The 70,641-nt window shown below is 47.4% G+C and overlaps 1 protein-coding gene, 1 long non-coding RNA gene and 4 other non-coding genes across 8 annotated transcripts in view; 3 read left to right on the top strand and 3 right to left on the bottom strand.

Annotated features, from left to right (window-relative positions):
- ARC (activity regulated cytoskeleton associated protein) overlaps positions 1–2,011 on the bottom strand; it is a 6,085-nt gene extending 4,074 nt beyond the window's left edge. Inside the window, exon 1 of the mRNA XM_064640808.1 lies at positions 1–2,011. This exon is cut by the window's left edge and continues 1,264 nt beyond it. Within this exon, the coding sequence (XP_064496878.1) occupies positions 289–1,506 (1,218 nt within the window). The 5' untranslated portion in view covers positions 1,507–2,011 and the 3' untranslated portion in view covers positions 1–288.
- A 9,046-nt stretch (positions 2,012–11,057) lies between these two features.
- On the top strand, positions 11,058–38,846 carry LOC135406228 (uncharacterized). Of its 3 annotated transcripts, none has more exons than XR_010426246.1 (3): positions 11,058–11,109; positions 35,547–35,773; positions 36,836–38,846. It is a non-coding gene; the product is annotated as an uncharacterized LOC135406228 (long non-coding RNA). The 3 variants fall into 3 exon arrangements; XR_010426245.1 differs by having other exon boundaries at positions 11,092–11,157; XR_010426244.1 differs by lacking the exon at positions 11,058–11,109 and adding an exon at positions 32,078–33,564.
- On the top strand, positions 20,139–20,211 carry TRNAF-GAA (transfer RNA phenylalanine (anticodon GAA)). The gene has a single exon. It is a non-coding gene; the product is annotated as a tRNA-Phe (tRNA).
- On the top strand, positions 20,836–20,908 carry TRNAF-GAA (transfer RNA phenylalanine (anticodon GAA)). Its single transcript has one exon. It is a non-coding gene; the product is annotated as a tRNA-Phe (tRNA).
- Positions 34,521–34,593, bottom strand: TRNAF-GAA (transfer RNA phenylalanine (anticodon GAA)). The gene has a single exon. It is a non-coding gene; the product is annotated as a tRNA-Phe (tRNA).
- A 1,346-nt stretch (positions 38,847–40,192) lies between the features above and the next one.
- Positions 40,193–40,265, bottom strand: TRNAF-GAA (transfer RNA phenylalanine (anticodon GAA)). The gene has a single exon. It is a non-coding gene; the product is annotated as a tRNA-Phe (tRNA).
- Between the last annotated feature and the right edge of the window lie 30,376 nt (positions 40,266–70,641).

The following is a 70,641-nucleotide window of genomic DNA, read 5'->3' as shown; positions in this document are numbered from 1 at the left end:
GTTTCTCGTCAGGGATCTCATAAAATGGTCTGTTCCCCCCAGTGGTGCCAGCGGGGTCTCCAACACCCCCGCCTTGCAGGGCTCAGCTGAGGTAGGCAACCCCACCCTAAGGTGCCTCTGCCCCACCACCTCCCTCCCCCCACGAGCAAAGTTAACAACCCCTCTGCCCTGGGCTCTTGGGCTGAGCACACCTCATGTCCTGTCTCAGCCAGAGCCTCTCTCCAAGGAGAAGCTTCCTAAATAAGCCCCCTTCTCCCTTGCACTTCACCCAGAGCGCTGCAGAGCAGCTCATATGACAGTGGCTGGGGGGCTGGGGGGCTGCTCAGGTTGGGTCCCGTTGCTCGGCACGGGACTGGCAGTGGTTGAGGGAGGCACGGTGTCCACGGAATCCCCTGGCTGGATCTCGGGGGTCCTCTGTGGGCTGGGCTCCTCAGAGTGCTCGATGCTGCCCTGGACCTCCTTCCCTCTTTGGATCAGCTGCTCTAAGGTCTTGGGCAAGGGGTAGCTCAGGAAGCGCTTCAGTTTGGGCTGGAGGGTTCCTACCACGTACTGGATAATCTCCTCCTCGTCGGCGTCCACATAGAGGGTCTGGTACAAGTCCCTCTTGCGCCAAAGGAACTGATCCAGGGGCTCCCCCTCTTTCTGGGGCAAATCCAGCTCCCTTTTGATGGCATCCCTAGTCAGGGTGCCCTCGCTGTACTGCAGGAACTCCTTCTTGAACTCCACCCAGTTCTTGACGGAGTCCTGCTTGTATTCCCACCACTTTTTAGCTGGGCCGTTCATGTGGTTTTGGATCTGAGACAGCCAGTACTCCTCAGTCCCACCCACCTGCTTTAAATATTCCTCCAAGTGGCTCAGGAACTCCCGGGGATCCTCAAACACCTGGGTCTCCACCGGGGAGGCCGGAGCATCCTCGGACACAGAGACCCACTGGTAGGAATCGTGGCCCTGGGGGATGCTGGGCACCTCCCCGGGGGGAGGGGTCAGGGCATACATTTGGCTCATGTCGAGGGCATAGTCATAAATCTCCCCCTCACTTGGCCTGATCTCAGGGCCTCCCACCCCCACAGACACCGTCTGCTTGCCCTGGTCCCCGGGGCAATATTTGCCCCCCATGGACTCCAGGCGGTCAGCCCACTTTTCCAAGCGGAAAAACACCTCCTTCCAAACATTCATCTCCCTCTTGACCCACCTCTCCAGGTGGGCAATGGTCTCCTGGCATCTGGCCAGGCAGGCCTTGATGGACTTTTTCCACCTCTGGTTTTCAGTTGGGACATGGTCCTCTAAGTTGTTCTCTAACTTCCCCACGGATTTCTGCAAACCCTTCAGCTCCCGCTCCACCTGCTTGGAGACCTCGGTCAGGAGGTGCCTGTGGGTCCTCCTGACGTGCTCCAACATTTCTGCCCTGCACTTCCCAATCTGCAGGATCACATTGGGCTTGTTGGCCACTCCACGATGCCCCTGGAAGGAGTGGATGCCCGCGTTGGTGACATTATCCAACTGCATGGCCGCGACCGTGCGAGTGTCAAACAGGGAAAGAACTGGGTTATGAGCCCTGGCACTGGAGCTAGCTCCCAAAAACCCCCACCACAACACTTCCTGAGAGACACACAGAGACTCCGAAACCCCCCTCCAAGGACTTTTCCACACAAACACAACCAAATCAGAAATCACCGCAGAGCGAGCCGGTCGGTCCCCGTGGATCCCAGACTGAGAGTTGGAGGGAAATTTCTTCCGGTGCCCAGCTGGAAACTCCTGTCTCAAGTGCTCAGCGTGTCCCAGAGAGAACCAGGATCCTCCAGGAAGAAGGAGAGGAGTTGGATAAGGTGTCCAATCCCGTTGCTCGTCCGGAGCTAAGGATCTTCAACAGCGCCAAGTCCCCGCTGGAGAAAAACACACGAAGGAGCTGCTGCAAAAATCCGGGTGATTCCTCCTCGGGTAAAAGTTGGCGAGCCAAAAAATGCTTTTCCACTAGAGATGCAAAGAGCTGCTTCTCTTCCCTGGCTGAACTGCCACTAGTCCAGGCTCCTCCATCTACTTATACTCCGCACGGCTCAACATGTGGGTGGTGCTCTGCCTCCTCCCGCACTCCCAGCGCAGCGTTCATTGGAGGAGAAGCGAGGCCGGTGTCTGTGGCAACCCAGATTTTGGCAGCCTCCCCTCGCTTCCCACCCCCTCGCTCACGCCCCCAGACTCGACGCGAGAAGCACTTGAAAGGTGCTGGAGACAGTTGGAGGGATGGATGAGTAATCGCACCTTCCGCCTTTCGGGCTGCGGGAAAAGCACTTATTCATTCCACAACTATTTACTCAGCAAGGTCACCGTTAACGTGCTTTCCCCTGGCAGGGCTCAGCTGAGGAGGAATTCAGGGTGTCACACACAGGCACACGCCCCCGGGCCCCCACACATACCCCCAAATGTTCACACACACACACGGGATGAGCTCACTCCTAATGCAAGTCCCTGGGAATGGTGGTAAATCGGCAGGAAAAAAAAAAAAAAAGAAGGAGAGAAAAGAAAAGAGGAGGGGGGGGAGCAGAGGGGGAAACACTCAAAGGAGCCAATTCAGCACAAAGTGGAACACTCTGGACTTTCTCAGGCGCTGGTAGGTGGGAGTCATCCCCACTGCCTAATTGCACCAGACCAACTGCTATCCCGGGAATATTCCATGAGGGAGGGGGGGGCGACATCCTGGGTTTTGCATGGAATTAAATCCGCCCATCAAAAGCCTGTTCCGTACTTAGCTTTGAATCAGATGCTTAATCAGGGAGCCAACCCACAAGCGCAGATGAAGCCACATTTGTTCTTCCTTCTTGACAAAGCAGGAAAAGCCAACCATAAAAGGAGCCTCCGGGTCTTACATAAGCCAGAGATAAAGGATTCCCTAATCCGAGAGAGTTTCCCTGCCGGAACACCCTCAGAGAGGTGCTGAGGGTATCTGGGGCTTCTCAGTGACAGAGGCCGGAGGCAGTGGGATGCTGATTCACTAAAATCACCTAAAAATGGGTTTTGAGCCTGTTGGCAGTGAGGGGGGGGGGGTGCCCTGGGGTGGTGGGCACTGTGCCAGGGAGGATTCGGATGGATCCTCGCTCCTACGTGTTTCCTGGTGGGAATGCAGCCACCCTGGAAGAGCAAAAAGAGGAGGAGGAGGAGAATCTCTCAGTAAAGTCCCGCTGGAAGGAGGTCTCAGCGGTCTTAGGTTAAAGCAGAGACCCTTTGGAGAGCAACCTGGTGGTGGTTGAGCTGGAGGACACGAGGGACAGGGGGCAGGATTCCGTTTCCCCCCATATCCGTGCAGGAAGGGATGTGTCTGTTCCTTACCAGGCGATGGCACATGGACAGACATCACTGTTCTATGGCTCTCAGGACACAGGGCACTTATTTAGGGCAGCAGCAAGATGACCTAGAAGGGTTGCATGGTTTGGTTGAAGGGGGAGTGACAGTGAGTGGGGAAAGGAACAAAATGCTGGATTTCTAATCCAGCAGATTCTCCCAGTGCCACTTCTTCCCCCACACATATCATGACAGTTATCTGACTGCCCTCCCTTTTCCTTACTCCTCCACTTTCACCCAGTTTTCCTAAGCACGAGATTTTAGGACACCTGTGTTTTTGTTTGGAAAAAGTCTAATGTCAGTCATCCGAGGGTTTGGGACAGATCTGAAGCCTTTTATGGTGTCACTGTACCCCAGAGAGCCTCCCTCAAACCTGCATTGCCAGCAAGAGATAATGTGAATTGGAGAGACTGTTCCATCTCTGTATCCTTGATTGGTGGAAAGATATTCTCTAGAAAGCTTTTCACCCAAGATCCCCAGAAATGGCCTGTAGGATGGGGACAAGTTGTAGGGTGGCATTAACTTTGCAAGATTACCTCCTTTCCAGCTCACCTTGTCCCGTCACATGCCAGGGGTGACATGGTTATAAAGGCACTCCACCAAACCAGACCCTTTCCAGACCCTGCTGCCTCTCTTTCCTTCTCCTTTTGTTTTCCCTCCCTCTGGGGGGGAAATCATCAGTCTGAATGGCCTCATCTGGCACTTAGCTCTGGTCTCAGGATTTTGGGATCACTAAGGGTGAAAGGGACCTCAGGAGGTCTCCAGCTCAACCTCCTGCTCTAAGTTGAGTCAACTTAGGTGAGATGGTTCAGGTTTCAGATGTTCAAAACCCAGGGAGGGGGGTTGCTCAAAGGGAAAACCTTTTTCCTCGTACCCAAACTGAGTGCCTTATTTGAATTTAGACCCAATGTCTGTGAAGATCCTGGTTTGACCTCCTTGGTAACCTTCCCACAGGTACAGGACACTGTTGTTAGGACCCCCAAATCCATTACTTCTCCGGGCTGGACAGGCTCTAGTCCCACACCAGGCAGGTTCTCTGACCATCTCTGGCCTGAACTCCTTCCATTTGACCACTGTCTTGTCCTAAGAGGGATAAATCTGGTTGCAGCAGTTTAATATGATCTAAAATGCCCTGATTAGAGGGCTATAATCCCATCCATTGATCTCCTGCTTGTCCTCATGTTCCACAGTCCAGGACAGTTTTTTTGCTGCCAGGACACACTGCAGGATCATCCTCAGCCTTCTGTCCCCCATCATTCCCAGATCCAGCTCTGCCAGGGACTCTTTCTTCCCAGGCACAGAATTAATCCTTGCTGAATATCATCCTGCTTCTCTTGGCCCTTCCCTCCAGCTTTTCCAGGTCTCTGGGTTAATCTCATTCACAGAGCTCTTCTAATCACTCTCCTGGTGCTGTGGAGGTGGTGGGGGAAGCAGGAGAAACGAGGAGGGAATGGGGGTTTTCCTTCTGGACCTGCTGGGGAATGAGCTGCTGATTAAGACATGTGTGATAAGCATTTTCATTGTGCTTCTAATTAAAGGAAGGTGAGTGGGAAGAGGAGGAGGAGAGAGGGGAGCCGGAAGCAAAGGGAGGAGGGAGATGCTGGGAGGTGATGGAGGGAGACAGTTTGAGGCAGACAGACAGATTCCAGGCACACAGAGACAGACAGGCATGGAAGGACAAGATCCATGGATTGAGGCAGGATGGGAGGAGGCTTGGAAGCCAGAGTATCTTCATCCCAGGGTTTCACAAAGGCGAAGCCGGGATTCTGTTGAAAATACCTGCTTGGTCTCAAGGGAGCTGTCAATGAGGTGGGACAGAGCAGACAACAGGGCTTGTTATCCTCTGGGTGGATACAGGAGGTCCAAGGCCAAGAAGAACAGAAAGGAATGTGGGAAGTGAGTATGAGGGGTGATCAGTGAGCAGTTCCCTCCAAAAAAGCTGAGCAGGAGGCAAGGGAAGGAGAGAAAATAGCAAAAAGTCACATCTCAGAGCTCAGCAGGGATGGTGTCAGCGTGGTTTGTCTCCCTAGAGCTTCCTGAGAACAGTTCTAAACCACAGCAGATTGGGATCAGACCCAAAAAAATGAGGAGAGAGAAAGAGAAGAGCCAACAGAGGCATCAGAGGCAGCCAAAGGAGCCCATGGCAGTGAGGCAGGAGAACCCCACTGAGGGGACGGGGACCAGAAGAAGGGACACCGAGGCACAGCCAGCACTGGCACCTTCCCAACCAGTGCTGTCACTTTGCACCCAGAGCCTCGTGTCCCTCACCCTTGGCATCAATTCAGGGTGTGAGTTTTTGCTGCCTCAGAGCAAATGCGCTGGGGCTTGGAGGGTTCTTTTTTTTTAGGTTGACAACCCTTTGCCACCTCATCTGGCCGAGTGTTTTGCTCAGATCCACCTTCTGGCAACACATTTCACTCCAACCTGGAGACGAGCCTGAGCCAGATGAACCTGGTGGGGGGAGTGAGAGAGAAGGGGGAGATCCCAGGGCTTGGGAAAGTTTCTGGTGCAGCTGATTTGTGCTGCCTTTTAGTGCCATATGCTCTGGAGAGCTCTGGTGGAGGCTGGAAATGCTGGATCACCCTCCTGTGGTGCCGGGATCCCTCTCTAATTATTCCTTGGGATGTGCATTGTGTTTCTTCTCTGAATTGCTGCCTGGAGGACCATTCCTTTCACCCAGGACTCCGTGAAGGGCTGAAAATTAGAAGCCTGAAGGCCTGTGGGCAGTTGAGCCCATATTCTTGCAGGAACTAATATTTCCTACTGGGATTTTCTGCATTATCCTATATTTGCTGTGCTAGAATTTTCCTTTTCCCTTCCAGAATTACTTCCTCCTACAAGAAAAAAGAAAAAAGAAGAAAATAAGGAATTAAAATTCCCCCCTTTCTGCCTCCACATCCTTTTAATCCCTATTGACCCTCCTATAGCTCACCAGACAAAGCTGCCCAGTCATTTGTTTGGTAGCAAACCCCTCAACAAGGCAATAAAACGAAGTGGAAACCAAGGTATTGGGCTTTGAAATTTGTAAAGAAAGAAACAGGGAGGAAAGAATAACCCATTTAATTTGCACCATACGTGCCTATTCATCCATGCCCAGCTCTGGAACACTTTATTGCACTCAAAACCCAGAGTTTTGCATTCAAAACCCAGATCACGTCAGTGGCTCTATTGTTCCCGGCCACCCATCATCCCCAGGACGTCACTGGGAAGGTGTGGAATCAACTGGGAATCTGAGGGCACCCCCCCTCCCATCAGTATTAACCACAATAATGGTGATTGTCATCAGTGCCACTCCTCCTGCTGCAGAGGAGCCTGCAAGTTCTCTCCTTATTCCTTTTCATCTGGAAAGCCCTACTTTGAGGGGAAGGGAGAGTGCTTTGTTTTCGGGCTAAAAATATCTTCTGTGTTTTATAATTCTCTCCTCTCTCCTTCTTTAATGAGATGTTTGTTATTTTCCTTTCCTCGCTGGGCAGAGGAAATGTTAATGAGTCTCTTCTCTTCTCGTGCTGCTTTCGCCTCCCCAGTCCTGCCTGAGGCTACAGCAGGAAAGCCAAAGGAGGCAGCAGGATTTTTCACACTCTGCTCTTGGCTGTTACGACCCTCATGAGGTCAACACAAATAGAAAGACACCTCCAAATGAGCCTCGTTTGCCTCACTGAGGAGCTGGTAGAGCACAATTCTTGCCAGGGCAAAGGGCCTGATTCACGCCTGGGCTGTGACATTTTATCTGCCACGTGTTTTCCAGCTGGATTTGGCCCACTTTTGGCCCCACACTTGACTCTTTTCCCACCTGCCCCCCTTTGGGGTGTCCCTCTAAGTGTTCTGGGAGAAGTTTCTGGTTTTAGTGCTTTTTTCTTTTTCCCCTCCTCCTCAGCAGCAAACCCTGAGAATCACAGGTCTGCTAAATCAGGGAGAGCAGTGGGGTGGCTGTGAAGCTCACAGACCCTGTTCCTTTGCTGGTGTGGCCTGGCTGATGGAGTGCCACCAGGCCTGGAGAGCTTTGCTCCTCATCCCCTGCCAGGAGGATGTGCCTACGCTGATCTAGGAACCCTCTGTGGTCCATGGAGTCCATTCCACCCTCCCCTGCAGCCCTGGATTTGCTTTTCTGTTTCTCTCTGGGTTTCTGAGCTCGCTGGTGGTGGTGGAGGAGCATTGGGAGGTCACAGCCACACAGGGAAAACGGGACATTGTCCTTGGTGGTGGCATCAAATCCTACCCTTGATGATGATTCCCTTAGTGAACCTGGAAGCTTTGGCAGCACCAGCTACTCAGATGATGAGGAGAGAAGGGCTCAGACTGTTTTGCCTGCCCCTACTCCTCACACACATCTTGCTGTTCCTGTGGGTGAATCCATGTTAAGCCTCTCTTTCACTTCTCTCAACACCTACATGGATTTTTCCTCCTGGGAAAGACTTTTAGAGGTGGTGGGAGCCCTGTCTTCCATCATGAGAAGATTTCCAAGCTGCAGATTCCCTGCTGTGGGCAGGAGGGAGCAATGGGATAATCCTGTGGCCATAAGAGAAAACGCTGCCTTGTTGTGGTTGATAACAGCCAGAGCAGTGGAGAACCCACCCACAGCCCCTTTTCCACACCAAATTCCATGGTCCTGCCTATCCTGTGAGTGGCAACAGCTCTGTTACCATGAGGGATATGCCAGAGGAAGTTAAGGAATGCTCAGGGAATGGAAACAGAAGCCTCTTTGCACATGGAATTGCAGGTTATCCTCTGAGATGTGCAACAGCAGCAAAAGCCAGGTTCGTTTGGACACCTCCATGCTAATCTCATTCCCAAATTCCCTGTTCACTTCCCTCTGCCTAATGCTCCTAACCTGGGTTAGATAACTCCAGATTCATAATAGGGACAAGCTAAGTAGGATTTTATCCTGTTTTTGGGATCAGATCCCTCCATCTGCAGATATCTATAGTTCTGTTCATCCAAACGTTTTCCTCTCTGTCTGAGCCGTGGATCAGTTATTAACTGGATGAATAGATGGGTAATTTTTCTTCCTAAACCGCTCCCTAAATGCTTTATTTTCCCTCATTCAGACTGAAATCCCAAAGCATTTTCAAACCTGTCAAGGATTTGGCCACAGAGATGTCTTTGGACAACACCCCAGGCAGGTTCAGAGCCTGATCTGGCAGTAGGATTTCTATCCAGGTCTCCTCAGTGCTGGGACATTTCTAAAGGAAAAGGAAAAACGAAATGCTTTATTATAACTCATTTTGTGGACATTGTTTGTACCTCTCTCTAAACGGGAATGTGTGTCTGGCTCTTTGCAGTAGGATCCATTAAAGCCTCACGAAGGGACACAGAGCACATCCATGATCCCAGAGGGACACAGGGATGCTGTTCCCAGCCAAATCCACATCTCCAGAGCTCTGTCACTTCTCAGCTCTTTGCTCTCACACCCTGAAGACACAAACTAGGCCACTGCTCACCTATTTTTAACAATTCTATCACTGAGTTGTGACTCGATTTACCTTTATTCCACGTTTCCCTTTTCACTTCTCCTGATTTATTTCTCTTCTTTCTGTCCCCGCCAAGCACCTCTGTTAACAAAGGTTTTCCTCCCAGCATCTTTGCTTTCTTCCTCTAATCTCTCCAAGCCACAGGAAGCCCCAGCTGGAGTCAGGGCAGGAATTGTGTCTCCTTGGCTCCAGGAAACAAGGGAGCCGCTGCCTCCCGTGGGGCTGAGGAGGCTGCAGCACTAATGACAGCAGGGGCAAGGCTCGGTCACTCCTGGAGGGAAGGGAGCCTCCTTCAGCTCCTCCTCATCCCAGCTTTTCCATTCCCATTACTGAAGTACCTGTAAATGAGAGATGGATAATTAGGAACAGCAGGGAAGCTCCAGGGGAACAGAAGAATGTGAAAAGCAAGCAGCAGACTGAATTTTCTTCTTTGTGGATCTATGAGGCCCAAACCATCACTAAAAGCCACATTAGACCAGGGCTGGCAGGAGCTGGGGGGGAGTTGGTGTGTAAAGCTCTCCAGGTGTTTTCCTTCCCAAAAAATCCCATCACAGCTCCTTGGTGTATCATTCCCACCCCACTGAACACAACTTGGTGGTCTCAGGCTGGAGATCACGGAATCCTGGAATGGCTTAGGTTGGAAGGGCCCTTGAAATCATCTCATTCCACCCCCCTGCCATGGGCAGGGACACCTTCTGCTATCCCAAGGGTTGCTCCAAGCCCTGTCCAACCTGGCCTTGGACACTTCCAGGGATGGGGCAGCCACAGGAGTGATCCTGACATGAGGCTTTTCCTTGCTTGTCTCCACATGGTTTTGGGAATTTACTCCATTTCCCTTCTCTTCATAGAGGTTGTCTCTCAGCAAGGGCTGGTCCCAGTTGCAAAATGTGATGACAAGGAAAAACTTTTGTCCTCACAGAGATTTTCAATTTTAGCAGGGTCAGAATTGAGGGGAGGGGGGAAAATAATAAAAGGAAACTGGGGGGGGGGGGGGGGGGAAGGAAAAAATAAGAGAAAATAACAAAGGAGAAAAAAATGGGGAAAAAAAAAAGAAAAAAGGGAGAAAGAAAAAAGGGGGGAAATGGGGGGGGGAAAAGGAAAAAATAAAAGAAAATAAAAAGGGAGAAAAATGGGGGGAAAAAAGAAAGAAAAAAGGAAAAAGGAAAATAAGGGAAGGAAAATAGAAAAAAGGAAAATAAGAAAAATAAAAGGGAAGGGAAAAGATGGGAAAAAAGACAGGAAAAAGGGAAGAAATTGGGGAAAAAGAAAATAGAAAAAAAAGGGAAAAAAGAGAAAATAAGAAAAGGGAGAAAAAGGATGGGGAAAAAAGAAAGAAAGAAAGGAAAAAGGGGAGAAACAGGAGAATAGGAGAAAAGGAAAAAATAAGAGAAAATAAAAGAAGGGGAAATAAAAAGATGGGACAAAAAGAAAGGAAAAAAAAGAAAAAAGAAAGAAGAGGAAAAAGGAAAAAAGGGGGAATAGGAGAAAAATAAAAGAAGAGGAGAAAAAAGATGGGACAAAATGAAAGGTAAAAAGGAAAAAGGAAAATAGAAAAGAAAGAGGAAAAATAAAAGAAAATAAAATAGAAAAAAAATAAGAGAAAATAAAAGAAAGGGAGAAAAAAAGAAATGGGGGGGAAAGAAAGGAAAAAGGGGAAAAAAGGAAAACGGGGGGGGGGGGGGAGAGAGGGGGGAAGGAAAAAAGAGAAATCAGGAGCTACAATTGTAGCCAGAGTTATTTATGCCTGATTTTAGTGGAAGAACCATCAGGATTGAAGATTTTTTTTTTTTTAATGTCACTCAGGCACGACTGGTCAGGGATTATCCCGCCCTGGGGTTATTGGAATGGCACGGCATGGCATGGCCTGGCCTGGCCTGGCATGGCATGGCATGGCATGGGCAGCTCTGCCCCGTTGCTGGGCTCCTGATTTGAGCCCGGCAGATGCCGGGGAGGCGGCGGCTGCTCATTCCCGGCACAGTAGGATGGAGCTCTCCATGGATCCCGGCAGGAATGTTGCAACAGCGAGAGGGAAGGACGCGGGGGGAGATGCAGGAGCCTCTGGCCAACCCAGAGAACCTTTCTCTGCCCATCACCGCCTGTTCTCCTCTCGGGACACAAACCGGGACCTCCCCACCGACCTTCCCAGAGAAACCCCATCCCAGGCTGCGGGGAAGGACGGGGTGTCCTGGATTTCCCAGCTCGCTCCCCCATTTTCTGTTTTCCAGAGGTCGGGTTTGGTCGCGGGGAGGGAAGGGAGGGAGAGGCAGCGGCGGCTCCGAGCCGAGGGGTTCCTCGAGGAGAAGCCGAGGTCGGTATCCATGTATCCATCACCTGGAGAGCCGTGAGCCATCCCCGAGTGAGCCACCGGGGTGGGCGGGATGCGGGGGAGAAGGGGAGAGTGGGAGCAGGGAGACAAAAGGGATGAGCGGGGGGTGAGTGTGCCGGGGGAGCTGCCGCACGCTCCTGCCTTTCTCCCACCTGCCTGGGAGCTTTCCAGGGGCCGGGGGAGCTTTGCAGGGGGGGAAAAATGAGCCACGGCAGCACCCCCAGGGCAGTGCTAAAATAGGGTCGCTGTGGGCACGGCGCCCCAAATGCTGACACTGCTCTGGAGGGGTTAGAGGGATTTTTCCTCCTCCTCAGGCCCTGAATCAGGAAAGGGGGGTAGTTCCTGCAGTGCTGCTTTGCTCAGAGCCAGGAAGGCTCCCTGAAGGGATCATGCAATCCTAGAATGATTTGGGTTGAAAGGGACCCTAAAGATCATCTGGTTCCAACCCCCTGTCATGGGCAGGGACACCTTCCACTGGACCAGGTTTCTTAAAATTGTGCTTTTGTAGGAGGGGAAACCCTAAGATTTAGAGCTTTGTGACCCCCACAATGAACACAGGCAGAGCCCTCCTTCCCCTCCCCTGCTTGCTCTCCAAAATCCTCCAACTCCCTTCCCAAATGTTGTGAGGGGAACGCAATCTCACCAGGGCACCCCCAGGTTTCTGTCAGGGGTCGTGCAGGAAGTTGACTGAACATGAAATCTCTACCCAAAGCTTCAGTTTCCTGGTGGGGTGGGGTGGGAAAAATGTCTTAAAATCATATTTTTCACTTGCATGGATTCGTGGAATTGTTCTGGTTGGAAGAGATCTCCCAAGATCACTGGCAGAGGTTGTCCAGAGAAACTGTGGCTTCTCCATCCTTGGAAGTGTCCAAGGTGGGGTTGGATGGAGCTCTGAGCTACCTGAGAGGTTGTGAAAGGGAGTGCAACGTGTCCCTGCCGGTGGCAGGGAGTTAGAACTGGATGATCCTCAAGGTCCCTTCCAACCTAAACCATTCTATGACTCTGTGATCTCAATTTAGGGAAGGGACATTAGTGCAAATCCTGGCAGGAAAAGATAATTGAGTCCAACTGTTACACCCCCACTGCCAAGGCCACCAGTGGGTGGAGATTATTGTGGCTTTTCAGCACCTAAATGGGGCTCCAAGGGAACTGGAGAGGTGCTTTGGGTAAGGGCCTGGAGTGACAGCACAAGGTGAGGCCCTGGCACAGGTTGCCCAGAGAAGCTGTGGTGCCCCATCCCTGGAAGTGTCCAAGGCCAGATTGAATGGGACCTGGAGCAACCTGGGCTAGTGGGAGGTGTCCCTGCCCACAGCAGGGGTTTGCAATGAGAAGATCTTTAAGGTCCCTTCCAACCCAAACCATTCTATGATTCCATGATCATCACGTCCAGGGTAAACCCACCCCCACCACTGTGTTCACCACTAAACCATGTCCTTCAATTATTAAAAAGGAGGCTGTCACTGTCCAAAATAATCGTGGGATGGGGTTCCCTTCCTGTGAGTTGCATAAAAGCACTTCCAGAACCTATCCCTTTTAACTGGGGTATGGATTGTGATTTCTCCACAGCTGAAGAGCTCTGACCCCACATCCCTCCCTGCTAACCTTCTACAAGAGCTTGATCATTTTGGATTACTAGTCAAACATCCATCAGGCCAGAACAAGATCTAGACCTGCCAGTCTTAATTCTTGGAATACACACCCCAGGCTCTGCATCCCATATGTCCCAGGAAAGCCAATACTATGGAATCATTTAGATTGGAAAAGGCCTCTAAGACCACTGAGTTCAACCATTCTCCCAGCTTTGCCAAGGCCAACACCAAACCACGTCCCTAAGTGCCACATCTACCTACACATCTGGTAAATCCCTCTGGGGTTGGTGACTCCACCACTGCCTTGGACAGCCTTTTCCAATATCAGTCTCCCTGCTCCCTGTCCATTTAATCCCACAGAACAGACAGAGATCCCATGAGGAGCAACCAAGTCTTGTCCTGCCCCAGAAGTACCCTATCAGATGTTCACTTAAGACACAGAGGTGAACTCACCTCATCCACTCTTGCCACCTCTGTTCACCCACCCTAAAATCATCTTATTTCTCTTCCCAGCCCCAAACTCAGAGGATTTCCCCATCAGGAGGAGTTTGGGGTCTGTATTGCAGTCTTTTAGGGTACAGAGACCTGTGAGGCTCAAAAACCAATCACCCAAAAGCTGCCAGGAAGGCTCCTACTTGGCCTCTGAAAGGACACCTCCTTGCCCTTAATTTGGGCACTGAGTGGCCAGCACAGAACTTTTTTTCCTCTTCTCCTTTCCCCAAACACTTGTGCAGATTGTCTGTGGCATTTAGAGCAGCTAAAATTATCTCAATTAAATATCTCCACTGCTTTCCTTTGTTCTTTTTTTCTTTTTTTTTCTTCTTTTTGCTCTTTCCTTCCAGACAGCTGGAACATGTTCTTTAGACACTCTGTAAAAACAAAGGGGGAAAAAAAAGAATAAAACACCCTGCCCCAAGCACCCAACAGCTTCAGCTTGGCTTTATTTAGAACCATGGTTGAAATAAATGATGTGAGGAGTATTATAAGATATATTGCTCCAGTATTCATCCATAGGAGACAGAAGAATAGTCTTACCTGGTTATCTAGCCCATCAAAGTCATGGATTGGGGATTACAGGTCTTTTGGAGGTGTGGGAGAAAAAGCTAAAGGGTTGTGGACTGATTTTTGGGGCAAGTTTGGTGCCATGAGATGGAAACAAACCTCTGTCATGCTCCGTGATGTTCCCCCTGCTCGTCCACACGTTTGTCACAACAATTCCTGACCCTTCAGAGTGACCCCTCAGCTTTACAAATTCCCTGCCAGTCTGTTCTGGGAGAGAAAATTCCCTCCCAGCATGAAATTTGGCAGCTGCCTCATCCCTGTGCCTGACAGAATGAATCACCAGAGTTAAGTAACAAACCCATTTATACATCAAGACACCAGCACTGTCCAAACCAAATCATTCCTGTGCTTTTTTATTGTAGATTCTGCTTCTGCTCATCTTGTTCCCTCTCTTTTGTTCCATTATTTTTTCTCCCAGGAACTTCTGGATGTTTTGCAAAACAGTGGAAAAAACTTCAGAAGGGGGTTGGGATGCTCAGCAGAGGCAGAGAATATTTGCCAGCCCTCAGCAGAGGCAGAGAATATTTCCCAGCCCTCAAGAAGGGTTGTTTACTACTAATTTTATGAGTTGCTGGGAAATCTCTCCGGGAACCTCACCAAAGCATGTTTGGCAAGAACAAAAGGCTCGTTAATGAGGTATTGCCACCTGGTTTGTGTATTAATGTCTTATAAATATCCTTACAAACCCCTACACACTTTAAAGCACCTGTTATTTTTACAAATATTTTCTTGGTGCTTTTCTTCTGTCTTCTTAGTGCCCAATTTATTCCTCTGCTCTACTGACAGTTATTAAAGAAGCGATTCCTGAGTGCTTTTGGTCTCTCCTTCAGTAAATGAAATTCGGATGGGTTGAAATAGCAGTGGGTGTTCCACATTGAAAGAGAAATCTGGGGAAAGCACAGGGAAAGCTCTGGGAGTTTGTGGGGGCAGAACAGGATCTGCAGATGCCATTAAGGGAAGGAAAAGCAGCAGGACTTTCACACTGAGCAGGGTTGCAATATTCAGTAATTGGTACAAAACAAGTTTAGGACAAGACTGTGTCTCTCAGCACTTAGATCCAAGAGAAAACACCCAATCTGGGAGTTCTCCTGGTGTCTGGTCAGCCTGGGTTCATGCAGGACACAGCCAAGGACATGGTCACTGCTCTCTTTTTGTAGCTGAGATGCCCTCAGAAAGTTCTGCCTCAATCCCTCAATCTTCCTCTATCTAATTGATGGCCACAGAGCTTTGCTTTTCCAATTTTTCCCATCACTCCGAGTGAAATACATTCAGGATGTTACCCAGAGAAGCTGCCCCATCCCTGGAAGAGTTCAAGGACAGGTTGGATGGAGCTTTGAGAAACCCAGTGGAAGGTGTCCCTGCCCATGGGACACTTTTAAAAGTGATTTTTTAATTCCCTTCCAACCCACACCTTTCTATGATTCTAAGACCTCTTAGATCTCCCTGAAAACAGTCACTAAAGCAAACACTAAAACATTAATTTTCTCAGAAATTGGTGATTTAAACTTGAGGAGAGCTGAAATCCCAGGTCTGGGGTTTGTTTTCACTGTCTCTCCCTCCCAGTGACTACGTGGGAGGTTCTGCCCAGGGCAGATTGCAAATGTCCCCCTGGATGCAAACAATTTCTCTTAGGCAGCAGCAGGACCACAGGCTGAATCCCTCCATGCAGGGTTCATTTTTCCAGGCCAGCAGAGCTCTTATTCACAGCCTGTGGGATTCCTAACAGCCAAACTTAAATAAAAATTCTAAACAACTCCTGGAGCCACCCCCTCGAAGGATGGACTGACAATCTCAGCAGCTTTCAGACATCAGGCTTGGGGAGGGAGAGGAGAGGGCTGTGTGACAGGCAGAGTTTGGCAGCTGGGCTTCATTAACTCTGCTTTTCAAAGATGCATTTCTGTCCCTGGAATAACAATGAAGTTATCCCAGGCCTCCCATTCCATCCCCTTTACTGCCTCCTCTCCCAGCTATTGCTGGAGGTGCAGAGCACCCACAGTCCCCCTTGTGCCATTATCTCCTTCCTTCCCCAACACATTAAACTGCCATCAAAGAGGAGCTTTGCAAACATAGTTTGTTGCCTACTGGAGCCTCACATTTCAGAGCTGCTGCTGCTGCTGCTGCTGTCGCATATTTTGGGGAATTTTATTTTCAAGCAAGTCCATTTTTCCTAATGGGCTCACTTGGGGGACTGCTCAACTGGAGGGGAAATGGAACCAAGCAACATTCCTGCTGGGAGACCTTTAGAAACCTCAGGAAACCTTTTTTTTTTTTTTTTTTCGGAGACAGAAGTTCCATGTTCTTAATGAGATCGTTTTTGGAGAAGTCTGGGGAAAGAGCAAAAAAAAAAAAAAAGAAAGAGAAAATAGCGACAGGAAAATAGAGATAATCACTAAAAATGCTTTTCAAGTAAAGCAGGAACTCACTTAGTGTAATGAGACAGAAAAATTTCCAGAAGCCTAAAGGAGGAACATGGACCTTATTTGAAGCATCAGAGCCAAGTGAGAATGTGAGGAGCAATAACATCCCAACCCTGCAGTGGATGGCACTCCCCTGGTGCAGATGGCTGGAGAAGGAGTGGGGAAATAGGACAAAATCCCACCTGTGGCACAGTTTGATGCCAGGATGTCTCTAAGGAAAACTAAGGTTGGAGACAGATTGGATGTGCTGAGTTGGGTGGAAAAGGTCACCTGTCTGCAGCTCCAGGTGCTGTGTTGACCCCATGAGAAAGGAGTGCACTCAGCAGGGCTGGTGAATCCACATGGCCCACGGAGGTCTGGATGTGGATCTGGACAGGTTCCTTGGCTGTTGGGAAGAGCATTTGGTGGGAGATTTCATGGAATCCCAGGATGGTTTGGGTTGGAAGGGAACTGAAAGATCATCTCATTCCAACCCCCTGCCATGGGGAGGGACACCTTCCACTAGCCCAGGGGTTGCTCCAAGCCCCATCCAACCTGGCCTTGGACACTTCCAGGGATGAGGCAGCCACAGCTTCTGTGGACAGCCTGTGCCAGGTCTTCACCACCCTCATAGCCAAGAATTCTTTCCCAATATCCCATCTAAAGTTACTCTCATTCCGTTTGAAGCCATTCCCCTTTGTCCTGTCACTCCAGGCCCTCCTAAAGTCTCTCCCCCTCTTTCTTGTAATCACCCTTCAGGTGCTGGAAGGCCACATTGAGGTCACCCCAAAGCCTTCTCTTCTCCAGGCTGAACAATCCCAGCTCTCCCAGCAGAGCTGCTCCATCCCTCTGATCATCCTGGTGCCACCTCTGGACTCTCTCCAGCAGCTCCATGTCCTTCCTGTGCTGTTCCCCAGGGCTGGAGCAGCTCTGCAGGGGGGGTCTCACCTGGAGGGGCAGAGGGGCAGAATCCCCCCCTCCCCTGCTGCCCCCGTTTCTCTTGATGCATCCCAGGATACAACTGGATTTCTGGTTTGTGTGGATGTAATTCCATAACCTTGGAAAGCTGCTTCCCTGACTCAGGGCAGATGGACATTTCACAAAGCACAGGCAGATCAGCCCGGAATGGCAGGAAAACGGGAAGAACGGGCGGAGGGAAAGCAAGGACAGAGGGATCTCCTGTCAGCTGCCTGTCATGGCAAAAGCCTCGAGCACCTGAGTGGGAGTGGTGATGAAAGAGCTGGGTGATGGTGGGAAATGTCACCTCCAGCTCAGCTCTGCCCAAATGCCAGCAGGGTTTAACAAGCTGACACTTCCCTGATGCCTCGGGAATCCAGAGCATGAGGATGAGGAGGAGCCAGAGATGTTCAGAACAACATCCAGCTCGAAACCCAGCCTGCAGCATTTTCCAGGAGTTAACACCTACAGAGGAAGAAATAATGTAGTGTTGTATCACCAGATACTCTCCCAGTCTCCAGAGGTTTGTGGCTCAGGCCACAAACCAGGTGGTTCCATCTTCACACACTTTTTAAGGAGTTTTTTCTTCCGTAAATCTTCCTGGTCACCATTTGAATGCTTGTGCTCTGTAATACCCTGGGGCTGGGAGTTACCCAGATAACCAGACACTGGGTGAAGTAATTCCTTATTTTTCTTTGTTCCAGGCTTGGCACTTGCTTGTTCCCACTGATAATCCTTAGTTCCAACATCAGAAGAATCAATAAGCAATCAACCCTTAACAACTACTCCCTAGATCCTATAATATCCTTCCTTTCTCTAGTTCCTATAATATCCTTACTTTCACTCTTTCCTTTTCCTGACTGGGTAAACGTGGTTTACACAGCAATTCCCTGTGCAGAAGTGGCTTTATTAATCTTTTCCACTGGTTAATTTGGGCTTTTTTTCACATCCTTTCTGGGATGAGGACACACAAAAAAAAACAAAAAACAGGCAGTAATGAAGGTGTGGATGAAATACAAGTTTTTTCAGGAGGAATGAGGGCAGATGAGAGAGGTCAAGACCACTACACACTCTACAGTTCCCTTGGGTGCAAAGGACACAAAAGTGACCCGAAGAAAACACCCAAAGAAAATCAAAGATGAAGCACAAGGCCACCTATTAAAAAGGTTTTGCCATAGGGTTAAAGTGGGGACAGAGATGGAAATAGGGAGGGAAATAAGTGTCATGGGGATGGGGCATTTTCCAGCAGGGAATCACGGTATCCCTCTGTCTCTGCCACGACAGTGGAGAGGTTGTCAGGGCAGTTTTCCCAAATCTCTGCTTTGCCCAGTGCAATACTGAGCTGAACATGGCTCAAAAAAAGCAACATCTGCTAAAAGATCTGAGTTTGACCCGCCCACAGAGCAGCCAGAGCAGACATCCCAAGGTCACTCCTGCTTCCACTTCGTTCTCCCCACAGCAGAGCTGCCCATGGACCTCCAGCCCTCAGGTCTGAACTGAGCCAGAAAAACAGGTTTCATTTCTTCCTCTTCCATAAGGAAAAGTCTCAGCTTCCAACTCCTTCCATGTGACACGTTCAACAGGCAACACAAGTCTGACTTCTCATGACTTTGCTCGCAGAGTTTCAGTTCTGAAATTCTGTTTCACCAGCTGAATAATCCAAGTTCCCAGCAAGTCAGCTTCTCCAATTCCTAATTTAACTGCAAGGTAGCACTTCCTTCAAGGCTTGTTCTTTATCCTTTCCACCAACACTGCAAGCATGTGCAAAGTGGTACAAATTCAGTGGGAATTTTGCACCCAGCTGAATATTTCCAGCTAGGCAGAGTGGGCTGGCAAATACCACAGTTTCCATGTTGGGAGCATTTCCTCCTGTCTGAGGAAAGCTGGTGAGAAGCAGAACAGCTTTGGTTTCTGCTTTCCTTGACAAGGAGAAAGCTGGCGAGGCAGAAATGGGACAGCTGGAAGGGCGGAGCTGTGTCCCAAGGGAGCCAGGATCCCACACAGGCCGACCTGGCAGGTGTCCCTTTCCCAGAGAGAACCTGCAGATGGGTCCTTGTCACCCACTCAGAGCCCACTGGACATGGATGATGGGAGCTCTGTGGAGTGACAGGCTAGTCCAAACTCTGAGAAAACTCTGAGCCACCAATATCAGAAGGAGGTGGAGCTGTTGGAGGGAGTCCAGAGGAGGCCACGGAGATGCTCCAAGGGCTGGAGCCCCTCTGCTCTGGAGCCAGGCTGGGAGAGCTGGGGGGGTTCACCTGGAGAAGGGAAGGCTCCAGGGAGACCTGAGAGCCCCTTCCAGGGCCTAAAGGGGTTCCAAGAGAGCTGGAGAGGGACTTGGGACAAGGAAAAGAGTGACAGGACAAGGGGGAATGGTTTCCCACTGCCAGAGGGATGGGAATATTGGAAGGGATGGATATATTGGATGGGATATTAGGAAGAAATTCTTCCCTGTGAGGGTGGGGAGGCCCTGGCACAGGTTGCCCAGAGAAGCTGTGGCTGCCCCATCCCTGGAAGTGTCCAAGACCAGCTTGGACAGGGCTTGTAGCAACCCTAGTGGGAGGGCTAGTGGGAGGTGTCCCTGCCCATGGCAGGGGGTTTGGAATGAGATGATCCTCAAGGTCCTTTCCAACCCAAACTATTCCATAGTTTAAGTATCCAGAGACAGATGTGAACAGACAGAACAGGACGTGTCCCTTCCAACTCCTTGAATATGGCACAAAGGGGATGAACTTCAGCCACACTCCCGTCATCTCCCATGGAACATCTCCCTGGGCCTTTTCCAGAGACAGGGAACTGCACTAGAAGGACCATCAGCCTGATCTAAATGGACACATTTGATTTCCCTGAGTGCCTGGTGCTGTTTGAGAAGGTGGTCCCCAGGGCCCCCTCAGTACTCCCCAGGGACAGAACAAGAGCCAAGTGTCCCCTGAGCCAGTTGGAGCCGCAAAAGGCTGAAAGCTCTTCCTGTTCCAACAGGGTTTGGGACAATGGCAGCCCCAGCAGGGCTGAAGTAGCTCAGCTGGGAGAGCGTTAGACTGAAGATCTAAAGGTCCCTGGTTCAATCCCGGGCTTCAGCAGGGTTTTCCTGCCCTTTTGGGTGCCCAGGGCTGGCATTCCAGTACAACAGAGACAGGGACAGGCAGGAGAGAGGCCAGCAAAGGGCCAGGAGGGGGATGAAGGGGCTGGAGCATCTCTTGTGTGAGAAGAGGATGAGAGAGCTGGGAAAGGTTGCCCTGAGAGGTGAAGTTCCCATTCTTTGCCATATTTCAAAGCCACCTGTATGTGATCCTGGACAACTGCCTGGAGGTGTTCCTGCCTGAGCAGGGGTTTGATGTCCATGAGATCCCTTCTGACCTCAACCAGTCTGAGTCTGTGAAACAGGGACATTGTTTTTAATTCAAAGGCATCAGCAAAAATAGTGATAGAAAGGGGTTTTTCTTTAATTCCTTCGACTGTTTTTTCCCAATCCTGTGTCCTGGACTGCTCTGAGAAGAGGTAGGAAGGTCAACTCACAGGTATTTGGCTGTACAGGAAATCAAACCTGTTATCTGGCACAAGAAATAACACTTTATCAAAAGAGTTCATTTTAGTCTGAATCACAACAGACCTTGAAACAAGCTCTCTCCCTAAAAAGTGCCTTTTTCCTGGCTGTCCTGGTGGGTCTGCCTGTTCCTTACAGGGAAAGGGATCCACATTTCAGGGCTGAAGTAGCTCAGCTGGGAGAGCGTTAGACTGAAGATCTAAAGGTCCCTGGTTCAATCCCGGGCTTCAGCAGCGTTTTGGGAGTTGGACTTGATGATTCATCCCTGGAGGTGTCCAAGGAATGACTGGATGTGGCACTCAGTGCTCTGGGCTGGTTGATGAGGTGGTGATGGGTCAAAGCTTGAACTCGATGACCTTGGAGGTCCTTTCCAACCTAAATGAGTCAATGATATCCTTGTGGGTCCCTTCCAGCTTGGGATATTCTCCAATTCCACGATCTTTGATGAATCTTAGTGCCCTTTCCTGAACCGTCCCGCTCTCACCTTTTTAAAATTAAAGTGTTCAACGTGCAAATACCCCAAAGAGTTCTAAACTGAGTAATTGTGCTTTGGCTTTGCTTCTCTGACCATTTCTGACTAATTCCTGATCCATGGAGACCTTCAGGCAAACAGCAGAGACAAAACAAAACACGAGTTACTAGTTTTCAAATAAAAAAAGTGAGAAGCAAAGCTTTGACTCCCAGTTTCTCAAAGTCACCATCCAATCTCTTCCCCATAGCAGGGCAGAGACTCTTCTTTCTGCCTTTCATTCTAGTGGTGCTCTGGACATCAAGTTTTCAGATTCTGCAGCACTTTCAGGAGATGAATTCCCTGCTCAGGATTTGAATAATGAGTCAACAACATCATCACCTTCTTGAGCCTTGAAGAGACACCATGTCCTGATGGGAAAATGCCTCTGTCAAGAGCCACCACTCAAACATAACCCCACAAATGGAACAGCTGCTCACCCAGGAGGGACCTTTGCAGACCTGATGCCCTCAGGCAGCATCTTGTGGCCCAAGGATGCACCAGCTAAAATTAGCTTTTTAATCCTGACTGCCTTTGCCTGCACCTAAATTAGGCCTCCCGGCCCCCAAATTGGATCAAAGTAGGTCAGAACTCCCTTCGTGGCCCATGTGCAGGATTCAATTATCTCCCATTTGCTCTGTCTTGGGCCTCTTTTTGCCCTGGAAACGGATCTCAGGCAGTTGTAAAACAACATCCTGGGTGTTGCCCTCAGGTTTCAGAGGAGTTTGCACACCCTGGCTGGGATAACTCCTGTTGGTGGGCTCCGACCTCATCAACTCATCCCAGCAATGAGGCTGGAGCCCGAGGGCAGGAGGAAATGCCAGAGCAGAGACACTGAGCCTGAGGCAGAGAGAAGCAGGGTGGCACAGGGAGCAGCAGGGTGGCAGAGGAAGCAGGAGAGTGGCACAGAGAGCAGCAGGGTGGCACAGGGAGCAGCAGGGTGGCAGAGGAAGCAGGAGAGTGGCACAGAGAGCAGCAGGGTGGCACAGGGAGCAGCAGGATGGGACAGGGAGCAGCAGGGTAGCACAGGGAACAGCAAGGTGGCAGAGGAAGCAGGAGAGTGGCACAGGGAGAAGCAGGATGGCACAGGGAGCAGCAGGGTGGCACAGAGAGCAGCAAGAGGGCACAGGGAGCAGGAGAATGGCACAGGAAGAAGTGAGGTGGCACAGAGAGCAGGAGAGTGGCACAGAGAGCAGCAGGGTGGCACAGGGAGCAGCAGGATGGGTCTGGGAGCAGCAGGATGGCACAGGCTCAGCATTCCAGCAGCTCAGCTGAACAATGTTCTGACCTGGTTCCACAGTCCTGGTTTAACAGGTGTGCTGGAAATGGGAATAAGGGCAGTGCCGGGGCTTGTTTGATGCTCAGTGCCCATCCACAGTGTTTAAATGTGCCAACCTGTGTCCTCCAGACAATGCCCAGGCACAGTTCAGGGGTTACCAGGGCCAGGAACTATTCCTGGGAGGTGATTTGGACATAAAAGATCTATTTATGAAGAAAGGCTGGGAGAGCTGGGACTGTTCAGCCTGGAGATGAGAAGGCTCCAGGGAGACCTTAAGCTCTCCCTTCCAGTGCCTAAAGGGGCTCCAGGAGAGCTGGAGAGGGACTTTGAACAAGGACATGGAGTGTCAGGACAAGAGGGAACGGTTTCCCACTGACAGAGGGCAAGATTAGATGGGATATTGGGAAGAAACTCTTCCCTGTGAGGGTAGTGAGGCCCTGGCACAGGTTGCCCAGAGAAGCTGTGGCTGCCCCATCCCTGGAAGTGTCCAAGACCAGGTTGGATGGGACTTGGAGCAACCTGGGCTAGTGGGAGGTGTCCCTGCCCATGGCAGAGGAGTTGGAACTGTGTGATTTTTAAGGTCCCTTCCAACCCAAACCATTCTATGGATTTACGATTCTGTGATTTCTGTTCAGCCAGAGAGGGGAAGAGGTTTCAGCACAGATCTGCCAGATGTTCTCGTGGAGGTGCCAGTGACATCTGGGCTTGCTCACCTCTAAAAGTCCAGCACAAGGAGGCAACCACAATGAAATTCCTTTGGAGCCCAATCCAGCCGTGGGAAAACAAAGGAAAGGGTCCCACTGGTGTCACTCAGGCCCCATGTTCACACTGTAGGACATAAAGAAACCCCCCAAGAGCATCACAGAGAGGGTGGGAGCAGCTTATTTCCCCCCTCCTCCTCCCAACGACTTGGTGCCCTCCTGGCTGGAACAGCTTTGACTCAACCCTCTGTGCCAAAAGCTGCCGGGTTTCCCTGAATTTGGCTCAGAGAAGAGTTAAACCTGTCCCGAAGAAGGGTTAAACCTGCCCCGAAGAAGGGTTAAACCTGCCCCGAAGAAGGGTTAAGCCTGCCCCGAAGAAGGGTTAAACCTGCCCCGAAGAAGGGTTAAGCCTGCCCTAAGGAAGGGTTAAAGCTGCCCCGTGCTCCCGGGGAGCTGCGAGGGCAGGAGCGGGATGAATAACTGCGCCGGGTGGGCGGCAGGAGCGGGGGCGGCCGCCCTGGCAGCGCCTCGCCAGCCCCCAGCACACACTCAGCTCCCTCCTCTCACCCTCTTCATGTCCCCACATCCATCAATCAGCTCCTGGCAGATCCCAAGAACCACCTTTTCCCGAGTCCCCCACAAACACGGCGCTGCCAGTGCCCTTCAATTCGGATTTTATTCCTTTTATTCCAGTGGTTTCTGCCTTTTTTCTCTGAATTTTTTCAGTCCTGACTTGCTGCTGCCGCCCTTCTCCCCCATCCCTGTGAGCGCCTCTCCCCACCTTTCCCACCAGGAGCGCCGGCAGGGATTGATCCACACGCAGGGATCGATCCACACACAGGGATCGACCCACACACAGGGATCGATCCACGCACATCCCCCCTGACCGCACAGCACCGGAGCTGTGTCTCACTGCCCAGGAGACACAGGAGAAAGATCAGACAGATAAAAGGATGGGAATCTCTCAGCAGGAGCTTAAAATTCTTTCCTGCGGAAAAAAACCAAAACAAACAAAAACAAAACAACAACAACAACAAAACAAACAAACAAAAAACAAAACCCAGAAAAACACAAGCAAAACTCACAAAACAAACAAAAATTCCCAAACCAAAAACAAAACAACAAAAAACCACAAGCAAAACCCACAAAACAAACAAACAGACCCCCCCCAAAAAACCCAAAATAAAACACTAAAAAAGCTCCAACCCAACCCAATCAAAGAAACCCCGAAAACAATCCTCCCCCAAAACTCGACCAAAAAAAAAAAAGAACAACAACAAAAAAAGAAACACCAAAAAAAATAAAAACAAAACAAAAAAAAAAACCACAGCCAACCAACCAATTAACCAAAAAACTCCCCAAACCCCTAAAAAAACCCAACCGCCCCCTAAAAAATAAACCCCAAACCAAAATACACATCCCCAAGCAACCAAACACACACACACAGAGAAAACACCCTAAAGCCCAGGAAATTTAGATTTTACTGGTTTTTTTCTGTCACAGTTTTCATTCCCATGGAGTGCTTTTGCTGTTGCTTTGTTTTTCATAGGGTCATAGAATGGTTTGGGTTGGAAGGGACTTGAAATATCCCCTAATTCCAGCCCCTCTGCCATGGGCAGGGACACCTTCCACTAGGCCAGACTGCGCAAACTTATCTTAATACATGGACTAGTCTGCTTTGTCCCTCGCTCTGCCAATGTCTGGCACGAGGAGAAGGCAATTTTTATCCTCATGTCTCAGTTTCAACCCTCAGAAAATCGGGAAAAGTCCTCTGGAACCCTTTGGAAAGCACTCTGGGATCTGACAGCCAGAGCTCTTCGTGGCAGAGGCAGAGAACAAAAGACTTTGCCAGCCCTGAAGATTAATTTCCTAAATTACATGGCAGCTACGAGATGAGGGAAAGAAAGGATTATTATTTGCATGCCCTGGGAGCAATAATCCTGCCTCAACTACTCCAGGCTTAAAGGCATTAAGCCGAGTTTGTGCTGCAGTGCAGAGCTCTTGGACGTGCAGCAGCACCGTGCCAGGAACACAGAGCTCCTGTGGGGCTGTAAAGGTGACAAACACTTCAGTGCAGAGCCCAGAGTGGCATGAAAACCACCCATACCAGCATTAAGGTTTTATAGAATCATAGAATCATTGAATTAGACGGGTTGGAAGGGACCTCTGAGATCATCAAGTCCAACCCTTGATCCAAGCCCGCCGTGGTTCCCAGCCCATGGCACTGATGCCACATCCAGTCTCACCTTAAACACCTCCAGGGATGGAGAATCCACCCCTTCCTGGGCAGCCCATTCGGAGAACTGATCCCTCTCTCTGGAAAGAACTTCTTCGCAATATCCAACCTAAACCCCCCCTGGCACAGGTCAGGGCTGTGCCCTCTTGTCCTACTGCTGGTTCCTGGGAGCAGAGACCGACCCCTCCCAGCTCCCCCCTCCTGTCAGGGAGTTGCAGAGAGTGAGGAGGTCTCCCCTGAGCCTCCTCCTCTCCAGGCTCAGCCCCCCCAGCTCCCTCAGCCTCTCCTCATGGGAATTGTGCTCCAGACCCTTCCCCAGCCTCGTTGCTCTTCTCTGCACCTGCTCCAGCCCCTCCATGTCCTTCCTGAGCTGAGGGCCCAGAGCTGGACACAGCACTCCAGGGGAAGCCTCACAGAGGCAGAATCCCTTCCCTGCTCCTGCTGCCACACTCTTCCTGATCCAGGCCAGGATCCATTGGCCTTCTTGGCCACCTGGGCACACTCTGGCTCCTCTTCAGCTTCCTGTCCATCCCAACTCCCAGGTCCCTTCCTGCCTGGCTGCTCTCCAGCCACTCTGTCCCAGCCCGTGGAGCTGCCGGGGGTTGTTGTGGCCAAAGTGCAGGACCCAGCCCTTGGCCTTGTTGAACCTCATCCTGTTGGAATCAGCCCACGGATCCAGCTTGTCCAGGTCCCTCTGCAGAGCCCTCCTGCCTTCCAGCAGATCAACACTCCCCCCCCAGCTTAGTGTCCTCTGCAAATGTATCCCACAGTCTTTCCATCAGTGGGACACAGGAGCTGCCACCCAGAGCCTCTGACAGCAGGATTAGGCTCAGCTTTTCTCATCCCAGCTGAGCAGGTGAGGTCGAGGTTGACCTCGTGGCACCTGAAGTCTGAGTGGCACCAACTATCCCTGTGGACTTCAGAGGGATCCTGGGATAACTAAAGGCTTTACTGCTAAGAAGTTCTGCCCCAAGGATCCTCGGGAAGCCGCCCATGACCTGGGAGCTGACCCTCCACAGAGAAGTCCAGCTGTTCCTAAGAGCTCAGCTGAGCACTCGGCTTTGCCAAAAGCTGAGCTTAGAGTTGCAGATCCACCCCTGCCTGCCCTAAAGGTCAGAGTTGTCAGGATATTTTAAAGAGCACGAGGTCCTTGTTCAACTGATGAACATCATGTGACTTATCCAGTGTAAATGTGACCTGGGGTTGGAGCCCCTCTGCTCTGGAGCCAGGCTAGGAGAGCTGGGATTGTTCAGCTTGGAGAAGAGAAGGCTCCAGGGAGACCTGAGAGCCCCTTCCAGCCCCAAGAGAGCTGGAGAGGGACTTTGGAGAAGGGGTGGAGTGACAGGACAAGGGGGAATGGCTTCCCACTGCCAGAGGACAGGGTTAGATGGGATATGGGGAAGGAATTGTTCCCTGGGAGGGTGGGGAGGCCCTGGATCATGTTTTCCAGAGAAGCTGTGGCTGCCCCATCCCTGGAAGTGTCCCAGGCCAGGTTGGATGGTGTTTGGAGCACTGGGATAGTGGAAGGTGTCTCTACCTGTGGCAGGGGTTGGAATTCCATGATCTTTCAGGTCCTTTCCAACCCAGGCCATTCCATGATTCTATGACTCATTCTATATGAGAATAAAGGTAGTTCTTCCTTTGAGGTCATCCAAAAAAACCCCTGGAAAATTTTGACTTAGGATTTATCTCACTGTCTAAACTGTGCCTTAAAATGGAGTATGGACATGTGTCACGAAAAAAAAAATCATAAAAAAAAAATAAATAAAAAGGAAAAAGACAAAAATTCCTCTTTCAGATGAATCAACTGTCCGAGATTTGCTCTGAACACCAAATGCTAAAACTGGAGAATAACAAAAGAATTTGTGGGTTCAGCTCAGTTCCTCAGAGGAACTAAAGTAAAAAACAGCCAAAACACCTCAGAAGGGTCATGGTTTTAGGGTGTGTGGCTGATTAATTAAATGCAATTTAGGTTATTATTTGGGCTGTTAACTTTTAGGGCAACGGGCTCTCCTTTCCCTTGGGTTTGAACAGCAAAGTCTGATTTTGTTTGTGACTTCAGGGGGCTGGTGGGGGAAAAAGGAGAGAACATGAAGTTCTGCTCCTTCCATGTGGAAGGAGGCTATTTAAATATGCAAATTGTGCTCAGAAATGCAGACAGAAGTAGGATTTTGGAGCTTCCTGCTGTCGTTTATGAGATGTGGAGGGTTTTATTCCCCTGCCCAGGGTGGGATTTAGGATGGAGAAAGAGTTAATACATCTCTGTCAGGTTTTGGGAGCACCCAGGAGGGAACAGAGTCTGGAATTCCATGCAGAAGGGTGGGTGGATTTCAGTTTGGTTCCCAACAGCCCAGAAAACACCCTTGGCAAAACTCTGCAAATTCAGGAAAACAGTTCATAAAAAAGGATAAGAATCCAGCAGAGGAGTGAATTTAATTCCTATATAATATGTGAGGTTTTAAACTACACTTAGATCATTATTTTAAGCCACTTGACTTGTGTCACATGGGTTGAAAACTTCTCTTTTGCTTTGGAATTTTAACTTTGTCTTATAATCCCTCATTCCAAGCAAGTGGGAATGTCTAGAGGAGAGTTTGCCCTGTTGAGTTTTGTTTCATTGGAAAAAACAAAACAAAACAAAACAAAAAAACCCAAAACAGATCTGGGAATATTTCAACTCCCAGGCAAGGAGCAAAGGATCAAATTAAGAATTAAAAGACACTAGAAACAAATGGGAAAATGTCTTTATAACGAGCAATATCCCTGTCCATGGTCAGAAGATGCTGGACAGGTGTTTCCTCCCAGAGGGATTTTGGTGGAGTCGGTTCCACATTCCCATTTCTTTCCCCCTGACACGGGGAAACTCCTCGAGTCGTTTGGAATCGGTGCCTCTGCCTCCGGTATTTTCGTGCCAGGCGGGATCCGTGGGTGATTCTCTGCTCCAGTTTTCAAGCAGAAAGTTCTCACAAATTGACGGAGGAGGTTTTGGCACCTCCGCCGGAGGAGCAGCGAGAGCGAAGGAGATGGAGGAGGAGGAGGAGGAGGAGGAAGAGAAGCGAAATGGGCTTTTAAACCCCATAAAATTAGCATTTCAAACGGCGGCAGCTTTTCCTTCCCTGCACTGAGAGCAATCGAACAATCACCTGCTGCTTTTAGTGTCACCCCATTCAGGATCCTCATGGGTGGCTAAACACGTTCAGGGTGTCCTGGGGCTCCAGGGAAGCTGCTTTTGCAGCTGAAACCTTGCAAAAGTCGAGTTCAGATTTTCCCTTGCCGTGAAATCTCCCCAATTCTTGAGCCAATAATTAAAATTAAAAAAAAAAAGTCAGGAGTAGAACACTTTTAAAACCACTGAGGGTGCATTTTTTTTTTCAGCCCAAGGATTTTTAGGCCTCGAGGTCTCAGATCATCACCTGGAGTTTTAAATATTTAGCTGAAGTTTTTAAGTTAAGAGCTGTTTTTCTTGTGTGTTTTTTTTTTTTGTTATTGTTGTTTTGTTTGTTTGTTTGTTTGTTTTGGTTGGTTTGTTGTTGGTTGTTTTTTTTCCCAGACTCTCAATATAGTCAGGAGAGGTAAAACTCAGTTCCTGTGCAATTGTAGTGCTTCCCTGGGGTAAGACCTGTTAGCTCAGGGTTTGGAGCTGATCTAAAAAACGTAAGCATAATGTAACAATAAAGTATATTATATAAAGCATAACAATAAAATATAATATTAAACAGACAATATAATAATAAAATAGAAATATAGAAAATATAGAAATATAGAAAACTAATATAGAAATATAGAAATATAGAAAACTATAGAAATGTAGAAAACTAAATTTAGAAAATATAGAAACATAGAAAATATAGAAATATAGAAATCTAAATATAGAAATATTTAGAAATATAGAAAACTAAAATTATTAAATATATAACAATAAAAATATAAATATATAATATAATTATAAAATATAATATAAAAATATTAGAAATGTCATTCCTGCCAGCCCTGTAAAGGTTCCTGTTTTGGTGGGTGATGGGAAACACAGTGACACAAGATGCTGGAGCCTGGAACTGCACCCCAGGACCTTCCCAAAGGTGTCTTTCCAGTGGAGCAGGACCCGACAGCAAGGGAAAATATGTGCCTAGAAATGTGATTTCCCAGTTGCTGATGCCTGGATTGGTGTCTGAGTAACCTGCTCTAGTGGAAGGTGTCCCTGCCCATCGCACGGGGGTTGGAACTGGGTGATCTTTAAGATCCCTTCCAACCCAAACTCTGATTCCATGATTCCAGGAATCAGGTGTCAGCGGGACCTGTGAGAGCCTCAGCTGTGAGTGGTGCTGTGGGAAGGGAGCTGTGGCCTCCCCAGGTGTCATTGTGGAGGAGATAAGACATAAACAAGATTTAAAAAAAATTCAAATAAGATGGAAGATGTGAGGAGAAGGAGACAAACTCCCCCCAAACACCTCAACACTTGCAAATGTGCTTGTAACCATCAGCAACACAAATCCCTCTCCATCAATCCTCCAGCAGTGCCGAGGAATTTGTCCCATTCCAGGGCTGGCAGCTGTCAAGAGAAACAGTTAAAAGTTGGTCTCACACACTGCAGCAAATTCCAGCAGCATGTGGAAATGTGAGAGAGAGATTTCCCGAGGAATATGCAATGGATTCATTAATCCAAAGGAGCTAAACTTTCTGGGTGATCTGTTCCCCGCTGGATAACATTGGTGAGGATGCAAACACACCTCTTTGAGCCCTTCTTGTCCCCTCAGCGAACTCCCAGGTCAGGGTCAGGCCAGAAAGTTGCTCTCAAAACACAGCTGAACGTCACAGGATCCCCAGTCCTGCTCTCACCTCCTCCAGGAACAGCTTTCCTTCCCTTCCAGGTGAACTTTTCCCTCCCTGCTGTTCCTGGCTGGCTCCCTCTGGAAGGTGGGAGTGCTCTGCTGGGTTGAGGGGATGGGAAGTACAGACAATGAGCAAGGCAGGGCTCTGGGAATGTGGTACCAGTTATCCCTATTCCCTGCTGGAGGGTTCTGCTGGCACTCCCAGGAGACAAAACATCCCTCTGTGTGTCCAGCCACCTTTGCCAGATGATTTTATTGTTGAGGGGGACAGGAAAACAACAGGGAAGGGCTGGAAAATTCAACTAGTTACATTTTCCCCTCTCTGCCACAGCTTTTCATGGAAGTTTAGAGTTTAAATCATAGAGTTGTTTAGGTTGGAGAAGACCTTTAAGATCAGCAAATACAACCATTAATGTAAAAATACCCCAGTCCACCACTAAACCGTGTCCCCAAGTGCCACATCCACACGGCTTTTAAATCCCTCCAGAGATGGGGACTCCCCCACTGCCCTGGGCAGCTGGGCCAGGGCTGGGAAACCCTTTCAGTGAAGAAATTGTTCTTAATATCCAACCTGAGCCTCCCCTGGTGTGACTTGAGGCCGTTTCCTCTCATCCTATTCTGTGGTACTTGGGAGCAGAGCCCTAGTCTGACCTGGTTCCACCCTCCTGTTGGGGAGTTGCAGAGAGTGAGAAGGTCCCCTTTGAGCCTCCTTTTCTCCAGGATGAGCCTCCCCAGCTCCCTCAGCTGCTCCTGGTGCTCCAGACCCTTCCCAGCTCCGTTCCCTTCCCTGGACATACTCCAGCCCCTCAATGTCTTTCTTATCATGAAAGGCCTAAAACAGCCCCCAGAATTTGCATTTGAGTTGGGTTTCAGCTGGATTTCAGTTGGATTTCAGTTGCTGATCACAGCCCTGGTCCTGCCGGTCACACAATTCCTGGTCTAAGATATAATGATTTAATAGTGGTTTAAACTTCCTGATAAGGAAACTTTCCACAAGCACACACAGAGCCTCCTGGAGCACCCAAATAAGCGGGATTTGAGGGAATGTGGGTCTCTGTGTGGATACAGGAAAAGAGCAAATAGGACCTTAAATCAATTCAACTTGTGGGAGGTGGATTTGGAGGCACCTCTGTCTTGTCCCTGCTTTGAGCAGTGGTGGTCACTGCTCTTGCCAAAAAGAGCAAGTTTCCACAACCAGAAACAGATCCCCTGAATCCCAAAGTTTTCCTTGGCCATTTAAATGTTCTGTACCAGCTGTGACCCAGATTCTGGGTCTCTTACCTCATCTCCAGTCCATCATCCTCTTTCTTACACTGTTTCCTAATTATTTACCTCATCTCCTGGTGTTCTGGGATGATCTGTCCCCTTCTTTCTTACCACTCCCACCTCCCATTTCCGATCCAGTCTGTGGTGAATTCACCTGCAAGTCACAGGAGTTTCTTAGGAACAGCTGAGTGACGCTGATTCCAGCTTTGTGAGGGCTGTGTTTTCCTGGAGAGCATGACTGTTCCCAACTCCTGCAAATAAAAGGAATTAAACAGAGGATTCGAGAGGTGTGTGAGTAATGCAGCACCATCCCTGGGGACACGTGCTGGGGGAATACACACAAACAAGCTGAGAACACAGAGAACAACGAGTGCTTCCATGGGAAGGGAAGGGAAGGGAAAGGGAATTGCTACAGCAAAGGGAAACTGAGGCCCAGGGTTACAGTTTGCACAGCTCATTCAGCTGGTTTGGTGCAGAGCCTAAACTAAGGCTCTTCCTGATTTGTTGTGGGTTTCACTGCCTGAATCAGGCAATAAAGCTGAATTTATTTGCACAACAGGAAGATAAGGCTGTGAACTTCATCCTGCTAAAGAGACCAGGGAAAGGCAAAGGAGCTGGGGAAGAGTCGGGAGAACAAATCCTATGAGGAGAGGCTGAGGGAGTTGGGGGGGCTCAGTCTGGAGAAGAGGAGGCTCAGGGGGGACCTTCTCACTTTCCACAACTTCCTGACAGGAGGGGGAAGCCAAAAGGGGTTCAACAAGTAACAGGATGAGAGGACACAGCCTCAAGCTGCGCCAGGGGAGGTTTAGATTGGACATTAGGAGGAATTTCTTCTCAGAAAGGGGGCTTAGACATTGGAATGGGCTGCTCAGGGAGGTGTGGAGTCATCATCCTTGGAGATGTTGAAGCAGAGCCTGGACGTGGCATTCAGTGCCATGGGCTGGGTGCCAAGGTGGGGTTGGGGCACGGGTTGGACTCGATGATCTCAGGGGTCTTTTCCAACCTAGTTGATTGTGATTCTGTGTCCCAAACAATGGTGTGTCCCAGTGACTTGGACCTTTCTCTTCATGACATCCCCAGCTTGGTTCTTCCTCCCCTCATTACTCTTGTCCTAATTAACAAACCACAGTGAAGCTTCTCTTTCTCACAGCCAGACACAGGCCTGGTGTTGGCTCTGCCTCATCTGTGCATTGCCCTTGTTGCCTAAAATCAGAGAAATAATTCTCTGGACAGTTTTGAGTATAGAAAAGTAGAAAGCAGCACTTTAACTGTGGTGCCTTTGGTGCACAAACTATACTGCACACGCCCACAGTACAGGCCTTTACAATTTTTATAATACCATCTAATTACAATATCTAGGCATTACCTCATTAGTTACACCCAGCCCCAAAACTGTCTGTCCCATTGTCCCACCCTCAGACACACCTCCCAAATTTCAGTCAGTGGTGGCAAAACAACCACCCCTTCATCCCTGTCCTCCTCCTCCTCATCATCTCTGTCCTGCTTGCAACAGCTTCAAGGCTCCTGAGCAGTTTTGACTTGGTTATATCAAATGGTGTGATCCTGTTATGTCTTATTCCGAGTACATTTTCTCCAGATAAGCTGTTTTTCACCTTGCTCAAATCTCGGTCCGTTGGAATCCTCGGCAAGGAACGTTAAACATTTTCGGAAATCTCGTACAGAGGTGCTAAAAGTGCCACACTAAAAGAGCTAAACTAAAATTGGATGTGACACAGAGTTGAAGGCATCACCCTCGAGCCTGTTCCAGGGCCTCCTGACCGTGGTTGAGCACCGAAAGCCTCCTGATAACCCGAGGACTCTGTCACAGCGAGCTCCGTTCGCACCGAGCTGGCACCGCTCCCACCCACCGCCTTCCCCACCTCCGAAGGAGTCTGGAGCTCAGCAAGGGGAAGGAACATTCCATAGAAGGGAAGAGATCTCTGCCAGGCTCTGCAGAAATGGGACACAGATGGTGCCTTAAAGGAGAGCGGAAGTTTATTTGGGGGCCCTGTTCGTGACGTCGCGCTGCAGATCCCGCAGCAGATGACAGACACCAGCATCTCAGAGAGGGTGAGGAGTTAATTTTGGGGCTCTTAGTTTGACTAAAAATAAGAAAAAATAAATCAAGGAAAAAGAGGAAAAACTTCACCTTGATAAATGTTTCAAGGATAGGAGTGTTTAAACCTGCTTATTTATGTGTAGGTCTGGTTTTTCCCACACCCTGATCTTTATCACAGCTCTGTTGGCTGGTTGCTCAGCCAGGGTGGTTGGGCTGGTTGACCAGGTGGACACCGCTGATGGGAAAATATGAAGATTTCATTAGTTTGGCTTTTCCCTTATCTAGATGTAAACTTTTATCCTTGCCCTCTCCACACAGAATAGTTGGAAGGGATTTCTGGACATTTTCTAGTGCAACCCCCTGCTCTAGCAGGACCACTGAGGGCCAGTTCCCCAGGATATATCCAGGTGGCTTCTTAAGATGTCTCAGAATGGAGATTCCACAACCTCTCAGGAGAGCCAGCCCCAGGTCTCTCTCATAAAAGAGATGCTCCAGTCCCTTCATCCCCTTGAGCTGGGCCACTTCAGCTTTGAGAAGAGACACTGAGAGGGAACCTCATCCCTGTCTGTCCGTGTGTGCAGGGAGGAGGCACAGAATGGACCAGGTTCTGCTCGGGGGGGCCCAGCAATGGCACAAGAGGAACAGGCAGGAACTGATGCCCAGGAAGTTCCACCTGGACATGAGGAAGAACTTCTTTGCTGGGCAGTGACTCAGCACTGGAACAGATTTCCCAGAGAGGGTGTGGAGCCTCCCTCACTGGGAATATTCCAGACTCATCTGGACACCATCCTGTGCCCTGTGCTCTGAGATGACCCTGAGTTTGGACTGGATGACTCGCTGTGGTCCCTTCCAACCTTTCCCATTCTGTGATCACCTTCCTGGCCCTTTGCTGGCCTCTCTCCTGCCTGTCCATGTCTCTGTTGTACTGGAATCCCCGCCCTGGGCACCCAAAAGGGCAGGAAAACCCTGCTGAAGCCCGGGATTGAACCAGGGACCTTTAGATCTTCAGTCTAACGCTCTCCCAGCTGAGCTACTTCAGCCCTGCTGAGGCTACAATTGTTGCAAAACCTGTTGAAATATGATGATCTTTCAGCCTTTTTGGGCAGCCTTTAGTTGATTTTGGCTTGAGAGAAAAGGAAGTTGTTTCAGGGAATAAGATACAGGCAGAATGAGATCAAAAGCACTGGTTCAAGGTGCCTGCCCAGACTCCCTGTCAGTGTCTGTGACTTCCATGCATGACTTTAATCATGTGAATCTGGAGGATGGAGCCGGGAAACACTTACTTTGATATTAGAGAAGCTCACAAATCATTGCAAGGAAAACAAGGAGACGGAGTAAAGTCTCTGTAGCTACAAAGCTGCAGAAGGGGAAGCTGAATGTGGAGTGACAAAGGTGGTGGAGGATGAAGTGAAAGACATTCACTGTAGGGAAGGCTCAAGAGATAACTGGGAAGAAAGTAAAAGGGACAATCAAACACAGACTCCTCTCTCTGGGCTGGTGCTGAGGACATTGTCTTGTCTCATCCCTCAGACCATGTCTTGTTTTTGTGCTGTTCAGGGTTTCAGGTTGGTCTGACATCCAAAAATACACATTGGACAGGTCTAAAATACCCAAACCACTTCCTTGTAGCATGTCCTGATAAGAAATAATAAATATAAGAAATAATAAATTGGGGCTCACTGCTGTTCCTGAAGGCCAAGGTCCATAACATTGGGAAGAAATTCTTTACTCAGAGAGCAGGAACAGGCTTTCCAGAGAATCTGTGGCTTCCCCATCCCTGGAAGTGTTCAAGGCCAGGTTGGACAGGGCTTGGAGCAACCTGGTCCAGTGGCAGGTGAGTGGGATGAGATGATCTTTAAGGTCCTTTCCAGCTCAAATCATTCTGGGCTTTTATGATAAAACACAGCTAAAATCTGGATTTAAACAGAAGCCTTGAGCTGAGAGCCATCATGAGCATTAGCATTGAACAGACTTTCCTAACATCTTTTCACAGAGCCCACGGAAGGATCTGGAGTTATCCATGGAGCCTGGCTAATCTGTGCACACCAATCTGTCTCTCTCCACCCAGGGAATGGGAGCCTGGCAGATTCGTGTGGTGAGATGGGACAGGTTTGCCCAACCCACCAACTTATCCTGCAAATAATTCGCTCCCAGGGCGATCTCCCATCTTTCCCCAGCTCCAAATTCACGTCTTCCCAAAATACTTCTGTGAAATGCACGGTGAGTTTTCCATGTCTGTCAAAAATCTGGTAGAGAAAGGTGTCAAAAATATATTTAATCTGGGCTTGAATGTTCAGCTCGACAGCAGCAGATATTTCCTCCCAGGGATTTATTAGATAACAGTTCCTTGATATTTAGAGCTCCCAAACTAGGCTATGGAATATCCAGACAACAGAATCATACCCTAAGTGGGTTTTCTTCCTGCAAAAACACTTCCATTCCTGGATCCCAGTTGTGATCCCACCCCTGGTCACTGAGGAACTGGTCACATGTGTGGCTGAGGGTCACAGCATCTTTGTGCTTCTCAGATGGGGACATTTTTGGCCAGCTGAGCAATGATACTCCCATTTAAGCTTATAAATTGTCTCCTACATATAACAGATCCAGCTCCTGAAAGCTCAGTGTTGCCAAGAGAAAGGTTCTCCAAGGTGTCCTTGGAGCCTTCTCTTCTCTGGGCTGAACAAATCCATCTCTCTCAGCCTTTCCTCACAGGAGAGGAGTTCAACCTCTCTAATAATCTTTGTGGCCTCCCCTGGACTTGCTCCACAGTAGACAACTCCCCACACCAGTGACTCAAGATGTTGAGAAGCTGTGGCTGCCCCATCCCTGGAAGTGTCCAAGGCCAGGTTGGACGGGGCTTGGAGCAGCCTGGGCTAATGGAAGGTGTTCCTGCCCATGGCAGAGGGATGGGAAAGAGATGATCTTTAATGTCCAGGGCATCACTAAAGACCTTGGCCAAGAGACAACACAACCCAAACCCAGATTCCTCTATTCTGAGTCTGGTGGAGATGCTGAAATGAGAGGAATCTCCAATATTGCTGACAGGGTTGGAGCCTGAAGACTGACTAGGTCTCAGCTCTGAAGTGGGAATGAGCAATCCTTGTTCTCTATCCTATTGAATGTCTCTCTCATCTCCACCTGGATCTCAAGATCCATAAGGAGAAGGTATTGGAAATTGGCCCCAGTAAATATTTTCAAGAAATCCTGCAATCTGCCCCCTGCAAAATCATTCCCAAAACGAGGCTCGATGCTCAGAGCAGCTCTGGTTATATTTATTTACAGAAGGAGCAATTCAGTGACTACAGATCCTACAAGTCCAGCTTGGCTCAGCCTGCAGGGACTGAAAACTCTTCCTGGTTTATTTTCCCACATTTGGATGCTGAAGGAAGTAAGAGAAAGGGTTGCAGAGCCAGATGATTTATCAGCTGATGATTATTGTGTGGCCCATCACAAGTGTTCCCTTGTACGTAAAGCTTTGCTTTGAAGGGTTATTAAAGCCTGGAGTTCAGCTTTGCTCCAGGCTTAGCTTTCCTTCAAAGACTCTTGTCTTTGAAGGCAAATCAAAATAATCCAGTGTCTATTTTGAAACATCAATGCCTCTGATTCTGTGAAATGGTGTTGTTCTGTTCTTCTCTTAAGAGCTGGGAGCTATTTAGTTCAGCAGCATTGGAGATCAACAAATTCCTGGAAGGCCAGATGGGGACAGCAGCGTGACAGGTAGCAAAGAACACAGGAGAAGACCCAGCAGGACATTTTTTACTGCAAACCCAGGAGTTTGGGAAATGTTCCTGGGGTGGGATTCGTCTCACTTGATTTCTTGGAGGGCAAAATGCAAATCACTAAACCTGACCTAAACATAGAATGGTTTGGGTTGGTAGGGACCTTCAGGATTACTTAATTCCAACCCTCTGCCATAGACAGGAGCACCTTCCACTAGTCCAGGTTGCTCAGTCACCAGATAGAGCCCACAGAAATCAAATGCTGATTTCCAAAACTGAATCTGCCTTCAAAATCCAAACAAAAAATTTCAGAAGTCGACTCTGGAGGTCTCTGTGTGACACCTGGGGCGTTGTCAGCATGTTCTCCTGGCAACCTGGGCATCCCCTTTCCAGCAGCAAACCATAAATGCATCAAGATCAGCTTTGTTGGGAGTTACAGTTCCCTCCCTGCAGCCAGGAATGAAATAACCCCATAAGTGCCAATAAGAAAAGTTATTTCCACTCCTGAGTTCAACTCAAACTCTGGTGAAGTTCCTGCCCACAGGAGCCAGGTTATGTCTTCCCGTGGGGTTTTCCAGAATCCAGTGCAAAGATGGGCTGAGTCCTATCAAAAATTCTTCTCCAAATCAAATCACAACCAATAGCCCAGATCACTTTGAGGTCTGCACGAATCTCATCCAACTCTTCCTGAGCTTTTTGGGGCAGGGGTCTCGGAATTGGGGTTTAGGTCAACGTGGCTCGAAGGAGACAAAGCACATCAAAGGCTTCTCAAGGCCAGTGGTGCCACCTAATGGGAAAATTCCCAGGGAATGAGTTCCTCGGAAGTGAAAGCCCTTATCTGGAGTGTTGCTAGGTGACGTCGAGATGGAAATCAGGAGCCCTGACGTAAGTACCTCATTTCTGCTGCTTTACGACCATTCCTCCGTCAATCCAGTCCCTTTTTCCCCAGCATCCGAGCCACACGCGCGGGATCGCCCTGGGAATTTCGGGCTATTTCCTGCTTTTAAATCCATTCTCAGCAATGCCCTGAAGCTGCCAAAGGGATTTTGTCCTTCTTGACGCTCGGCGTGGAGAGGAAATTATCCCAGATTTTTGGAATATGAAGAGCCAGGCAGAAAACAAGAGGGAATGCAGGAGTGCCATGGGAGAGGCCAGGAATCTGTGGGTTTTATCCTTAGTTACAGGTTTTGAAAATGAGAGGTGATGCAGGCTCTGCACTGCAACCTCCCCACTCTGCTGCAGCTCAGATCCCTCTGGAATCACACTGTGGCTCTGCAAAAAAAAAAAGGATAATATCTCAAAAGTTCCCAAATGGTAACTCCCTGCAGCCCCTCCAAATCATAAATAATCGTGAGAGTGGGCAGAAATGAAGTGGGAAGCCTGTCCTGGTCTCAAGGGATTAATATGTTCCCTGACTGTGTTGTCTTCCCAACACCTCCACCTGTTTTTCCCTGACAGTCACTCACCACCATATCTCTGTTCCCTTTATTTTTCAGGAGTGTGTTACAGGGTTAGAGCAGGGTCTGGATCATTCTCAGGTCTCATCTCTACCATCAATAAATCGAAATTTTTAAGCTGTCTCAGTCAGGCTTTCTATATTTCCATTTCTCTGAAGAGGTATTTCCAAGATTCTGTCAATTTTTCCTGGGATAAAGGTGTTTGTAAGGGCTCACAATAAGAAAATTATGTAATGTGGTGTCAAAGCTTTGTTTCTGCTATTCTTGAGGACAGGGCACAAGTGAAGTAGGGGAGGATTTAATCCTTCTTTCAATCAAAACACCACCATTAGAGGCAAGAAGGAACCCACAAAACTCCTGTGGGTCAAAGAAGGGATCAACATTTAGGGCAAAGGGGAGACACCTTCAATTAAGCAGGATGGAATCATTAATTCCAGCAAGGACCCGAGCTCTGCTGCTGCTGAGGACTCTGCAGCTGTAGCTGGTGTTGTTCCAAGCCCTCAGCGTTGCCTGGCAGAGATGGTGGGGCATCAGTGATTGTCCTCAGAGCTCAGAGGGTCATTAACCATGGAATGGTTTGTGTTGGGAGGGACATTAAACATCATCTCATTCCAACCCCCTGCCCTGGGCAGGGACACCTTCCACTAGCCCAGGTTGCTCCAAGCCCAGTCCAATCTGGCCTTGGACACTTCCAGGGATGGGCCAGCCACAGCTTCTCTGGGCAACCTGTGCCAGGGCCTTGCCACACTCCCAGGGAAGAATTCCTTCCCAATATCCCATCTAACATCCCTCTGTCGACTTAAAACCATTCCCCTTCATCCTGTCACTCCATGCCCTTGTCCCTCTCCAGCTCTCCTGGAGCCCATTTAGGCACTGGAAGGGGCTCTAAGGTCTCCTTGGAGCCTTTTTTTTTCTGGGCTGAACAAATCCCTCTCTCAGCCTTTCCTCATATGAGAGGAGTTCCAACTCTCTAATAATTTTTCTGGCCTCTCCTGGACTTGCTGCAGAGTAGACAGCTTCCCACACCAGAGACTCAACATCACCACCAATTTAGAGGGCAGTCCAGGACACAGGATTGGGAAAAAACAGTTGAAGGAACTAAGGAAAAACCCCTTTCTAACAATATTTTTTATGATACCTTTGAATTAAAAACATGTCCCTGTTTCACAGACTCAGACTGGTTGAGGTCAGAAGGGATCTCATGGACATCAAACCCCTGCTGAGGCAGGAACACCTCCAGCCAGTTGTCCAGGATCACATCCAGGTGGCTTTGAAATATGGCAAAGAATGGGAACTTCACCTCTCAGGGCAACCTTTCCCAGCTCTCTCATCCTCTTCTCCCAGGAGAGATGCTCCAGCCCCTTCATCCCCCTCCTGGCCCTTTGCTGGCCTCTCTCCCGCCTGTCCATGTCTCTGTTGTACTGGAATGCCAGCCCTGGGCACCCAAAAGGGCAGGAAAACCCTGCTGAAGCCCGGGATTGAACCAGGGACCTTTAGATCTTCAGTCTAACGCTCTCCCAGCTGAGCTACTTCAGCCCTGCTGGGACTGCCATTGTCCCAAACCCTGTTGGAACAGGAAGAGCTTTCAGACTTTTGCGGCCCCAACTGGCTCAGGGGACACTTGGCTCTTGTTCTGTCCCTGGGGAGTACTGAGGGGTCCCTGGGGACCACCTTCTCAAACAGCACCAGGTACTCAGGGAAATCAAATGTGTCCATTTAGATCAGGCTGATGGTCCTTCTAGTGCAGTTCCCTGTCTCTGGAAAAGGCCCAGGGAGATGTTCCATGGGAGATGACGGGAGTGTGGCTGAAGTTCATCCCCTTTGTGCCATATTCAAGGAGTTGGAAGGGATATGTCCTGTTCTGTCTGTTCACATCTGTCTCTGCATGCTTAAACCACAGAATGATTTGGGTTGGAAAGGACCTTAAGGATCATCTCATTCCAAACCCCCTGCCATGGGCAGAGACATCTTCCACAAAACCTTTAGATCTCCAATCTAACACTCTCCTGGCTGAGCTACTTCAGCCCTGCTGGGGCTGAACTTTGCACAAAACCTTTCAGACTTTTGCTGTTCCATGTGGCTTCCCCTCCAGGCAGATCTTCATAGAATCACAGAATGGTTTGGGTTGGAAAGGACCTGAAAGGTCATCTTGTTCCATGGGCAGGGACACCTTACACTAGACCATGTTGCTCAAAGTGACTTTTCATATCCCTCATCCCAAGAGTTCCAGCAACCAAGAAATTTCATCTGTAGGACTCAGCCTGAGGGCTGATGGTGTTTCTCAGATCTGAGCACATTCCAGCCTCAAATCCTTGACATCTCTTACGTGCTACAAAAGAGTCCTTTTATTGATGAGGGAACTGAGACACAGGGGAACCACTGGATTTTTGGGGCTTTTTTACTAATTTTACTGAGCTCTGCTCAGCTCCTGTGGGAAAAATACAGCAAATACCAAATTGGCTTGTGAAAACATATTTGCTTAATTTTACCATTTAGAACATGACAGATTTCTGTTTTAAAGGCAGGAGATCCCCTTCCAAAACAGTTGTCACACCAAACCTTTCCCTTTGAAACAACCCCTTCTCCACATGAAGACCCAGCTAAGGAAAAGCAGAGTGGGATTTTTTGGAAAAACAGGGTTAAATAGCCAAATTTTGTTGCAGATGCAAGAGACCATATCATGGAATCATTTAAAAGTTTGAGTTAGAAGGAATCTTCAAGATAATCTCTTTCCAGCCCATGGGCTGGAACTATCCCAGGTTGCTCCACTCCCTGTTCGACCCGGCCTTGGACACTTCCAGGGATGGGGAATCCACAACTTCTCTGGCCAAACTGTTCCAGGAACAGCCTCTCCCCAGAAATAACAGACCTCCACAGGTTTCTCTGGTGGAGCATCAGCTGGGAAGCTGGAATGGAAAACAGACTGGAAAACTTCTCAGTTCTCTTGGTCTATTATGTCATATATTGTACCACGATGTGCAATAGCTTAACTACACTTAAATCACTCTAAACTACATAAATTACCTCCAATAATCCATCTCCTTTCCAAATGCTGGCACTTTGTTGTCTCAGAAGACAGCAATCTTGCCAGCTTCCATATAATTGTACATGGAATTCATCTCTGCCTCTTAAATAAATAAGAGTTATGTTCCCCAGTATTCACCCAGTCACACATAATTTTCTCTGTCTTCCAGTGTTTTAAAAAGAAAGGCAGCTGAGAATGCTTGGGGGGTGAATCTGTGTTTAAATGTAAAGGGTTTGGGAACACAAAAAATAAAAAAGGAACAATTCCCAAATCTAAATGTTGTTGTTTAACAATTTGACTTTTAACCCCGGTCCCCCAAACTGGAAAGAACAAGGTGTGTGTTGTTTGGTTCATAACAGCCCCTGTGCAGGGGATTTCAGAGGACACGTGGAAAAGTTTCCTCATCCAAAGCACTCTAAAATTCCATGCTGGATGCAGAGTGAGGAGGGATCTGGGAATGTAGGAAATGGGCATCACCAAGGCGTGACACCCTGTGGCTGTACTTGGCTTCCCTCAGCTCAGAAGGAAAGCAGAGCCACCACAAGGTTTCCCTAAGTTTATTCCAGGGTCCTACAAAGCTCCAGAGGAAACACTGAGATGGCGAAAAGGGCTGGAGTATCTTGAGTTCCCTCCACAGCAACCTCCTGCAGTTGGAGGCCATCAGTTCCCTCAGCTGCTTCTTTCCTACTCAATAATAACAGAATGGTTTGGGTTGGAAGAGACCTTGAAAATCACCTTCTTCCAACCCCCTGCCATGGGCAGGGACACCTTCCACTAGCCCAGGTTGCTCCAAGCTCCATCCAGCCTGGCCTTGGACACTTCCAGGGATGGGGCAGCCACAGCTTCTCTGGGCAACCTGTGCCAGGGCCTCCCAACCCTCCTAGGGAGCAATTTCTTCCCAATATCCAACCTAACCCTGCTCTCTGTGAGTTTGAAGCCATTTCCCCTTGTCCTGGCATTCCAGGTTCTTGTCAATAGTCCTTCTCCAACTTTCTTGTCAACTCCCTTCAGGTACTGGAAGGCCACAATTAGGTCACCCCAGAGTCTTCCCTTCTCCAGGCTGAACAATCCCAATTCTCCCAGCTTTTCCTCATAGAAAAGTCGTTCCATCCCTTTAATTATCTTGGTGCCTCCTCTGGACTCGCTCCAACAGCTCCATGTCCTTCCTGTGCTGGGAACTCCAGAGCTGGATGCAGCTCTCAAGAATCCCTCCTCCATCAGCATCTGGTTGTTTCAACAATGGGATCCAAAGATTTACTCAGTCCTATGTCTGGGTGCAGGATTCAGCTTCATTCCTCATCCATAAAAAACAGGTAATCTCTGACAAGGAAAAAAACGTGGATGTGCAAGATGGAAAGGGATTATGACAACGAAAAGTGTGGAGGATGGGAGGTTCTGCATCTTCCTGGATATCACAACTCTGACCCAATCCTGAAGGCTCCACACGAGTGCTCTCTCAGCACTGGGAAGTGCTTTTATAACCTTGGGAGACTCCTCCCTTTTCAAGTATGAGATGTCTACAACTTCTTTCCATGGTTTCTCCACCAAAATCCCACTCCTGTACATGGCTGAGCCTCAGCTGCCAATTTGGCAGCTCTTGCAAGTTCACAATAAGGTTTCTTGGATAGACAGACATTTCCTGCCGAGATCTGAGGCTGCAAGTGCCAGCTGGAGGTATTCCATAGGATACGTTGGGAAGGGGAGGAAACATGAGCTTCTAATCTGCTTGGAAGTCAGGTAGTTAACAGCAGGCTGTTGGGAGTTTTCTCTTGGGATCCAGGCCTGGAAATCTCTCCTGGAGGAAGAGGGCTAAGCCAACCTTCTCTCACGGAAGTTTGAGACACATGTGGCATAAACTGGCTCTTGCCCTTGGCATTAGGTAGGTGGAGTGAGCTGATCCTGGTCAGATGCCAGGTATGGAATCATAGAATCATAGAATCATCGAATCACAGAATCACAGAATCATAGAATCTTTGCATCATAGAATCATAGAATCTTTGAATCGTAGAATCTTTGCATCATAGAATCATAGAATCTTTGAATCATGGAATCAACCGGGTTGGAAAGGACCGCTGAGATCATCAAGTCCAACCCTTGATCCAAGCCCACCGTGGTTCCCAGCCCATGGCACTGATGCCACATCCAGTCTCACCTTAAACACCTCCAGGGGTGGAGAATCCACCCCCTCCCTGGGCAGCCCATTCCAAGGTCTGATCACTCTCTCTGGAAAAAATTCCTTCCTAATATCCAACGTAAACTTCCCCTGGCACAGCTGAACACTCAGTCCTCTTGTCCTACTGCTCGTTCCTGGGAGAAGAGACCGACTTCCACCCGGCTGCCCCCTCCTGTCAGGGAGTTGCAGAGAGTGAGGAGGTCTCCCCTGAGCCTCCTCCTCTCCAGGCTCAGCCCCCCCAGCTCCCTCAGCCTCTCCTCATGGCAATTGTGCTCCAGACCCTTCCCCAGCCTCATTGCTCTTCTCTGCACCTGCTCCAGCCCCTCCATGTCCTTCCTGAACTGAGGGCCCAGAGCTGGACACAGCACTCCAGGTGGATATTATTTAAATTTATTACTAACAGGATCAGAGCAAATGAGTGAGAAATAAAATAATCTTAAAAACACCTTCTCCCCACTCCTCCTTCCTTCCGTGTGGTCTCCCTCTTCCCTCTTTCCCTTCCTGGTCTATGGAAGGTGTTCCTTTCCATGGCAAGGAGGTGGAACTGGATGACCCTTAAGGTCCCTTCCAATCCAAAAAACTCTATGAATTCTATGCCATTCCCAGAAAACATAGATAGGATCAAGCCCTGCAAACAACATAAGCTCGGCAGAGTGAAGATCCTTCATGGATCCATCTCCCTATGGTCACTCCCCTTTGACCAGGGTGTTACAAGGACATCTAGAGATGTCCCCAAGCAGTAAACAAGATAATGGCACTAATTACCCAGCCTCAAGCCATGGAATTGATTCTCCATGGCTGATGCATCCAGAGGGAAATGGAGCTGAGTGACACCGAGTTTGATGGGAAGATTGACAGGTTTGAGGGACTCATGGTGGATTATCTGAGTCCTGTGTGGCAGGAATGACACTGGGGCCTGGGATCAAACACCCAGCCAGGACCTGGGCTCAAACAAGTCTTGTTCTTTCCCTTTCCACCCTATTTCTCAAGTTGACATGTTCCAATACACACTTTGGACAGGCTGGAGCCCTGAGTGTAAAATAAATGTCCTGGGTGTAAAATAAGAGAGTCCTGGATGTAAAATAAATTCCAGTTGTTCTGGCCTGTTTCTAGTCAGGTAATTTAAATCCACTTCCCCAAATTTTTCGAAATGTGATGAGATTTCTGCTTTTCCTACTGCCATTAATTTCACAGGAGCTGGCAGGTAGGAGCCCAGTGGCTACCACACCACTCCTGGAATTCATGTGGGATAATCTCCAGGTCTGTCTGCAGTTACAATAAACCAAAAACACACACGGAAAAGTAGCATTTCCCACCTTTGTGCACAAAAACCTGCTGCTGCTGCTGCAATTTGTATTTTATGCACATCCCATGCCTGCCCAAAAGAAGCTTTTCCTTCCCCCTCTCCCCTTCTCCACTTCCCAGTTCTTCCTGCAGACACCAAACTCTCAGCGTGCACGAGGAAAGGAATAAACTCCGATGCTGTGAGCCACAAAATCCCTGCTCTCTGACTTTCAGAACCGTCCCCAGGTGGGAAAAGGCAGCGAGCAAAGGCTGTAAACAGAAAATTGCAGAGCAACTCCCACTCCCTGAAGCTGCTGCTTCTCCCTCCCAAGGCAGCTCAAGGATGAGTCAGAGCTAAAAGCATCTCCCTCCCCGTGGGGCCGGGGCTCTGCCTGGCCCACCTGCCCTCCCCCACAGCGAGGTGGGTGATGCAGCCCCCCGGGCACTGCCTGTGAGTCAGGACACCCCAAAATATCCCCCCGGAGGGAGGGGAGGCCACCTGCCAACTCCTGCTCAGCTGACATTTCAAGGGGGGTTTATCCCAGCAGGGCACGGGAGTCTGAGAGGGGAGGAACATGGGGCAGAAACCTCCATCCATCTGGAACTCTGGGAATGCTGGGATTCCAAATGCTAACATGGGGGAGAAGCCTCCCTCAGTCTGGAGCTCTGGGAATGCTGTGGAAGCCTCCCTCAGTCTGGAGGTCTGGGAATGCTGGGATTCCAAATCCTACCATGGGGGAGAAGCCTCCATCAGTCTGGAACTCTGGGAATGCTGGGATTCCAAATCCTACTGTGAGGGAGAAGCCTCCCTCAGTCTGGAACTCTGGGAATGCTGAGATGCAAAATCCTAAGGTGGGGGAGAAGCCTCCATCAGTCTGGAACTCTGGGAATGCTGGGATGCCAAATCCTTTTGGGGATGCTGGAAATCTGAGCCCTCTGAGGTTTGTAGGAGGGTGGTCAGAGCTTTTCCCTGTACAGAAATTATTTCAGGATCAGTGGTCAGCCCAAGAGCAGCGTGAGGGGGAGATTCCAGGGATTTAGTTACAGTCCAGTGTCACAGACACTGATCATGCAAACAGGCACAACAAAATCTGGGAATGATCTCTGGCTTTCACCATTTCTCCCTGGATTATTTGGTGTCTAATTTAATCCCTGTCACTCTGACAGAGAACTGTTCCCCCTGAAATGTCCCAGAACTGGTGGTGAAGGGGGGTTTTGTAGGTGGTTTTTAAGGATTTCAAAGCCTCACCCCTTCTGTAAGAAATGGAAAATCCTTGAACTGAGGGTTCCCACTTAAAGAAGACAAGTCTAAATATAATGTTATGCAGCAAAGGGCTTCTTTTAATTTGAATATATGAAATTGAGGGGACAAAAAGAAGTTTGGCCTTCGTCTGAATTTATAAAGTATTCCAGCACCAAGCCCTACATTTCTGTTGGTAAAGTATTTTCATTTAATCATAGAATCCCAGAATGATTTGGGTTGGAAGGGACATTAAAGACCATGGAATTCCAACCCCTGCCATGGGCAGGGACATCTTCCACTAGCCCAGGTTGTTCCAAGCCCAGTCCAACCTGGTCTTGAACACTTCCAGGGATGGAGCAGCCACAGCTTCTCTGGGAATTCCATTCCAGTCCCTCACCTCCCTCCCAGGGAAGAATTTATTCCAAAATATCCCATCTAAATCTACCTTCCTTTTTTTTTTTTTCCCCTGCCCATATTAAAGGGTGAACTTCAGTTATAAACCAAATAAAGGTCCTCCTGAGGGAAGATAAACCACCTCTAAAACTCACAGTGGCTGCAAAACTGTATTTATTAGCTTTTAAATTTCTTCCAAGCATGGAACTACTGCTCATCATCCAGCAACAGCCAGAGGGAAAAGAGGGGGAAAAAAAGGAAAAAATATGCTGTTGAAAAGTTTTGAAAACAAGCAAAGTGTGTGTTTGCTGAGTCTTCTCCATCTGCTGTGTTTCACTCTGTTCTCACACTTTTCAGTAACAGGTCCCAGCTAATTGCACAATTTTGCCTGCAAATCCACAGCCTGCTTGTTTTTAGCCAGGGTTTTGGTTTTTGTTTTTTTTCTCTAACATCTCTCCAGGATGTGAAAAGCCCATATTTATTCCTCCATCCTAATGTAAGAGAAAGTGAGTGGTGGTGGGGAGTTGTGTCCATTAGACACTAAGAGTTGGAAGATTTATCCATAAATCATGTGGAGAACAGCAGTTGGCATCTCCTTTGGGTGGTGGAGCCTAAGAGTGAAACCCCAGACAATTCCTTTTGGGATTCCAGGCCACAGCTTCATGAGGGGGGTGTTTCTGGAGCTCCAGATATGACCCACCAAACCTAAGGAGGATGCTGTGGACCCTGTGGAATGTTCCTCATTCCCTCTGGGTGGTGTGGGCAGTGCAAGTCCACTCTCCCCCTTCACTTGTCTTCCAGCAACACAGAAATAACAACCACAGGCTCATGAAATGCTTTGGATTGGAAAGGACCTTAAAAATCATCTCATTCCAGCCCCCCTGCCATGGGCAGGGACATCTCCCACTAGCCCAGGTCACTCCAAATCCCATCCAACCTGGCCTTGAACACTTCCAGGGATGTGGAGTCTGATCAACCTTTGAGAAAGGGCCTGGGGTTTCATCCCAGAGCTTTTCCCTCCAAAAGATGGAATGGCAGGCTGGGATGACACACAGGGAATAAAAAACCCACCCTTCTACTATTAGAAGACTGAGTTTGAGAAATGCCAGCCAAGTATTGTATGCAGAGGGGGCTGTAGATAAACAGCCTCAGAGGCAGAGACATATTTCGAAAACAAAAATGATTCTTTCCACAGAGCAGCGCAAATATCTGTAAATCTGAGGCCAGACATGCCAATAGCTGATATTTTTCCTGGGAGCAGTGGGAGTCTCTTTTGCTGGCAGAGCTCTGCCACGCAGGACACGCCAGCCTGTGTCTGATACCACCCAGGCAACAATGTGCAAACTAATTGGGATAAACCCACCCCCCCACGCAGCCACCGGGCTTCCCCCGGGAGAAGACACGGCCCACCCGTGGTGGAGGTGGGTGTGTGAGATGCAGGTCACAGCAAAAAAGCTTTGCTTTGCTGGAGTAACCTGGTGGGTGAGCGACAAGTGTTTCCTTCTGCAGGCCCAGCACGCCTGGCAGATGCTGTTGGCTCTGGGGTTGTCTAATTCTACTCAACGTTTGAGGGCAAGAAATATCATAGAATCACAGATTCATCGAATCAGCCGTGGCACTGATGCCACATCCAGTCTCACCTTAAACACCTCCAGGGGTGGAGAATCCACCCCCTCCCTGGGCAGCCCATTCCAATGCCTGGAAATTCTCTGGAAAGAATTTCTTCCAAATATCCAACCTAAGCCTCCCCTGGCACAGCTGAGACTGAGCCCTCTTGTCCTACTGCTGGTTCCTGGGAGAAGAGACCGATACCCACCCGGCTGCCCCCTCCTGTCAGGGAGTTGCAGAGAGTGAGGAGGTCTCCCCTGAGCCTCCTCCTCTCCAGGCTGAGCCCCCCCAGCTCCCTCAGCCTCTCCTCATGGCAATTGTGCTCCAGACCCTTCCCCAGCCTTGTTGTTCTTCTCTGCACCTGCTCCAGCCCCTCCATGTCCTTCCTGAACTGAGGGCCCAGAGCTGGACACAGCACTCCAGGGGAGGCCTCACCAGCGCTGAGTCCAGGGGAAGAATCCCTGCCCTGCTCCTGCTGCCACTGCTCACTGCCCTGCTCCTGTTCCTGATCCAGGCCAGGATCTATTGGCCTTCTTGCCCACCTGAGCACGCTCTGCCTCCTCTTCAGCTTCTTGTTCATCCCAACTCTCAGCTCCCTTCCTGCCTGGCTGCTCACCAGCCACTCTGTCCCAGCCTGGAGCTGCCAGGGGTTGTTGTGGCCAAAGTGCAGGACCCGGCACTTGGCCTTGTGGAACCTCATCCCGTTGGAATCAGCCCATGGATCCAGTCTGTCCAGGTCTCTCTGCAGAGCCCTCCTGCCTTCCAGCAGATCAACACTCCCCCCAGCTTGGTGTCATCTGCAAATTTGCTGATGAGATGAGACGGTGAAACTCAGAGCTGGAGGAGAAGTTGGAGCAAGGTGGGAAGTTCTCACCTAAACAGCTTCTCAGCTCTTTCTGGGGCAAGAACATTGCAGGGTCAGAGCATGGGGGAGTCACCAGCCCTGCAGGTGTCCAAGGAATGACTGGATGTGGCACTGAGTGCTCTGGGCTGGGTGACAAGGTGGTGATCAGTCACAGGCTGGACTCGATGATCTGGGAGGTCTTCTCCACCTAAATGATTCTGTGATTCCCAACATGCCAACAGCCTGACAGGAGACATCTTTTCTGTGGGTAAATGCTTTCGCTGGTGCATGCAAGAAGGTTCTAATTCCTCAAGAAGCCCAAGGGTGAATTTTGTTTACAGTCCGAAGGTGAAATAGAGCCCTTGGTGGTGGAAATCCTCAGGCACAAGGAAATGTGGCAATTCTTAGTCCATCCAAGATGGACGAATTCTGGTCAGTGGTTTGGGTGGCCAAATCCAGGTGTTTCTGGAAATAACTAAAAACCTAAAAATCCTCCATTTTGGACAACAAAGGTGCTTTAACCACTGAACTACTGCTTTGATGGGAAAGCACTGACAGTTGGAACAGGTAAATGCTGTCAGCTTGGACTGCACCCCCAGGAAAGTGCTGATTGTGCCACAGAGCCAACTCTCTCTGCTGACTGAAGAGAGACTTCAGATGATCATCCACTTTGTATGTGGATGGATTCACGTAAAAAATTAATTCCTCCTTGTTTAATAGAGTTTTCAATAAACTTCTCCTCTTGGACTTACTGGTCCGGGCCCAACTTCACCACTACCTTCCCTTAGAGTTGCTCAGGGTGCCCAGATCCAGCCAGATCAGATTGGGAACAGATATTGGAAGAAATTCTTTGTTTAGGGGATGGGGAGGCCCTGGCACAGGTTGCCCAGAGAAGCTGTGGCTGCCCCATTCCTGGAAGTGTCTAAGACCAGGTTGGATGGGGCTTGGAGCAACCTGGAATAGTGGAAGGTGTCCCTGCCCATGGCAGGGGGGTGGAATGAGACGTTCTTTCAGGACCCTTCCAACCCAAACCATTCCATGATTCTATTCTATGATTCCATGATAAGTAAGTCCCTTCCTTCCCTGTTACAGGACAGAAGCCTGGTGCTCTAAACTTACCTGGAAAAGTCCAGACACATTCCAGGGCATCAAAATCATGGGAAAATGATTCTGTTTCTGGAGAAGAAACAGAGGACACACCACAAACCTACCAAGAAATACCAATATCCATTATTTCCCAAAGGGATTATTCCTCTTAGACTTTAAAAAAGGAAGAGCTCCAAGGGTTTCAACAAGGCAATTAAAGGTTGTTTCTCCAACTTTCTGCTTGTAGGGATGGTTTGAAAAAGGGGCAGTGGATTTGAGTCCGTTCTGTTTAACTCCATCAAACTAATTGAGGCAGCAGGATCTTCATTAAAGCTGGGGCAGGAGAGAATTTTTGTTTAGAAGCATCTCCAGATGACATTTCTTTGGCATGAGCTCATTTGACACAGAGCTGAGGCCATATTTAAAATTCAATTCTTATGTAGAGAGACCAGAGACCTGCTGGAACTTCCTTAGATTGAAGATTTTCATCTCTTAGTCCAATTTAACATGGTAAGAAATTTCACTAAGTCATATTTAAATGGTAATTAATTGAGCGTTATGGGGTTTTTAATTGCTAATGTAGTAGCTGTGAAAGTCTCAATATTATGTCCCAGCCAGATTGATGTGGAGGTCACAGCTCTGAAGAGCACTCAGTGCCAAAGGAAAACTTTTTCCCACTAAAAGTTTTCACTAAACTTAAAATCCTTGTGTTAAAAACATAAAAAAAATAAATGCCTGTTTGGTTAATTGAAAATTATTCCAGACTTTGTGTTAATTCACAAATTATTGGGTCTCTGACAGACAAACAAAAAACAGCAGGAGGCAGAAAATGTGTAGGAGATAAAGCATCTCATTTAAAAAAATATTTTGATTTTCTGCTTGGAACTGTGATTTATTCCATCAAAAAGATCTTTGAGCAGAACTCAGAGTCTGAGCACCGAAGTGGAACATTCCCTGGGAGTGAAAGCACTGTCTCCTTTCCAGTTTAGCAGAGAAAAACAACGTTTGATCAGATTTATGCAAAACATGCTGTTGGGCTTTTTCCCCCCCCCACAAATGCTGCAGACCAGTAGTCAAATAATAAATCACTTTCCCACACAGGTTTCATATCAAGAAGTTTAATAACAAGATGTGTTTATCAGAAAATGAATGGAGTTTGGGCTACTTTTATCCATGCTCTTAATAAAGTTTCCCACTTCCAGAAACTCTTTGGAAGCCTCTTTCTCCCTCCACCATCAATATTCCGAGTGCTTGGCAGCTCCTCTCAGCATTCCCCACACATCCTTCATAAATTGTCTGGCCAACCAGGATGATGGGAAAGCTGCAAAAAATATGACAGCAAGTCAATAAATAACTCTGGGTTGCCCCAATTTTCCAGCAAGTTCCTCAAGATGTTCATGATTTGCAAAGCTCTGCTTCGTGGAGATAAAATTCCCATCCCAGATTTACAGAGTGGACTCAGAGGTGCTGAAGGAACTGGGATTGCTGCCTTCTGAAAGAGGATTCACAGACACACCTCTAAGTAGGGCACACCCTTTACATGAACCACATGAGGAGGAAAACACATCAATATGTAGGAGATAAAGCATCTCATTTAAAAAAACCAGTTTGATTTTCTGATTGGAAACATGATTGATTCCATCAGAAGGATTTCTGAGCAGGAATCAAAGCCTGAGCACTGAAGTGGAACATTCCCTTGGAGGGAAAGCGTTGTCTCCTTTCCAGTAGGTGATGTCAGGATCTCATCTGAGGAGATGAGAAAAGGGTTTGTTTGCATGTTAAAATGGATATGAAAACAGCTCAAAATAGGTATCCACTTCAGAAATGGAACTTAGATTCATCAGGGCTGCCTGGATGGGGTTGTTTGGTCTTTAGGAGCCTGAGAGCATTTTTCTGGGGAGGGAGGAGGGAAAATATTTTTCTTTCCCTAACTTGGGTAAGGGGATTTTATACCAAAAAGGGTGATTTCTGCTCTATGCTGTAGATCAGAAAGTCAAAATTTTTCCTGTAGTGAACTACAAAATAATGGGGAAAGCGAATAATTTGGTTTTCAGTGGTGCCTGGAACATTCAACTTGAAGGTTTTGTTTGATACCGATTTAGTCTCTTTGTTCAGTCTCAATAAATACCAAGTGAGAGGTGGCTCTGGTTTGCAGAGCAGTTTTCATCTGAATGTCTCCTAAACCTGAGAGCTTAAAATGATGAAGGAGCTTGTCTCTTCTTGCTTCTTTACGCGGCCTCCCTCATTCCTGGAAGAAATCCATCTAACTTGATCTCGAGGAATTCTATTGATGGAACTGCAATTTCTGGGCAATTCATACCAGAACTTCACCAACCTCAGCATCAGGAAGACTTTTCCAAATGTTGTTCTTCCTGTAGGGCAAAGTTGTGGCTTCTTGTGGTACCTTCCACAGTCACAGAATCACAGAATGGGTTGGGTTAGAAGCGACCTCAAAGATAATTTGATCCAACCCCCTGCCATGGGCAGGGACACCTTCCACTAGCCCAGGTTGCTCCAAGCCCCATCCAACCTGGCCTTGAACACTTCCAGGGATGGGGCAGCCACAGCTTCTCTGGGCACCCTGTGCCAGGGGCCTCCCCACCCTCCCAGGGAAGAATTCCTTCCCAATATCTAATCTAAACCTATCCTAGTGGCAGTGTGAAGCCATTCCCCCTTGTCCTTCCCTCCATCCCTTGTCCCAAGTCCCTCTCCAGCTCTCTTGAAGTCCCTTTAAGCCCTGGGAGGGGCTCTAAGGTCACCCTGGATCCTTCTCTCCTCCATGTGAATGCCCCCAGCTCTCCCAGCCTGGCTCCAGAGCAGAGGGGCTCCAGCCCCTGGAGTATCTCTGTGGCCTCCTCTGGACTTGCTCCAATATTTCCACATCCTTCTGATGTTGAGGACCCCAGAGCTGGACAGTGTTCCAGGTGGGGTCCCATGAGAGCAGAGTAGAGTGGGAGAATCCCCTCCCCCGACCTGCTGGTCACACATTATAGGTCTGGAATTAAGCCCCGTCTTTTCCATGTTTCCCACTCCAGGGTTCAGTAATCCTGAATTCAATGAAGAGAACCTTGGAGCCATGAATGCCACAGTCCCTCTCCATCCAACTTCAGGTTCCTAAACTTGTTTCTGAACTTAAGAAAGAGTTCTTCTAAACAGACAAACTCCCCAGTGTTAAGTATTAGTGCAGAATTTCCTGGAGCACACTTCCATGTTCCTGAGCAGGCCAAGATGAAGTTCAGCCCTTGGCCAAATCCTGATGGGAGCTGAGAAAGAACTGCATTTAAAAGCTTTAGGTTAAATCTGATTTATGTCTGTGCCTGCATTTGCATTCAGACTTGGGAGAAACTTTTGCTGAAGATTGTAAATTTGTGACCAGAGAAGAAAATGGTGTCACTGGAGAAGGAAATCACACGGAAGTTGCCAGTAATGGGAATATGTGAAAAATATTAAAACAGGGTTCATAACAGAATATTACAATCAAAGAATCATAGAATGGTTTGGGTTGGAAGGGACCTTAAAGACCATCCAGTTCCCACCTGCCTGCCATGGGCAGGGACACCTTCCATTCTCCCAGGTTGCTCCAAGTTCCATCTAACCTGGCCTTGGACACTTCCAGGGATGGGGCAACATTCCTGCAACCTGTACTTCAACTCCCTATTTTCAGAACTTGGATTAAACCTGTATTTCCATGTGTGCAAACAGTGGGGATGGTCACCACAAGCTCACACGTGTTAAGTTGACCTTCCTAAGCCCCAAGTCTACCAGCAACAATGTTCTGGAAATTTATTTTTTAAATAAATATATCCCAGTGTAGTCAGAACAGGGACCATCAAGATCTAAGAAAACACAAAGAAAAGCAGAACATGAGCTGTCTGGCAGCAAAATCACTGCCAGAGCACAGCACCCAACTCAATTCTCAGGATTGTAGCAAAGCAGCAAAAGCCTCTGCCGAGGATATTTGAGGAGCTGTTGTTTTAACTCTCCTCTTGCGTCAGCATCTGGTACCTTTTAAGATGACAGTTTATTTGTAACTTGTTCAACCTGCTGCCTCCTGCAAGGAATTGTGCCCCTGGGATTTGCTTTTTTTCCCTTTCCTCTCCATCTCCCCATTTTCAGCTCCTTCCTACATTTCAAGAAGTTCCTAATAACTTGGCTCTGCTTCGCTGCTTTGATTGCTCCCATCCCCGGGTTATTTACCAGGTGGAGGTTCTGCTACAAAAAGGGCAAACAGATTAAGGAATTTGATGTGCCAATAGGAAAATTGCATCTCTCGCTCCGTGCACACGGATGAGGAACAGGGGTGGAAGTGCCTCCTGGATCGCGCCTCCCTGGGAGAAGAAAATAACCCCTTTCTGCTGGTTTTTCAGAGAATTAAAGCATTTTGGTGCAGCATTTCCTCAGCCACCCATCTGCAGAGGACATCTCACAGAAATAACGGGGTATTTTTATCTTTTACATTTTATTAGGTGCGATTTTCAGCCACTGTTTGAGGCAGAACGGGGCCTGAACACATATTTGAGCCGGCAAAAAGTAGCTGTAAAGTCCTTTATGTAGAAGGAAAAGAGGCTTTGACACACAGCAAAATTCTCCCATCATTTGTGATCCCAAGTCAAAATACCCACAGTGAGTGTTGCAATATTCCCATTGCACCCATAGGAGCATGTCCCATCGTGGCAGTAAATGTCTAACAGACTTAACTTGACCTATAAACATTTACAGAATCATGGAATGGTTTGGGTAGGAAAGGATCTTAAAGATCATCCATTCCAACCCCCTGCCATGGGGTGGGACACCTTCCACTAGACCAGGTTCCTCAGTTTTAATTTCTACCAATTGAGGCCACATTTGAATGTGAAATGACTTGGGAAAAAAAGAAATATTTGAGAACTTTGGCAGCATGGAAGTTGATTCTCCAACAGAAAAATCCACAGAGTGGATCCAAGCTGTTTTGGAGTTGAATTAATTTTAACACAACTGGAGATTTTCCAAGGGACTTGAGGGCTTGTGGACACTTTATCAAGTCCTTCAAGCTCAGGCTATTCTCCCATTCCAGGAATGAAATGCTGGAGTGTAAAGTCTGATCCTCAATAAGGAAAATCACCGTTAACTCAGAAGTTCATCAAAATAGAAAATTCCAAGTTAAAAATACCTCTCCAGCACCGGATGACATCGTTCCCCGGAAAGTAGGTCTCGTCAAAGAAACCTGTTATCTGTTCCAGGAGGTTTCATGTCTGGTTGCTAAAGGAAGTCATGATGATAAAACCCACTTTGGTTTCGCCGGATTGTTACCACGTGTCCTTCCGAAGCGACGCTGCTACCATAGAAAGGAACAAAAAGACACATTCTACATTGATTAAAACCTGTCTCAGTCCATCAATTAAAACCTCAGCCCGTCAATTAAAACCCGTCTCAGGCAATCAAATGCTATTTGGAAAGAGGAGGGAAGGATCTGCATTGATTTGTGTCTTCGTTGTGATCACCCTAAAAAGAGATTCTGAGCAAACTTTGTTCAGTCCTTTTATCACAGGGGGAATGGCTTTAAAGTGAGAGTAGGTTTAGATGGGATATTGGGAAGAAATTCCTCATTGGGAGGGTGGGGAGGCCCTGGCACAGGTTGCTCAGAGAAGCTGTGGCTGACCCATCCCTGGAAGTGTCCAAGGAGAGGTTGGACAGGGCTTGGAGCAACCTGGGATAGTAGGAGGTGTCCCTGCCCATGGCAGGGGTTGGAACTGGATGGTCTTTAAGGTGCTTTCCAACCCAAACAATTCCATGATTTTATCATTCTGTATGAACTTTAGGGTACAAAATCCCACCAGTTCATTAAAGTGGATAAGAAGTAAATTTCTTGTGTGGTTTTTCAGATTTTAACAGAACGTCGGAGATATCAAGGAGGGCAAATTTTATAGCTTTGAGTTGTGCAAGAGGAAGTTATTCCTGAATAAAAAGCCTAGGAATTGAATTGAGTTGAATTTAACCTTGAAATAACTGTTTACAAAAAGCGGCAGTAATTGCATTTCAGTGTATTTTTTAAACGGGGGTAGTGGACCCAATATTCCCTGGAATCTCTGAGGCAGAAATAGGAAGGAAAAATAGCTGAAAATCAGGATTTAAGATTTGTTAGTCCTTTTGAAAACATGTTCTACACGAGGAAGAAAGCAAAAATCACCCATATTTCCATAAAACTCAGATCCTAGAAGTTCCCCAGCAAACCTGACACTCCTGTGCATGTCATTACTGCCTGGCAATCAGTGAGCCCGTTAAATGCTGGTTAATGAGAATGATAATTGCACTGAGCAGCTGCAGGTGGCTCCCAGCGCTCACAGTTCTGGGGCAGAGCCTTCATCTGTCTGCCCAAGGCTGGGAAAGATCCATCTTCCAAAATTCCCAGCTCTGTAACAGCCCTACCTGGGCCATCTGCTCCAGAACCAGAGAGGGCACAACAGGTAAAACCTCTGGCTCTGGAGAAGCCCAGGAAAGGACAAACATCATGTGACAGAAAGTGATCCTGGCTTTGAGGACACGCTGCCAGTCACTGAAACAAAGTTTATGGAATGAACTGGGCATTGGTGAGGCCACACCTCAAATCCTGGGATCAGTTTTGGGCCCCTCACAGCCAGAAAAAGATGGAGGGGCTGGAGCATGTCCTGAGAACGGAATGGAGCTGGGAAGGATCTGGAGCACCAGGAGCAGCTGAGGGAGCTGGGGGAGTTCATCCTGGACAAAAAGAGGCTCAGGGGGGACCTTCTTACTCTCTACAACTCCCAGAAAGGAGGTTGTGGCTGAGTGAGGGTTGGACTCTTCTCCCAGGCAACAAGAGATAGGACAAGAGGAAATGGCCTCAAGTTGTACCTGGGGGGGTTCAGGTTGGATATGAGGGAAAATTTCTGTGCTGAAAGAGTGGTGAAACATTGGAACAGGCTGCCCAGGGAAGTGGTGGAGTCACTATCCCTGGAAGTACTCAAAAAAAAACCAAGTTGACCTGGCTCTTCATGCTGTGGTGTAGAGGACATGGTGGTGTTCAAAGGCTGGACTTTCCTGGAGGTCTTTTCCAACCTTAATGATTCGATGAACTTGAAATATTTTAAATAAAATCTTTCCTGCCAAATGCTCTGTCATTTTCACATGGAAAGAACCTGAAAGGAGCAGCAAGGAATTGTAAAATTGTGGGGAATTACAAATCCCGAAGAGAGAAATAAATAAATATAATAAATAAATAACTCCCAGGGGTGCCTGTTGCACAGCATGACCCGATGTACATGAGCATTTGAGAGGGGAACTCGGCCATCTAGTGTCTGCTTTGCACAGGCAGCCTTTGGGTTTTCTTCCCAAAGCTTGTGCCTTGAAGTGATGAAAGATCAGGGATCATCCCAACTCTCCCTGTTGGAAGATTTCCGTGGCCGCGGCAGCGCTCAGAACAGAAAGTGCAGATAAACCACTTCACCTTCTGATGCTAATTCAAGTAGAACCTTCCAGCCTTGAAAGTTCAGCACCATTATTAATATAAACCCCTTTGAGAGCAGCAATACACCCCCAGCCCTGCACACCACACACCATTGTACTTACTTGACTTTTACTTCATCTAATTACAAAGCATTACTCACGAGAATGACAGATTTTATTACTCACTATTATACAATTTCTGTCTCCTCCAGTCCTAACAAAAAAGAAAGTACAGAAAAAGAAGTTATTTGAGGGAAAAGAAAAAAAAAAGAATATCCCTAATAACAAATGACTTAATTTTAAGAAAGAATCTGGATGCCAAGACATTACTTTTGCTGTAGTTGCCAGTTTGGTTAAAACTCTTCCCGTGTTTGATACCTAATAAATGCCACATGATGTCATTTTGAAGTTGGCTTAAAATTTGTCACTCTCGTGACTAATTTCTTTTAATTAGACTTAAGAACACAGGAGAAAAAAAAATGTCATCATTTAAATTAAAGTTAAGTGGTGTATTGATTGGATGAGGACTTAATAGCATAAGTAGTCTTTTAGAAAATGATTCAAGTGAGCAAGTTTTTAATTTCAGGCCATTTGCTTTCACCCTCCTGGGTCTGACTGTGTATAAAAGCAGGATCATTCCATATTTTCTCCCTTTGCAAACTCACAGGTGCACACCTACATTAGGGAATTGTGTTCATACAGACAGTCAAGTCACGTGAATTAAAATTATTAACCATCCTGGAACAAAACGAGGCATTTTGAAGAGAAACAGCTCCTTTATCCCAATTATTTTGACCACAGTTGGTACAGGGCTATAACAGCCAAGACAAAACCAACGGGAATTTATCCCCAGATATCCCAGGAAATAAAATCTGAGGAGGCACATGGTTGGAGTCACCTTTCAGCCACATATCCAGGACATCACTTGGGTTCATCCTGTGCCACTTCACGGAATTCTGAAGAAGTTTGCAGCACTTCCCCTTCGTCAGGTAGAAGTACCTGGAAAGCCCCTCTTTGGGTGTTGAGGTGGGTTTTTGTGCAGCTCTATCCGGTCTGTGTTTGGGATTTCACTCTTTTATGGCAGAGTTGCCTTCAGCAGAAGTGAATTGCCCCAAAATAGTGTCATCTTAACCCAGAACTTTTCCATATGTCACTGGAGTTTATTCTTTAGCATCACAATGGGCATGGAATCATCTGCAGCAATGGCCTGTTGTGGTTTTTCCATGTTGGAAACGCTTCCCTTGGAATCTCCTTCTTCTCTTGTTCTGCTTATTAAACAGGAGTCTTAATGAAATCTTGCTGAATTATCACCCAAAATAACCGGAGGAAAACTTAAGATCCTGTAAAAAAATATCCAGATTAAAATTACCCTTCAACACCCACAGTGCATCGGTCCTTCCCAGGCACAGCAGCCTTGAGGGATGGCTGGTGATCCTGGGGGATCTTCCAGAATTCCCAACATTTGTTTGCAAGCAGTGAGTCCACTCTAAGCAGTTTGGATTGAAGAAATCTTTTGGGAAGAGAGGTAGGAAATTAAACAAAGTTGAGAATTCCAACTTCGATTTCTTCTCCTTTCTTCATTCCAAAAGTGGTGAATAACAAGGAAATTAGTCCTAGTAATTAGTCCTGTGCTAATGAATGTTGTTAAGAACTGAGACATCTCCTGAATTCCTCAGGAAAGCGGTGGGTTTGCCCTTTGTGTCTATTGCCAATAGTTGATTTATAGTGATTTGGGAAGAATCCAGGAAAGGCGGGGATAGACCCCAGCCCTGAGCAGGGCAGTGCTTTGAAACAGCAGCTCCTTTTGAGCCGAAACCTGGAATTCCTCAGCAGCAGCTCCACAGTGTGACAGCTCCCAGTGCCAAATTAATGAGGAATAATTATTAAACCCCCATGACATATTATGGAACAATTATCAGAAAAAAATAATATTGAGACCACCAAACAGATATATGTGCTCAGTACCAGCTCCTGAGCAGAGCAAGGAAGACTAAGTAACTTTAACTGATTATCTGCTTGTGTTTTCCTCTGGTTTTCAGGAGCTGAGGGGAAATATTCCTAAGCCTGGAAGATTTTCCAGTGTTAATCACCCACTTTATTGCCTCCAGTCCATTCCTTTTTTCCCTTTGTTTTGTCATCCAATGGAAGTAGCCCATGGAAACACTTGGTAAGAAGGCTGTAGCAAGGTAAAAACACTGCCTGTTTGTTCAGGCTTTGGGGTTCATGTCAGGAATTCATATATTTAATTCTCAAGTAACTTGAGAATTAATGTTCCCATCCCGCCCACTGGAAAACTTCCAGCAGTTTAATAATCCCTGGGACAATATCTGACTGTGACACTCAGGACTTTTGGGAGACTTCAGTGCCTTCTGCAGAAGCTTCTTTGGCCCAATTTTGACAGAGATTTGGTCTCTTGGTCCTCCTATTTAGGCTTTTTCAAGAGAGATATTGTACAAAGTGTGAGCTGGGTAAAGAGGTTTGTTCACAAAGTTGAGCAGATGGATTTCTTGTCATTCCAGACAGGATTTTAGTGATAATTACCCTCTTTATGGCTTCTTCATGACTGAAAAATAAGCCCCAAACTTGCTGATGTTTTATTTCTGGCTTGAATTGCTGAGTCAACTCATCTGTTGCCCCCAGGCAGAGTCAAAAGAAAGGTTTTTCCCATTAAATTGAGGAAAGACGAGATCAAATTACAAATAGGAAGGTGAGCTCCACGTCAACCAAGCTGGGAAGCCAAGCCTTGCTCAGGGCCTGTGCCAACAAACCCCAGCTCAGTGTAGCTGGAAAAAAGTGCCTGATCAATAGATTGGAATCGTGTGGTGAACCTGGAATTAACAGGTATTGATTTTAACTTACACAGACGTCTGGCAAGAAATGGAGTTTGGCTGGTTTAAAGCTCCAGCTGCTGGCTTAGACACTGGAAAAATCTTTTTCACATTAAGTTGTCCCTTTATCTCCCTTATGTTTGCTTCCCAAGGGTATTCCCAGTGACTAGAACTGGAAGTTGTTTGTGGTGTTGGTACAAAGGTGCTGCCTCTGCTGCTGATGTTTTCAGTGCCAAGCAGCCAAGAGGATTTGCTTGCACTGCTGGCACACGTTAATATGCACAAAAAAAGTGCAGGTATTGCAAAAATTATCTCTGGATTCTCAAAATAATACTAAATTAACTGGTTTTATCCACACAGGCAGCATCAAGAACATTTTGACTGTCAGCCAAAAGGATGCTCTGGAGGTATTTTAATAGCAGTCCAAGGAAAGGGTGAGGTAAAAAAAATCTTCTGGATGTAAGTCCAAACATCCAAAAATCTTCTTTAACTTTTACCCAGTGATTTGTTCCCCTCAGCATGGAACAATTCCCAGATCCAATGTCATCCTCAGCCTCTCCAGCCCCAGGCAAAGCATGAGGGGTCCCTCTCCTCCCCATGGCCAAGGGCTGCAGTGACAGCCCTCCATCCCTCCTTTGGGGAAGTGTTTCCTCCAAGGGCACTTTTTTGTAAATCAACCCACTCCTGGGAATGCTCAAATGCGGTCACCCAGTCAGGGGTTGAGGTATCAATCCCTCCTTTTCTTTTCTAATACACTATAAAACAAAAAGAAAACAGGTAAATAATATCATTTATACTCTCGTATTTCCTTGTTCCTCAAAGGGAAAACTCTCCAGCCTAGAAAGAATCATCTTTGGAAAAACAAACAATATGGAATCCTCAGCAAGGGGAGGGAGCTCTGCTCGGCCTCCCCACCAGCAGTTTGTCTGCAGAAGCTGCTTCTTATTTATTTGAACACTTGATTCCTTGAATCCAGTCCTTCCCAGCCAGGCAGAATTCCCAGGAAGGAGCTGCCACCCCTCCCAGGGAGCAGAAGATCAGCCCTTTTAATTTTTTATCTCATTTCTGTCAGTGGCAAGGGCGGAAAATCCACGTCTTTGTGACTCCTGTGTGAGTTTCCTCAGTCTCAGGGTGACATTTTTTGTTCATCCATGTAAAATCCCGGGTTTTTTGCCCCTATTTTTCAACTTTCTATCCTCTAGTCCCAAGTTTTCCTGGGAAAATATTTCCTGAGGAAGTTTACTGCTGACAGACAGTAAATCCGTATGAGGAGGAAAGGCGACAGCCTAAAAAACAACCCAAAAAAACCCAACCAAATACACAACCATGCCCAAAAACTGGGAAAATAACTATTTAAAAGGATATGTCCAACAAAATCTTTGAACAAACCACCCTACTATCCAACAAACAAGACCAGTTAGCCAAACTGAAATGCCTGAGCCAGAGAGAAGGGCAAATATTCCAAGGTTTTGTTTGCTGATCTCCTGGCTTAGGAATTCTGGGCGTGATGCAACCCAGCCAGGAGAAATATGAGCTTTTATGTGCAAAAAGGCAGCTGGAGAGGAGAAAGCAGTTCCTCTGATGCATTCCCTGATTGCTCTGAGCCCTCCCAGAAGGTAAGAATTGGGATTTTTATTGTTTTAATGAATATTATTTACGGATACGATGGGATGTTTAACTTCCAGCACAGGTTGCCTTTGACTCACTGTTCTTTCCTTTTAACTTTAGCTCATGTTTCATCTCCACCATCAACGCTGGGATGTACAAAAAGCTCTTTCTACAACCGAAAAATCCCCAATATTGAACTTTAGGCAGCACTAAAGAATCTCCAGTGCAAGTTCTGAAGTCTTAAGGTCGTGGGCTGATGGTTAAATGACACTTCAAGAGATATTTTCTAACCTGATTTCCTCAGAAACAAACTTAAATAAGTTTTTTTCCCCTTGTGTGCAACATCCATTTGCTCAGTTGTCACCTGCATCTGACAATATTAAATTATATTGTAATTATATTGATTTCCTCCACTGTAAAGGTTGGTTTTGAGTGAGCAAAACCCTCATTAAATACCAGTGACCATCACAACCTTTTGTATTGATTCAAAACTGCACTGGAACCATCATAAAATTAAAGAGTAGCTTGAACCCATCAAGGAAAATTAAAAATTAGGAACATTATCCATATATATTTATTTTTAATTAAAGACTGGTAGTATGTCCAAGTATTTACAAAAAAGGAAAAGAAGTCAGATAAAGAATATGGGAAAAGGAAGGGATTTTATTCCTTTTTTCTGCAAAGATGTAGAACTATAATGTGATTTTTCCAAGAGTTTGCACTGACAGTCAATGGAAAAAGCAGCAACTACCCTGAAATTTCCCAACAACCAGTAAAAAGCAGGAGATTTTCTTCTCCCTTATGGATCCGGTTTTCCATTGCAAATGGATTTCTCTGACTGAATTACAGATCCAGCCAAGATGTTACCACAAAACACCCAAACGTGGCTCTATTTTGAGGAAATAAGTTCCTTTAGCACATTCTGAAACATGTGAGAGAGGGAAAAAAACCCTCTTTTCCCTTTCCCTCATTTCCAATTCTGTGGGAATCTGAGCTGAAGGCTCCAGGAGCTTCCTGCTTGTGTCTGCCAAGAAGGAAAGCAAAGCCCAGAGAGCAGCAGAATTCTCTTTTTATGGTCAAAATTCACCTGAATTGAGCATTTTCTGCCTTGAGCTTTTGTAGGGGATGGATGTCCCAAACAGCACCAGCTCCCAGTGACACCAGTTCAAGCTCCAGGTCTGCTAATGGTGCTTGGATTCAATGGATTGGGATGGAGACCAGGGAAAAGGAGGTGTAGATGTGGCACTGGGGGATGTAGGTCAGTGGTGGAAAACTGTTGGATTTGATGATCTTGGAGGTCTTTTTCCAACCTTTTCCTGTGATTCTCTGATTCTCCACCCCAGCAAACATCCTTGGTTGAGTTGAATAATCCCCCTGAATTTGAGCTACAGACATTTGATATCTTGCAGGGTGGACAGTCCATATCTCCAAGAAATATTCCACCCAAAAGGCTCTGCCACAGGAGTTGTTAGCAATTAAAAAAGCCAAATTTGGTTTTCCAGCATTAACGCTGGAGTAGCAACGCTGGAGCAGGTCAGAGCAAGGCAGAGTTTCCTCAGAGAGGAAGGAAATAAAAACCAAAATTGAGCTGCTTTTCAGCCTTTTAAGCTGGAGCAGGGGAAGGTGGAGACCTCGAGGATGAGGAGGAGAAAGGCAGCACCTCAGTCTTATGGGTTGTGATCATCCCCACATGTGAGTGAGGGATTCCCTGTGTGTCAGGTGACTCCAAACAACTTTATCAGTAGAGATTTAGAATCAGAGAATCCCAGAATGGTTGGAAAGGACCTTAAAGATCATCTAGTTCCAAAACTCCTGCCACAGGACACCTCCCACTAGCCCAGGTCGCTCCAAGCCCAATCCAACCTGGCCTTGGGCACTTCCAGGGATGGGGCAGCCACAGCTTCTCTGAGCAACCTGTGCCAGGGCCTCACCATCCTAATTTCTTCCCAGTGTCCAATCTAAAGCTGCTCTCTGTGAGTTTGAAGCCATTCCCCCTTGTCCTGTCGCTCCAGGCCCTTGCAGTGATTTCACAGAAGTGTCATTTCTCCGGCACTCGATGAATTTGCATCACGGGGACGTGTTACAGAAACTGTAGAGCACAAAAACATGTCCTTAGGGATGCATTCCATGATAAACTGTCTCCTCAGCTGAATCAACCGGTCTTTAAATGCCTCTCTCCTTGGATAATCTGGAAATTCAGAGAATCCCAGAGTCATTTAGGTTGGAAAAGACCTCCAAGGCCATCGAGTCCAACCTTGGACCGATCCCCATCTTGTCCCCCAGCCCAGAGCACCGAGTGCCAGGTCCAGTCATTCCTTGGACATCTCCAGGGATGAGGACTCAAACTTCCCTGGGCAGCCCCTTCCAATGCCTGACCACTCTTTCTGTGAAGAAATTCCTCCCACTGCAGAAATTCCTCCTGATTTCCAGTAACTGAAAGTTTTTATATGGAGCCTGGTGGTGTCCCATGAATGTTCCTGTGATCTTTTCTTCAGCTTCGTTGGTACCTTAGCAAGAAAATGAAAATAATAAATAATTGAAAAAATTAAATCACAAAGAATTAATTAAAATACATATATATATATATCTTTTTCTAGGCCCTCCTTTATTATGAACTCTTTGAGAACAAGTGTTTGCTCAAGTCCAGGCTCAGGTACTTGGTATCACACAACACTGAGATGACATAACCACATTTAAATGCTTATTTTTCCTCAACATCCCTCGACTGAAATAACTATTTTTTGCCTAACACAAATCTGGTTTTGGCTGCTTCTGTCCCTTCCAATTTCCTCTAGAAAAATAATTAAAAAAAAAAAAAAGGAATTTTTTTATACCGTTTTATCTTCTTCTAGATTTATAACAAGTCTTATTTTGTCAGCAAAGGATGAGAAGCAGCGGAGTCTGCAGATGGTGGAATTTGAGGAATGCCTCTCAACTCCTCCTTCCCTGTGTAAGATCTTCTCCAGTGCAGACTGTCCCACTCCCACTCCTGGATTCCAAGAGAGTTTAGTCCTTATTATTCCACTTGCTAATGAAAAACAGTGAAATGGTTTTTTTTTTCATCACAGAAAAAAACAAGAGTTCTCCAAATGTAAACATTGAGATAAATCACACTGGTTTCAGTGACATTTTCCATTTTCTTACGAAAAACATTCCAACCAGCAATTTAATGAAGATTTTTGCAGCTCATTTTGACTTTTTAAAAGAGATGCACATTTTTGCTTCTCTTTGAGAGGTTGAATTTCTCACTTTTTAACTTCATGTTTCCTGTCTTTTTGCTGTGAAGATTCAAGAGAAGAGGAGTGAAAGTGATTTTCATGACACTTTGCCAATGCTACTTCTTTCATTTCCATTCATTTTTCAAGGGAAAGGACAAGGGTTAATTTAAAAATTAAGACAAAATTAATGCCATAACTTCGAATTAAGTATTTTTTTCTCTCTGAAAAAACAGAATTTCAGATGCTTCAAAGCAAGTCTTCCTCTGTTTGCTTTCCCTTCCTGAAATTCAAAGGAAACTAATGTTAAACTATTCATTATCACCTGACATGTGTTTTTGCTGTCTTATATTCCATTTCTTCCTGTTCTTGTGTTCTTCCTTAATAAATTATACAGCCAACAGATGCTTTCAACATCATTTGTCAGGAGGAAGTATCAACAAAGTTCTCCTAATGTCAGTGAAATGTGAAGAAAGGAGAAGATAAAGAGGTGTGAGATGGGTCACACCTTCTCAACCCAGCTTTGGTACCAGAGTGTCCACACTGGTGCTGAATTCCCAAGAAACAAACAGTGGGTTTGGCTGGTCCTGTGCAGGGCCAGGAATGGGATTTCGATGATCCTTGTGGGTCCCTTCCAACTCAGGATATTCTATAATTCTGGGATTGTCTGATTTAGGGTGCATATTTCTCATAGACATGTTTCCATCTGAAAAAAATCACTGGAGTTCCTTGTTTCATCTCTGGAGAGCAAGGAAATGGGGTTGGTTTAATCTGGGACATGATCTCCACTCAGCACCTGCAGCAGGTGAGACAAACAATGTCCTACACTCAGATGATGTTCTCTGGAGGTTACTCATGGATGCAGAGAATGGTTTGGGTTGGAAGGGACCCTAAAGACCATGGAATTCCAACCCCTGCCATGGGCAGGGACACCTTCCACTAGCCCAGGTTGTTCCAAGCCCCGTCCAACCTGGCCTTGGACACTTCCAGGGCTGGGGCAGCCACAGCTTTTTTGGAAAATCCATTCCAGCCCCTCACCACTCTCCTAGGGAAGAATTTCTTCCCCATATCCCACCTAACCCTGCCCTCTGGCACTTTGAAGCCATTTCTCTTCATCTTGTCCCTCCACCTCTTGTCCAAAATCCCTCTCCAGCTCTCCTGGAGCCCTTTTAGTCCCTGGAAGGGGCTCTCAGGTCTCCCTGCATCCTTCTCTTCTCCAGGCTGGACAACCTGAACTCTCTTTAATTATTAAAACAAGGATGTCCCTGTGGTGAGCTGAGATCTGAAGTCAAGTGACACAAACCCAGCCCTGGGCACATTTGGCTGCCTCTTGCAGCTGTTTGGTTTTTTTTTTCCCCCTTTCCTTTTGAAGGCATTGCAGGAAGTTAATTCCATCAGGGATTACTAGAGGTTTGTACTTCCAAAGCTGTGCTTTCCAGCAAAACATCCAAACAAACCACCTCTCCCTGCCTCACACATCCCTGTAATTACACCTTTCAGCAATTCCTTTGCTGTTTTGTCCCTTCACTGAAGGTAAAGAGAAGCAAATCAGCCCTTTCTTCTCCCAACCTTCCTCTTCTCTGACTCATCACCACGGAGGAGCTTCCGACTGAAGGTCCATCCCCCCGGAAATGCAGCGCTGGCGCAGATTCCGGCCGCCTTTGGAATGAGTCAGGTGGGAGTAGGAGGCTTGTGATTATCAAAATACAATTAAGAGAGACACTCCCAATTAGTGGGAAGCCCACTCTGCAATCAGTGAGGGAGCAGAGGAACAGGAAGAGGGGTCAGGAGGTGATGGAGCAGAAGTGGCTGTTGCTCCCTGTGCACCTCGACATAATTAAACCCACAGATCCCCTGATGTGGAATCATCCCAGGGATGGTGTGGAAAGAGAAAATTAGGAAGGAGAGCTGGATTCACAGTGGGAACTGAACAGTTCTTCTGAGAGAGGGCCAGAAAAAGTTGTAGTTGAGGAGGTGTGGCACGATGGACAGGGTTACAATTCAGAGGAGGATAAGAATTCCAGGGTAAAAGTAAGTGCAACTTCCTGGATGGAATGAGGTCCACATGCTCCCAATACAATAATCATCTGCTCAGAGGAGCAGATGGAGCATGGAATGAAGTGGAGACTCCGTGGCCCCCTCCATGCAAATCCCAGCAAAAAATGGGAATATTTTGGTACTGAGACCGTACAGTGCCCATGTGCCAAGGGAGAATCCAAGGGTTCTGCTGCTGAGCCAACAACCACGTCCAACCCCCTCCTCAGATGCCAACCACAACCACCCCCCTCCCCCTTAGGTGTGGCCAGAGACCTTTACACCAATGAGAAATAAAAGGTATTTATGACTAAAGCCACTCAAGCTCCACCTAAACCTAAAGAAATAGTATAAAAGTAAGGTGAGGAGAGAGGGAAAACTGGAGAAGACTCTCTCAAAACTGCTGGGATCAGTTGACAGGCCAATCCCATCTTCTGTCCCCACAGGGACATCTTGGGTGAGAATTATACTCTATATGCACTAAATGCTGTTTTTAGGACTAGAGCTTGGGTTTGTGCTTGCCCTTTAACATACCATTAGAGTGCTTCATATCAGAGCTCGTCCTTGATTAATACCTGGATCAGCAGGTTGCTTTAAAGCATCTTTTTGCAGTCGAAACGATCGCTGACAACCTTCCAACCTTATTAATCTGTCACGGTTTGTATTAACAAAAGGTGTTATTCTGTGAACTCTTAAAAGGAGTCCTTGCAGTCGCCAGCAGCAGAAAACACCTCGGCAGGACCTGCTGGGGGGTCTTCACTCTGTTGAGTCCCCCCTAAAAGGGTGGTGGAGGTACCCTCTGACCTCGTGGCAATGGCCTCAAACTGACAGGGAGTAGTTTTAGATTGGATATTGGGAAGAAATTCTTCCCTGTGAGGATGGAGAGGCCCTGGCACAGGTTGCCCAGAGAAGCTGTGGCTGCCCCATCCTGGAAGTGTCCAAGGCCAGGTTGGATTGGGCTTGGAGCAACCTGGGCTAGTGAAAGGTGTCCCTGCCCATGGCAGTCCTATTTTTCCCTTTAAACAGATCTCATCCTGTGGTATATGATATTTTTTTAATATTCCTTTGTGTGGAGGCTTTTAGAAAATCCAAATATATTTTTTCCACTGGATTTCCAGTAGAATTTTACCTTTCCTGAAGTGCAGCTGAACCAACAGAGCCACGTTGGCTCTTTCCCAAGTGTCCATATTTACCAAACACTTACTGGCCTCATTCTTTACTGGAAACTCTACTGATTTTCCAGGGAATTACACAGGAATTTCCAAGACATCAAGAGCCATGGCAGGGGGTGGAACTGGATGATTTTGAAGGTCCCTTCCAACCCAATCCAGACTGAAGAGTCTGGAGAGGAGAAATCTGGGGAAGTGGAGGATAAATCTGGGGGTTGGATTAGAGAAGGCAAAGGAGACATTTCTACCAATTCCTTTTTGTTTTGAGTAATTATTTTGTTCCTCATGGTTTAGAACCCTTAAATTTTGACTCCAGTCTCAAGGACAGCAGCGAGTCCCATGTCCTGTCTGCTGGATTAAGAAGCAATTTGGCCTGTTTTCTGTTCTTCTCCTAATTTCGTTGAAAACCAGTCCCCATTTGGTTTTTCAGCCATCTCATGACTTTATAATCTTCAACCTCATCTTCACATCCCCAGATTTCTCCTCTCCAGCCTCTTCAGTCTGTGCAGCCTTTTCAATGTCTCCTCTAAAGGCAAATACTCCACCTCTTTAAAAATCTTATTTTTTTTTAACCTGGACTTTCTTTTACCTCAACTGGGTCTTTTTGGGGGAAGTCAAAGACCAGAACTGCACCGATCACCCAATGTGTAAATACATCAAAATTCTGTGTAACAACAAAGTCCCTCCTCTGTCTTGTTTCCCAAAACATTCTTGGTGATGCCCAACATCTTGTCAGCACTTTTACCTGTTGTAGCACAAAAAGCCAGGGATTTCAGGGTACTCCCAGTGGCAACTCCAGGATATCTTCCCTGAGTTTTAACTGAATCCTGAAAAGTGACCATTCAGTCCTACTTTTCCTTTTAAACAGACCTCATCCCATGAAAGAATCCTGGTATATTATATTTTTTAATATATTCCCAGAGGAGTAACAAGGGAACAGACTGAAGAAAATGTCCAAGATTTTTCACCCCCTTAATTCCCAACTCCATTGCTGGACAGGGAATCCTATCCTAAAAGGACCAGAGGTCTGACCCAATAATTAATTTCTTACATCCTTATGCAAATATTAGGCAATAGCATGACAGGCAGGTTGTGTATTTGATTAAAAAGCCCATTTTGCCCAGGTTTGATGTCACAATTTCCCTTTCACCAATTTAAATCCAGCTTATTTTTAAGACATGATTTTATCCAGGCACTGTAGTGACCCAGTTACAACAATGGGAATATTCTGAACACAGGAGTAACGAGTGCATTCGATTATTCTCCGTGGTTATAAGGATTTCATTGAATTCAGGAGCAACTGGTGAAATATGTATTAAACAATCTATTAATCATTATTACTTCTAGGTGAAATTTTAATAAACACCAGAATAAATGACCCAGATTTCAGTGGCTCTGCACTGATGTTATACTTTGGATGCTTAAATTTGGCAAACAATGGATTCATTAACCCACAGAAGTCCAGACCTCAGGAATACCTTGCACAGGCTCTCTTGTGGTCTGGCTTTCAATAAGGACCCAGCTCAAATCCTAGGCTGGGACTAAGGACTGATTTTATTAATTTATTCAACCACCAGCTCACATTCAAAAATTTAATGGGTTCAACTCCAGCCTTCTCAGTTCAATCTGAAAGAGAATTAAACTAAAATAAATCAGGTCAGAGTTCCCTCTGAACCAGGGTATGTCCACCTGCTGGTTTAATGTGTTTAAAAACTTCTAAATCACACTTTCATATGATTGAAGTTCCTGGTGGTGCCTCCTCTACAAGTTCTTGCTCATCATTATATGTTGCTGAAGATTCTTTATAGGAATTCCATCAAGAGCAGGAATGGGACTTTTCTTTCTTCATTTGGAAGCAGATTTTTTGGGGATGCAGATTTTTTTTGGATGAACATTTCCAACTCAAGCCTTCTCAGTTCAATCTGAAAGAGAATTAAATAAATCAGGTCAGAGTTCCCTCTG

This window comes from Pseudopipra pipra, chromosome 1 (genome assembly GCF_036250125.1).
Source record: "Pseudopipra pipra isolate bDixPip1 chromosome 1, bDixPip1.hap1, whole genome shotgun sequence".
Taxonomy (NCBI): domain Eukaryota; kingdom Metazoa; phylum Chordata; class Aves; order Passeriformes; family Pipridae; genus Pseudopipra; species Pseudopipra pipra.
The sequence above is the reverse complement of the archived record's forward strand: the minus strand, read 5'-3'. Positions and strand labels throughout refer to the sequence as shown.